Source organism: Archocentrus centrarchus, chromosome 8, assembly GCF_007364275.1.
Source record: "Archocentrus centrarchus isolate MPI-CPG fArcCen1 chromosome 8, fArcCen1, whole genome shotgun sequence".
NCBI lineage: Eukaryota > Metazoa > Chordata > Actinopteri > Cichliformes > Cichlidae > Archocentrus > Archocentrus centrarchus.
Window position 1 is genome coordinate 3704049 of NC_044353.1, and position 72089 is coordinate 3776137.

At 42.9% G+C, this 72089-nt stretch overlaps 2 protein-coding genes across 3 annotated transcripts; both read left to right on the plus strand.

Moving 5' to 3' along the window:
• The first annotated feature begins 1895 nt into the window (after positions 1-1895).
• Positions 1896-38577, plus strand: gsg1l (gsg1-like). 2 transcript variants are annotated; one of them, XM_030734910.1, is made up of 5 exons: positions 1896-2452; positions 19421-19468; positions 27599-27751; positions 31810-31921; positions 35997-38577. In XM_030734910.1, exons 1-5 carry the CDS (start codon positions 2116-2118, stop codon positions 36361-36363), a joined length of 1017 nt encoding a protein of 338 aa, XP_030590770.1. In that variant the 5' UTR covers positions 1896-2115; the 3' UTR covers positions 36364-38577. The 2 variants fall into 2 exon arrangements, with proteins under 2 accessions (XP_030590770.1, XP_030590771.1); XM_030734911.1 differs by lacking the exon at positions 19421-19468.
• A 21831-nt stretch (positions 38578-60408) lies between these two features.
• On the plus strand, positions 60409-62102 carry LOC115784848 (pentraxin fusion protein-like). The gene is made up of 4 exons (XM_030736211.1): positions 60409-60498; positions 60600-60666; positions 61046-61253; positions 61637-62102. Exons 2-4 carry the CDS (start codon positions 60615-60617, stop codon positions 62040-62042), a joined length of 666 nt encoding a protein of 221 aa, XP_030592071.1. The 5' UTR covers positions 60409-60498; positions 60600-60614; the 3' UTR covers positions 62043-62102.
• Positions 62103-72089: the final 9987 nt, after the last annotated feature.

Consider the following 72089-nt stretch of genomic DNA (forward strand, 5'->3'; position numbering starts at 1 on the left):
CCGTGGCTGTTTATCTCCTACGGCTGGTACTTTTTCTGCCACTGGTATGCACCTCCTTTGGGCCCTCTCTTCACACCCCGCAGACTCAGAGCATCACTTTAAATCCAAAGTTTTTACTGCATACATGCTCATTTCTCTTTCCTCTGTCTCAGCTCAGAGAGTCTAAGGGTTGGATTTTGTGTGAGCTGTTGCCAACAGTGCTCAATAACTATGGAGACCAATCTGCATATAACAGAGACAATACAAAGAATTTACCGAACAACTAGTTATGTGGATGTTTATACGCGGACACGGAGGAGGCAGACGTGCAGGTACCAAAAAGCAGAAAAAAGCACTGAAGGATGCATTCAAACAAAAACGAGAAACTAACAAAAGGAATCAAAACCTTCATAATCCAATTCAGCTTGCTGAATTTTAATTAGTAATAACCTTGAAGTACAACTCAGCAGGTATTTGGTCATAAATCAGATAAGCACAGCCTGATGACGGTGCTGTTATTAGGATTCATCATTAGTGAAACGAGCCAGTTTCGTGGCTCTAGAGAAAAAGTCTGATCACCGTAATCAGTTTGATTAATCTTTGGTCAGAGGCTGACCAACACTGTAAGAGTTTAGACAACAGGGTTATTACACGAAATGACCTCTATATTAGGAAATGATTGTGACCCAGAGGGACTCACGTCCAGAAGCTGAGCCTGATAAAAAAGGAGACCTTACATATCTCAGCTTATCCCACATATGAGCCTTTAAAGCTTTTTAAACATCCAGAGTACTGATGCTTGTTTCACTTCCTCTGCGTCACAGATATTAATTTGGTTCAGTTCATTGAAACTATGAGATATCGTAGTTTCAATAAGCTGCTCAGAGCTGGTTACGGATTTGAGATTTTGCCTTTAGATTGTGAAACGGGAGTAAAACTGATTTGAATGCAGTTTTTAACAGAGATTAAAACATCATATGGATTCTGTGCTTATGAAGTTATGGGAGCTCCAAAATGCTGGAAAATGTGTTTTTAAAAAAATCATCAAATTTCCACCATGCTTATGTTCTTCAAGGGCCGCTTAAACTCTCACATGCAGGTAAAACTGTGCTTTGTTTCATTTGACATCCTAAAGTTGTTGTACAAAAACACCAGCTCATCCTGAGGGTTTTTTTTTTATATATATGATGGATTTTGTTATGGAACGGCCCAGTAACAGTTGCTGTTAATATTAACGATGACATGGTTGTCAGCCGTTCTCATGGCTGAAGCATGAATTGGTGCCATTTTGCCAAAACCATTCGTGTGGCTGGCGTGTCCTGTTACAACTCATCAAACCCCAAAGTGGTACTTTTTAGCAAAGATGTGCTGCCAGCCAGCAAGGTCAAGTGAAACAAAACAAACACACAAAAACACAGTGGTCCCAAACATCGTCTGCAGCACGTCTCCGACCTCCTAATGTGGACTTTGAAAGTCACTAAAATGAGATCATTAGCTCTCTAACTATGCCAAAGGACACCTTGTGTGTAAAGAGGAGATGCAGGTAGCATTTGACAAAATGATCATATTACCTGCCTGGATGAGAACTCCCGGGGCCGTCATAATTGCTGCACTGTACTGAAGTGAGATGGATTTCTTTCTGGTTTTAGACTGTTTGTGATGGATCCAAACATCCCAACAAGTCGCTCATTTAATGCACCAAAAGATCTGAAATGAGTGATTAAAAAAAAAGGAGTGGGTGTGGCTGAGGTGTGAGCTGTCTGGGTGACTTTTCTCCGTAAGAGCAGTCCGGTCACAGTGATGACGCACAAGCAGGGAGGGAGACAAGAAGAGAGAGAGGTGCTCCGCACTCAGCATCACGTCTCCTCAGTGAGCGTCCTGCTCCCTGACGGTGGAGCAGCTCTCTGTCTTCTCTCTGAGGCTGGAAGGTCTGAGCCGTGATGCTGAAGTAGATGGAAGATTTAAATTTTGAGTCCGGACCTCCTGTCACTTCCCTCCGCTCTGAGGACAAACTGGCACAGAGAGGAAAGAAGAGGCAGAGGAGACGCGCGTAATTCTCTGTGCGTCCTCGTCGCGCCATGCCTCTCCTCTCTCTCCTCCTCCTCCTCCTCCTCTGACCGTCACTCTCCTTCTTGGATGAACTTTCTCGCCGCCTGCGGGGACGCGGTCGCTCGCTCCGAGATCATGAAGACGACGCGGAAATGCCGCGCGCTGCTGTCGGTGGGTCTGAACCTGGTGGCCCTGTTCTTCTCCACCACCGCCTTCATCACCACATACTGGTGCGAGGGCACCCAGCGCGTCCCCAAGCCCAACTGCAGCAAGCAGCGGCACCACAACTGCATCGACTACGGCGTGAACGAGACGGATCAGAACAAAGTGCACTACAGCTGGGAGACCGGGGACGACCGCTTCCTCTTCCGCCGCTTCCACACCGGCATCTGGTACTCCTGCGAGGAGAACATCCACGAGGCAGGTGAGTCCGTGAGTCCGCGGGGCGGGCGGGGAGATTTAAGGTCGCTTAAAGTTGTTGAGAAAAATAAAATAAAACAGACCAGTACTGGCTGTGAGGTGAGTGTAATGTCACTGGAATAGTTCAGTTTTTCCTCATGACTTCAGCTTTTTTAGCCCATCTGCAGTAACAGGTCAGTGAATGTCCCCTGAAATGAGGGCTAACACCTCAGTCACCTCATTTTTACGCACTCGCCTAAGAAAAACATTTGTGTGTAAAAGCGGTCAATTTTCAGTTTGAGTTTGAGTCACACTGATGTTTGTTTGCTTCCATTTTTGGTCTTTTTGGTCAGTATTTTTAAAATAATGTGCGGGTGTGGTGCGTTCAAAGCACAGACTGTCCTTATAGCAGACTCCTTGCAAGTTGCAGTATAGTGTGAAGTACTTATTTTTAGTCTTTTTTATTTATATATAATTCTACTTAGAATTGAATGCCGGCACAAAATGTATTTCACTGTGCATTGTACTGTGTATAACTGTGCATGGGACAAATAAACCTTATCTTAAGCTGATTGATGTGGTTAATTTTATAAATGGAAATAAACCAAGTAAATTAATTCTCATCTTTCAAGCGGAAATGCCAAAAATCAGCTTCCAGCTGCCAGAAAATCTGATTTCCCCCAATAACATAAGAACAAATGAACATTTTTTAAATGTAAAATAAAGCGCTGCTGCTTTGGCCTGTGGGAACTTTGGGTGAGCATGTTTCTCTTATTATTTATATTTATTTTGGCTAAACAATGAAACCAGTAATTTGTCACTTTTGCTCATATCTTAAAGATTAAAACTGACATTATTCAAGAACAGCACTGGTATATTTTTACACTGGAGGAACTTCCAGTGTAGTTTCAGGTGCAGCAGTTCCTCCACACGGTTGCTTTTTGATGTGCTGAGAACTTTCTCTCTGAACTGTTGTTGAATTTAAAAGCATTGAATGCAGTAAAGGAGACACAAATAAGAGGTGGGGTTTTTTTTGTTGTATTTATTGCATTATTAATATGTTTTGAGTTGGTATGACTTCTACCTTGGCTGGGTCTCCCTTGTAAAATAGATTTGACCACAATCTTAATAAAGATAAATAAAAATCTATGAGGCTGTTCGCTCACACGTTCTCTGAGATGATGTACTTGATGGTACATTTCATGGAAGACTGGAAAAATGAAAAGTACCTGTCTCCAAACCACCTGCTTTCTCCAGGACCACAGCAGGGAGTGTGTAGGTGAAGCTGCGCAGGATGCAGGACCGGCGGTGCTTCCCTCCCTGATCTCCTGGTTTCCCTCTCCTCCTGTGTTTTTTGGGTTTACATTTCCAGCAGTTTGTTTCTGCTGAATTATTGTGCGTCCTGCAGTGGGGTCGTCACCTCTGCGCTCGACCTTTTTTAACAGTTGGGGTTTGCCACAGCGGATCATCAGCCTCAGAAATGCATATTTGATTGGGCAGGATTTTATGCCTGATGTCCTTCCTGATGCTCCCCTCCTTGTTTATACTGGCTTGTGACTCCGGATTAATCTTAATATAGCCAAAAAAACAAAGTGCTTCACACAGGAAACAAACTTCATCACAAGCTGCTGGGTTTTTGAATTGTTGAGAGTTAAGAGCACATTATGGCAGATGATGGAAAACACTGATCTGTGCCACTTGGCAGTTATCATTTTGGTTCTAGGATTGGTCTGATTGCTTTGAATCGTGGGACGGCATCATCTCCTTACCTGTCATAAAGGATGGTCTGATATGTCCTCTTTTAATGTTAAGCACTTTGGTCAGCACTTGCTGTTTTTAAAGTGCTATATAAATAAAGTTGGCTTGGCTTGCTAAAGGAGGTAATAAAGGAAGCAGTGAAGCAGACTTATTACGGTTGTCTCACAGATATTTCCATACCATTCAGAAGCCTTTCTAAGAAAACTGTTTCAACCTCAGCTGATGTCTCTTTACTTGTCTTTACTTCTGTCGTTGCTCTGAGTGTTTCTGCTGTTTTGTCCCATCTGAGAGGCGACAGTTAAACAAACCAACAGGATCTGTTCTGCAGAGATGAGTGGGAGCGCAGAGCACCAAACAGTCTGTGTGTGCGTGTGTTTTTGTGTACTGCAACTCTGCGAGAGTAAACAAACAGCTCAGGGAGACACAGCGATAAAGAGTACGAGAGACTGTGTGTGTGTGTGTGTGGGGGGGGGGGGGGGGGGGATAAACTAATTTGTGTGGGTTTGGACCAGTTTAACTGATGTTATGAGCTTACCTTCTTCTCCACATTTAAAGTCCAGTGTGAATGATCCGTGCAGTGGGCTGTGGAGAGTGTTGAAAAAAACCAAAAAAAGTCCTCCAGGATCACATGATGCAGATTTTCTAAAATCCTGTAACTGTAAAGGAAACATTATTTGGAGCAGTGACATTCAGTGATGTCCAGAATTTGATCCTTTTTGATTTTATTTCTTGTTAGTAGAAAAAAATCATCAGTAAGGATATAAGAGAAAAATATCACTGGGTGCAAATATGAAGCCATCTGCTCAACCCTTAGAAGTCTTAAGTCCTCACTGATAACCAGCAACCCAAACCCCCCAGTCCCATGTTTGGGACTTTTTTTTGAGAATAAATTTTTTCAAAAGCCAAAAATGGCATATTTTGGCTTTTGAACACGTGACTTTAAATAATGGAGCATTGATCACATGCCTCTCATCATCCCATGGATGAACTTTGACTTCTCCATCTTGGAGAAGAAGGAGGCAACAAACAGCATTGCTTGTTTGTTGTCTAATGAACCAGCTCTCCACCTGCTGCAGGTTCTGTTTAGAGTATCCAACTCACTCAGGATCTGCAGAGCAGAACAAGAACATCTGTCACCAGCTGCAAGTTCAGGAGGACGGAGCTGAAGTCTGTCCAAGCCTGAGGATGAGACACACACAGCTCAGTGTCATCAAGGACCGCCACAAACCGACCTCACCAGCCTGCCCGCTGGGAAACACGAGACAGGAAGACCTGGAGCTAGCTCGTTAGCAGCAGCTGAACTTCCAAAATAAGAGCATGGAGATGGTGTCGTGATGTCCGGGCAGGTTGGACCCAAGGAGCAGATAAGCCAGTTCTCATTAACAAGGTTTATTTGAACAAGCACAAAGTAACAAGTGGGAGAAAAATGGAGGTGGGAGGGCGTAATATTTGTCTGGCAATGCACAGAGAATCTGTGGAGAGGAAGAAAGAGCGTGAAATGGGGCAAAAGCAGTATTATGGAAGTGTTTTTAAGGGAGTGAATGGGCTTACTGGTGGATCTCGGACAGCGAGGCATTTGGGGGGAACTTGTTGGTGTTTGGGATGGCGGGAAGTTTCCAGGGTCTGGTGGCAGGAGGTGAGTGCAGACTGGCGTGATTCGTGGGGCAGGTGGGTGGAGGCTGCAGAGGCGGTGGCTGAGTAGGTCTATGATTCCAGTAATGCGATTTGGCTGAAAGGAGCAAACTGATGAGCAGGAGAGAACAAGGTTACAGACAGGCAGATGAGAATTAAAAAGACGAGCTAGCTGGATTACCACCATGGAGGTTGTACAGTCTGGCAGTGAGTCATCAGCTCAGCCACTCCTTAATACTCCAGGCCTCGATTGATTAACCAGCCACAGGTGTACACTTGGCAGCAGTCATGAAGGCGGAGACACAACCGCCTGCCCACCGAACCACCAGGAAACAGACATACACACAGATACTACACAGCCCGCCCCACCCCAGCAGCTGGTTATTATCTGGAAAGGATGAAGTAATTTAAACTCCAAATATATGTTGGTGACCCACCCAAGTGACATCTGTGTGTGGGGAAAGTCATACAAATGCAGAGAATACACATTTCTCAAAGTTTTTGCCAACTTATGAGCAACAAATGAGAGAAATTAAACATTTCTAGATGCAATTATGGTTTTGTAATTAACCAGCACCTCTTTAATTTTTACTAATGCTGCCATTTCTATATTAAAGTCTATTTAAAGGCAGAATATTCTGCTTGGATGTTCACATTAAAATGGCCAGAGTTTCTAACAGTGGGTTCAGTGTATGTGGACCAAAATCCCTGTGGGCCAAAAGCTCAGGCTGCAGACTGAAAGAAACACTCTGCTCATCATTGTTTTTTCTACACTTAAATCTGTGTGACATCAAAAAGAGAGGATATCCCTAATATGGTTATCTCAAGCACAGAAGCCCCACCCATATTAGGGGCACCAATGAGAAGAAAGTTGGCCTAAAATGGGAGCAGCTTGGTTCAGACAGTGAGGGGGGGGGGGCAGTTGGATATAAACAGGGATTACTTTGACCCGTGAATCTTGCAAAGCTACTGTAAACAAGCCAAAGAATGAAAATATGGAGCTGGAAATGAGCAGAACCGGTGTTTTGGTTTAAATGAGCAGAATAATAATGACACCAGCTTTTTCTTCAGTTAAAACTATGAATCATGGTTTGATAATGTTTACATTATGATGTGGAGTAAATAGTACCAAAGAAGAGAAAAGGAGTGAAAATCTGTTTGTAACTAGCTGTATAGTTTCAGTATGTACACTGAAGAGTAGTAGAAGAGTTCAAGAATAGTTCCCAGATAGCAGACACATTTGGACCCACTCAGGGCTCATTTTGGCACGTATGGCTCAGTTAACCCAGGTTACACCAAGTAGTGTGGGCCAAATGTAGCCTTAATGTCCCAACACACCAGACTTCTAGCTATATCACCTCCAAAACTCGATGTCTGGGGCCAGCACTACAAATTTCAACACACCCAGGATAGTTTTTCCTCATCGGGCTTCACCTGTTAACCTCCTCTGAGTTTTCTCTCACAGGAGACAGGTACATCGACTTAAACTGAGCTCTGGCAGTTTAGATCGGAGCAAGTATGAAACTGAGAAATTCTCCAGACCAGAGCATCAAGTAGATCAAGTATTAAACAGTTTGAGACAAACACACATCCTGTTACGCCCCAAAGCTTTAGGCTTGTTAAAATCCTCCCTCACGGTCTGAAAGGATCAGTTTGTTCCAGCTCTTCAGTAAATCTACAGGATGTTTACACTGAGAGAAGTACTCAAACACAAGCTGCTGATGGAGCAACACCTTTTTCTTTTAATAGGGTATTTACATTTTTGCCCTTGGCCCTACTCTCTCCGACAGAAATGCACATTTTATTGGATCCAAACACAGAGCTGTGTTTTCATTAAATTGCCATCCAATGGAGAGATTTTATATATTTGTCTTTATATATATATATATATATATATATATATATATATTCCAGTAAATCCCAGCCAACATTAGGCATACATTATTTGTTGTCTTTGAAAACTTTGGGATTTGCACTGAAATTTAAAGCAACGTTTAACTTCTGGTTTTTCGAGGTTTCTGAGGTGTCGCATAATGTTCTCCATACATGATGCCGACACGCATCAGCCAGCTGCTGAGAGATAACTGTTCGGCCCCGTGATGTCTGCATTATGAGGTTCACTGGTTAAGCTGAGCCAATGAAAATGTCTTGGTTTGGTTTGGGCCCAGAGATCAGTCAGCAACCTCCTGGCAACCACATGTTGCTAGGTAACAATGTGTGTTTGCCAACTGGTTGGAGAGTTGTTGCTGGAGGTTGCTGAGTGAAATTGGTTGTAAAGCGGGCTGCACTGAAAAACTCCTTATGATCGCACTGATTGCTAGCAGGTTGCTAGCAGGTTGTCATGGTCGCCAGTGCTTTGCATGGAAGATGCCAACTTGCCTGCAAACGCTCACCAACAAATTTGAGAAAACGACACAAATCATAAACGGAGACTGTTACCCTTCAAAGTAAAAGCAATGAACACATTTCAAAAGATGCTTCAGTTTTTACTTTGAAGGTGAACAGTTTCCATTTCCAGCATCAAATAGAAACTTGCATATTTAAAAATTTTTTAAATGGTTACAGTGTCTGTCATTCTCTTACAAGTGAGCTGAGCATGTGCCAACTCTAATCAAACCATGTAAACAACCCGCATTAATAAACAGATATTATACATGCGCTGCAGACGCTGAATAATGATGAAAGCATCTCCAAACACCAGCTGTTTAATTATCAATTGATAAAGATTCAACATCACACCGCCTCCTCATTTAACCTCCCGCACTGATGCGTAACAGACCAAAGAGAGTGCTACCTGAGATCGGGTCCGCAAACACCTGTGACACAGCGCAGGGCTTATGGGAGAGTGTGTGTGTGTGTGTGTGTGTTTCTGTCTCACTGATGATGAACTCTACAGAAAAGCCCAGCAGCTGAAAATATGGTGGATTTCCTGCCAAACCCGATGTTTTATTCAGCTGTCCCCCCCAGTTCTGGAACAAATTCAAAATACTCGATGCTGGCTGTCTCAACTGCGATAAAACAAGTGTACATAGTTTATTTGTCTGGACGAAGTCTTTGGCATGACGCAGCACCAACAGATCATGTGGTGATTTGCATCTTGGCCTGGACGATAAAGTTGAATGTTTGGACCAAAGGGTTGTGGATTTCTGTCCTCACAGAGTTGAAGTGAGCCAGCTGATTGATGCTGATTGGTGATGCATATCAAATCAAACTTGGTTCCTTTTTTTTTTTATTAGTTTCTCTCACAGTATTGTTAATAATGAAGAGGACTTAAACCTGTTAATGTGTGGTAGTATGGTGAGGGTGGGGAGCTTTTCTATATATAATATTAATAATTCTTAAAAGTAACATGTTTTTTCCAACCCTGAAGGCTGCTGTAGCGGTTTCAGACTGCACAGTTAAAGTGCAGTTTAATGACGAGGCTGCCTGGGATGAAGCTTTGCTGTGCTTCATTTGTGGTGCATCAGATTTAGCAGAGATATGGTTGAAAAGCTTTAGAATAAGTCCAATAACATCAGTGTTAGTCAGTCATTGTAATAAGCCTGTTATTTTCTCATTAATATGCAGATTTGATTACAGTTTTTCAAATCTTGCTCTGGCCTCTCAGAGGAAAAAGACCGTCTTACTCTTAATGTTTCTTATTCATGCTCTACTCAGCCCATTATCTCTGTTCAACATTAGGTTAAAGCTAACCAAAGAAGGATTCAACTGGGGTCAAAGGTCAGTAATGACTTATTGTTTTTAGACCAAGCAGCAACCTCTAGAGATGAAGCTCGAAGCCAAAAGCTGCAGTTCCTCTGCAGTCCACCAGAGGCGCCAGCAGTGAGTCAGTCCTCATAGACTCCCATGTTAAAACTTTCCAGCAGAAATAAACATGTTTACAGCCAGATACAGAAACTGGTTTGGTCTCTGTAGCTAATTTCCCCCTTTATAACAACTGTACGGGGTTATTTTGTTTTTTAATATTTGCATTTTTAGGGGCGTGGCCTAAAAATGCCGACAGGTGGTTGGCGACACAGGCGGCTGCAGCTGCTGGCTGTCTGCTAGGCTTCACCTGTTTGTGCTGTTGGAGCCTTTTGGAGCATTTTTAATGCAATTGTGTGACCAATAATATGGCTGCTGTGGCTTCATTGGACTAACAAAGAAGTCTGAGCTCCAGTTTATGTGAGTGAAATTGTAGGATTTTATTTGGATGTTATACAGACTGTGTTCAGTGTGTTGTTGCGTTTGGCCTTACTGCTGTGGAGCTGCTATTGACTGTATTTCTTCTTTGTGCTAAAGAACCAAAAACACTGTTTCTGTTTTGAAAAAATAAGACATCTGTTTGAGTATAACGCACTACAAATTGCCTGTCAGTAATTGGTCATTTTTCCTTTCACTGTGCTTTGAGCTAAGGCCCTGTGTCTTTATTACAGTTTGGTTCTCTCCGCAGTGCTGGATAAAAAGGCATTTTGGCATCACAGAGCGGAGAGTTATGATAATTAAATTTTACAGTGCGACTCCCTCGCTCAGTCATCTGTTCATTTTTCTTCCCTGACTTCACTCTGCCGCTCACTGTTTGTTTTTACAGAAATAAGAACATTATTAGCATCACCTTTGAGGATGAGTATGAATGAGCTCATCCTGAGGAGATGATGGAGACACCGTGGGCCATCACTAATTAACATTAATTAATCTCCAAAGGTGTTAGAAATTCATTAAAACTACCTGTACTTATGATTATACAATATCACTGTGTGGATGTGTCACTGTCGCAGTGACAGATGGTTTGCAGAATAATCAAAGACGTGATATCTATGCTGACCTTTGGTCACCTTTTCTTACAGAAATATTGTGTACAACACATTTACTGATCATGTTGTTCACTTTCAGTCCTGAACGTACTCATGAGGCATCTGCTTTGTATGTGTTGTGATCCAAATTATTTACTAATTATTTTATGCACTCACCTCTGGGGATGGAAATTCTTCTAAGACTTGAGGTAGAATTGCATTGTTTGAATTAGTGCCCAGCAAACAGCGATTTTATCTCCCACGTCGATAAGCTGCATGCTGTATGATGCCAATAAAAGCCCTGTAGATGAATCAATGTTGACACTGTTTAGCTATACAAGAGAGGAAATGAAGACATTAGAGGCATGTTCATCCATCCATTTTCTGACATTTATCTGGCAGCAGTCTAAGCAAAGCCCAGACCTCCTTCTCCTCAGCCACCTACTCCATCTCATCTGGTGGGACACTGAGGTGTTCCCAAGCCAGCTGAGATATAATCTCAACAGCATGTCCTTGGTCTGCCGCTGGCTCTCCTCCTGGATGGACATGGCTGATGCACCTCATCCAGGAAGCATCCTAATCAGATGAACACATTGGTTGGCTCCTTTAGATGTGGAGGAGTAGCAGCTCGACACTGAGCCCTCCCGAATGACCGAACTCCTCACCCCATCTTAAAGGTCCTCCATGAATTGGCACCTTATTGTGGTGGAGGTGTTTTCATGCCCTTGTGATCCCAGCAGCTATGAACTTAGAGGCTTTTGCTGCTGGTAAGGTCTCCCAAGGCAAACTGTTCCTGGTTGAGGGGCCAGGAGATCAGAAACCTTGCCAGGATACCAGGGCCCCCAGAAGTCAAGCACAGGGCAGGTGCCTGTGACCCATGGGTCCAAACGAATGAGCCACAGGGGTCCATCTTCCTGTGGCCCACCTGTGAGAGGGGCTGTAACAGTCTGGTTTCTTTCTCAGGTGGCGGTCAAAGGCCTTGGGGGTCCCATCTCCTGCTGCTTAAACTGGTGCTAAAGGCATGTCTCTCTGTTCTTGAATCCAAAGACATTTGGACTTATTTAATAACTACATGGTTGTGAACAGACAGCCACACAACATCAGCTCCACATACACAATCGAGTGTTACCGAATCCTTTTTATACATTTATCTATGTGTAAATTATTTATTTTTTTGCAGTCAGTTGGCTCAGTTGAATGAAAAATTGGTCCCCAGATGTCTGGAGTTGCCGACACGCTGTCTCACAGTTTCACTCGTCTCTCAGTCCATTTTGTTGAATTTCATTCTAATTGAAAAGTTCTTGAACACAAACTTTCTCTTGTTAGAATAAATGGTCAAAGTTCAACAAAATATGCAGAGGTGACAGGAAACTCATGTTTGCTGTCACTGCGTGTTTCGAACAGTCTGCAGCTGTGAGCCTTTGGCTTACAGGGACTGCTGTTCATACACTGAGCTCATTATTCCAGCAGTGGATGAGCACTAGATCTGATCATCCACCAAAAGTGTTTGTTTGTCTGCCTTCACCCACCTATGAACCTGAGTAACATCCCATCTTTAATCCATAGGGTCTAATATGTTGTGGGCCCACCCTCTGCAGCTATAACAGCTTCAACTCTTCTAGGAAGTCTTTCCACAGGTTTAGGAGTGTTTATGGGAATTTTTGACCATTCTTCCAGAAGCACATTTGTGAGGTCAGACACTGATGTTGGAGAGAAGGTCTGGCTCACAGTCTCCGCTCTAATTCATCCTAAAGGTGTTCTATCAGGCTGAGGTCAGGACTCTGTGCAGGCCAGTCAAGTTCTTCCACACCAAACTGGCTCATCCACATCTTTATGGAGCTGCTTTGTGCACTGGTGTGCAGTCATGTTGGAACAGGAAGGGGCCATCCCCAAACTGTTCCCACAGAGTTGGGAGCATCAAATTGTCCCAAATGTCTTGGTACGCTGAAGCATGAAGAGTTCCTTTGACTGGAACTACAATAAGGGGCCAAGCCCAACTCCTGAAAAACACCCCCACACCCCCCCCCCCCCCCCCCCCCACCTCCACCAAACTTTACACTTGGTGATGTACGGCTTGGATGCAGCTGCCACGGAAACCCATTCCATAAAGCTCTCTGTTCTTGAGCTGATCTGAAGGCCACATGAAGTTTGGAGGTCTGTAGCAATTGACTCTGCAGAAGTTGGTGACCTCTGTGCACTGTGACCCTCAGCATCCTCTGACCCCACTCTGTGATTTTAAGTGGCCTACCACTTCATGGCTGAGGTGCTGTCGCTCACAATTGCTTCCACTTTGTTATAATCCCACTAACAGCTGACTGTGGAATATTTAGTAGTGACTGGACTTGTTGCACAGGTATCATCCTATCACGGTACCACGCTGGAGTTCACTGAGCTCCTGAGAGCGACCCATTCTTTCACTGATGTTGGTAGAAGCAGTCTGCATGCCTGGGTGCTTGGTTTATACACCTGTGGACATAGAAGTGACTGGAACACCTGAATCCAATGATCTGGACGGGTGAGTGAACACTGATATAGTGTAACATAGTGTATGAAGGGAAATAAGGAAAATGTTACAGAATGTTACCTGTTACAGAATGAACAGCAGAGCTGCTCCAGATATTTCAGCTGCTTAATATTAAACATATATTAATAATTCCTGCTGCTGCACGACAAAAGGAAGCGTTTCTAATTGTGGGGAAAAATATGCAAACATTAGACAGCAATTATTTATTAGTCTGCTTTCCTATGAAAGGTCCATATTTGGGGGATCCTATGAAGAATGACACATCAGCAGGTCTTTGCTTAGACAGCTACAGATTAAGGTGGGAAACGAGTGGTTCAGTGTGATTTTTCTTTAAAAATAGTCATTGTTTTGGAGCTTCAGAAAGAGCAGATCCAGTGTTATTGAAGCCTGCTCAGGCTGATCGATGCGGTACAGCGTTACTGCTTCTATTCATCCGTCTCAGTATGCTGCTCCTCACTGTCCCCGGTCTCCTGCTCCACGAGCACCCTGCTGTGAAAATGATTTCTTATTTAAAACTCGTGTTGAAGTCTCTCTGTCAATCCAGACATTGCTGAACTTTGCAGCCCTCCTTACGGGTTTTGATTATGATTTGATATCACATCTGAATCCAGACAGGCTCGATTCTGCCCGGGCAGTAAAAGGTTAAATCAAAGCACACAACCATGCCGTCATGAAAGCTTCAGTGAGGCTTATTCACTTCATTACATCACTTCAATCTGGCACGGCTAGCAAAGAGACTCGTAAGGAGCTCATCCTGTAGTGACAGCAGTAATGAGAACAGAGTCAGCTGCTCCAAAAAGAGGCTTTAATTTGCAAAAAACTTTTACATTGACGTGACCTTTCTGTGACGTCCTCACAGTCACTGTTTGAGTCTTTTAGCGGCCTGTTTCATGTCTTTTATCGCTTTATTATGTTGAGTTAGAAGAACCTGTTTCTGCTGCGCCTGCACAGCTCTGTGAATGCAGACACCTACAGCTTGTTTACATGCAAAACAAGCTGCTCATTATGGAGAGCTAAGCTCTGGATCATATAAATGCAGCTGCCAGAATTATCAACTTATTAGAACGCATGCAAATTTTGTTTGTGATGTTTTATGCTCAGTGTCCAGCCATGTGAAAAACTAAGTACACCCCGACTGCTTCCACAGGGATTAGGAGGGTAAGCAGCAGCCAGGTGCTGCTAATCAAATGCACTTCATTAACTGATCATGAGCAAGTGTGAGCGCCTCTACGAAGGCATTGGTTTTAGCAGTTTGCTGCTCTGGAGCATTCAGGTGTGTGTTAACACAATGACACAGGAGTGGACGTCACCTCATGCACAGACTCAGCAATGCTCGGAGAAACTGTGGAAAACTGAAGGAGCTCCATCTCAGACTCTACAGGCCTCAGTTAGCATGTTAGAGGTTAAAGTTCATGACAGTATAATTAGAAAAAGACTGAACAAGTATGGCTTGTTTGGAAGAGTTGCTAGCAGAAACATGACAGCACAGTTTAGGTTTGCAAAGCTGCATCTGAACAAACCACAAGACTCCTGGAACAATGTCCTTTGGACTGACAAGACCAGTGTGCAGATGTTTGTCCAGAATGCACAGAAGCACATTTGGAGGAAACCAAACAGCACATCAGCAGAAACGCCTCAGAGCAGCTGTCAGCACGGTGGAGGAGGGCTGAGGATCTGGGCTCCTTGCAGTCACTGAGTGGACCATGAACTCCTCTGTATACCAAAGTATTCTACAGTCACATGTGAGGCCGTCTGTCCCACAGCTGAAGCTTGGACCAAAGTGGGTCATCAACCAGCAGTGATCCCAGACACAGCAGTAAATCTCCAACAGAACGGCTGAGAAAGAAAAGAATGAAGCTGCTGCAACGCCTCAGCCTTCAGAGAGCTGTGCATGGATGAACATCTGCAAACCAAAATGAACTGAAGCACCAACATGAGAGACTGATAAAGTTACAGAGAAAACATCACTGCAGTTACTGCTGCTAAAGGAGGTTCTACAAGCTGCTGGGTGGACTTAGGTTTTCACAGCACTGCACAGTCCTCTGAAATCCTCTGAAGTTTCACATGATGGTAAGTTTCTCATAAAGATAATAGTTTACTATCATAATAAAAAGTATTTTAGTTGAAATAAAGGCAGGTATTTAAAGCTGTCAGTAGTGACATCATCAAAGACCGTCGTGTTTCTTTGCTGACGCACAGCAGACACACACACACAGCAGAGGGTCATGATGATTCTGCTGTGGGGCGGCAGACATATCCACTCGTTCTTATGGTGAAGATGGAGGTGAGAGTACCTGTTCTTTCCTTCCTGTATCCATAACGTGAATCAGCATGCTGTTTATTCAGTGCGCTGGTGGGCGGAGCTACAGACATTGATTGTGTTGTTGCCATGGACAGAGCCTTTAATGAAGCTGTGTTGTGATGAAGTATAACCTGTGGAGAAAAAAAAAAAAGTTTAAAACTTTGGGGCAAATCCACCAAACATTTGGGGCTGGTTTTATTAGATTTGACTGATGATTCCATACATGACATTTTTATGCATAGAAATTCATTAAGATAGGAGCCCAGAGGCGCTGTGATGGCTGCTGAGTCACAAGACATGTTTTAATTCTGGCATGGAGAAATGTGCTCTCATACTGTTAGATGCATGTCTCCTCAGCCTTAGGCTCATTTGTTTGCTTTTCCCTTTTGATTGTAGATTTAGACCCTAAAAATGATGTCGGTAGGTTTAAGAAGAAGTTGTGGTTTGGGTTCAAGGACTCCCCTTCACAGCATTAACTCTGTACATGGTAAAAATGATGAGTTGGATGCATTCTTTATAAGAGCCAGCAGGGGGCGACTCCTCTGTCTGCAAAAAGACTTCCACTTCTGCAGAAGTCTGTGGAAAACAATCCTCGTTTGCCTCGCTCTGATTTCCTGGTGACTTTATGGTCTCAGTCGTTGGTTTTGAGTCTTACTGAGTAGAACACGGTGTTTATTCTGTGATCCCATTAGAGTCAAAAAAGGACATCACAGCGGGGGGTGCCGCACCATGTGATTGGCAAGTCATGATCCTGTGACTGTGCGGAGGTCCTCGATTTCTCCGTCACATCCGCCCAGCACTCGTCACGTCCAGCTTCCAAAACAGCCAGTTGGCAACAACGATGGAAGATGAAATAGTGGCTACGCCCATCTTTACTTACAGTCTATGAACCTACCCCAGTTTTGAACTGCAGTATTGAGGATGTAATACTGCAGTACTGTAGTATTTCATCCCCAAATAAAAGCGACCTTTATATTCTTATTTAAGTTCATTCTCAGTCTGTTTTACTTGTTCGCTGAATAATTTAGACTGAGACACAACTGTAGAAGTAATGGCACATTAGCTGTTGTTTCGCACAAGCATTCATACTCATTACAGCCGCAATTAACCCCCAAATGACATCGGATCATTGATTAAACAGACGGGGGAGCTGCTGGCTGCAGGGAGGGAGAAGAATGAAAGAGTGGTGTGAAAGTGAGAGCTGGGACTGTGAACTAAAATTACAAGAAAAGACACCTGAAGCCTCTTTAAAATGGATCCGTTTCATTACAGCCTGATAGACTGGGAGCGTGATTTTCTTTTTTTTTTCTTTTTTTTTGGGGGATAATTGACATTTTAAAGCAGCATGGTCGTCTGTGTGCGGCGGGAAGGCGTAGGAATACTGATTGTGCTGTTAGTCCTGTCATCAGGTCACAGACAAGCCCGCTCACTCTTTAATTACATTTTAGATTCATGTCCTAATCAGACGCTGCGCCGCTCACCTCTCGACTGCGTCACATCTTCACTGCAGCTCACCGAGGTGCGAGCAAAATCACATTTAACCTTGGAAAAGATGAAATGTAACCATCCTCTTCGGGTTCTGTGAAACAGGAATCCTGCGCTTCTAAAATGAAATTATCAAAGACCTGCAGCCACATTTTTAATCTCATTTCAGTTTAGTTCTCAGCAGGAAGCCAGAAAGGAGAAAGGAAGGAGACAAGCAGCAGGTGGAGAACAGGTAACAGGCAGGAGAACCATTCAGCAGGTTAAGGGTCATTATTCAGCTCATTTCCAGCTCCACATTTTTACTCTATTACAGTAGAAGCAGAAATGGCCCATAAGTCATGAGATGGGCTTGACAGGTTAAGTGTTTTGCGGGAAAGACTTGGCCCAAATGCCGCAGCACATGGCCCATATGAGGTGGAACTATGTCTAAATTTAGTCAGGCAGACTGACCCTGAATCACAGCTGTCAGCCAAGTCCAAATGTGACCCATAAAAAAGCACACATTTGGGCCAAACACCGATCGCTCTCTGGGTTAGCTCGAATAAGTGCCCACAGGTGTTGCCGCAATGGCTGCCGAGTGGCAGCAGATCAGCAGATCTCGTTTAAGCAATGCCAGTGCAAATTAAACATGAAAACTATTTTTCTGCATGTACTATTGTGCTAATGGGACTTGCAGAGTCTCTGGCTGCTCGTGCTTTTAATACATGCAAATTATTTAGTGCAAATTTAGAAATAGAGTGCGGTCAGGTAGGAAAAAAATGCATTTCTGTGGAGTTTGATCAAAGTTTCTGTTCTTTTTCTTTCACCACAGGAAATTTGAAGTGTATGAGTGTGACAGAGTGTGTCTTCATCTGTTGTTCAGTGAGTATGGCGGTGTGTGTGGGCGTTGGTGTTCGGGCTGGTTATAGATGGGCCTGCCTGCTGCCTGTGACACTGCACAGGCTGAATTATAGCTCGTGTTGTGGCTGCTGATCTGTGACCTGCGGGGTCCCACCGAGCTCTGATGAACTCACTGCAGCCCGAGTGTGCCAGAAAGAAATGTATTGAAGCCAAGAGGACACTACAGCAGCAAAAAAGCAGTTACACTTTTTCTCCTTTACACATTCAGCATCACTCCACATTACACAGTTATAAAGAAGAAGAAGCAAACATTAGCCAGGAGACAGCCAGTTTTATCACGTGATAAAATTGTAATTGACACATCGTTAGCCAATGAGCATAATCTCCTATTTTCTGTCTCTAATAATGACCATAATTTACAAAATAAACCCAGTGTTTTATTCACTGTGACCAAAACTGGTGACTGAACCCAAACAGGTCATCGAGAAAACAAAGGCTGCTTCCTCTAACTTCAATACAGCCAGACTTCTTTTTGCAACCAGAGGAGTCGCCCTCTGCTGGTCAATTAGTATGACTGCAGGTTTAAAGCACTTCATCACTGTACTGCACTCTGAACAGAATCGGTCATAAACAGATTTGCTCTTTGCAGATGATGCGGTTCGGTTCATTGACCAACAACCTCCAGCTCTCACTGGGGGGGGGGGGGGGGGGGGGGGCAGCTAGCATGAGAATTAGCACCTTTAAATCTGAGGCCATCTATCGACTGGGAAAGGGTGGAGTGTCCACTCTGGGTTTACACCCCAAGTGGAGACGTTAAAGTATCTCAGGGGTCTTGGGGTGTCTGAAGTGAAGCGGATGCTCTACTGGTCTGTTGTGGTGAAGAGAGGACGTGTGGGAGAGATTGGGTCTCCAGGATAAGCGGGGGGAAAAATGGATGGATGGATGGATGGATGGATAGATGGATGGATGGATGGATGGATGGATAGATGGATGGATGGATGGATGGATGGATAGATGGATGGATGGATGGATAGATGGATGGATGGATGGATGGATAGATGGATAGATGGATGGATGGATAGATGGATGGATGGATGGATAGATGGATGGATAGATGGATGGATGGATGGATGGATAGATGGATGGATGGATGGATGGATGGATGGATAGATGGATGGATGGATGGATGGATAGATGGATGGATGGATGGATAGATGGATGGATAGATGGATGGATGGACTTTAAGCAAGTTCCCTGGTTTTGGTTTTCACATCCTGACTGCAGGTCTGTGTTAAGACAAACTTTTAATGTATCTGATGGAACAAAATGAATATATGTTACTGATACAGCTGAGAGTGCTAGCTTTAAAAAATCTTACTAACCCCCCCCTCAGTGACGTCAGAAGATGCTCAGTCTTCAGGACTCTTTATTTGTGAGCCTGACGCAGTAGCTCATATCAGTTGGCTGCACTAACATTCATTTTTATCTTTTTCTCTCCTCCCTGTGCTTACATTTCCATCCTTGTCTCCTTCCCACTAATCGCCTCATCCTCTGCACCTGTTTTTCACCATCTCACCCCCCCCTGCGTTATTCCCAACTCGTTTCACCTTGTTTTCTCCACCTCTCTTTACCTCTTAACATCTACATCTCTCCTTCATCTCCCTCTCTCTCTCCTCTCAGGTGAGAAGTGTCGGAGCTTCATTGATTTGGCCCCGGCGTCGGAGAGAGGTGAGTGATGATGGTCATTAGGCAGCTTCGCCACTCCCTGCCGCTCCCCACCTGTTCATCGGGCTAAGGGAGAAACACACACACACACACACTCTCTCTCTCTCTCTCTCTCTCTCTCTCCTCTCTCTCTCTCTCCTCTCTCTCTCTCTCTCTCTCTCTCTTCTGGGCTCTTTCAGTGTTTGAGGTTGCTGTTTTTACCTGCAGTGAAGAAAAAATGTGATTAATGTGGATTCTGGTTCTGAAGAGTTCACATAAAGCAGAGACTTTTTATTACATCTCACCTCCTGGATCACTGTATGGTGTCCTTGTGTATTAGGAACATGTAAAATTATAAAAAATGCTTTCCAGCATCTTTTCTTGTGACACAGCTCTGTAATGTCTCACTGTAAGAAGCACTAAGTAAATGATGTAAAGCCTCCTTAATGTAAATGAAAGGCAGGTGAGGTGTGACCAGATCCTCAAAGCTGAATGTGAGTGTTTGTGTGGGACAGTGTGGAACACATTACCGAGGTCATTTTGATATATCTGTCTTTAAAAAACACAATAAACAGTGAAGGTGACCCTCTCCCTGCACATAAGTGAGGTTTGTGGTGTCATGCACACTATAAAATTCCTGATGCAGGCTTCCAAAAGGAACATGGTGTTCCCCTGTTGAACTTTCTGGGGTCACTACTCCTCTCAGAGATCAGTCATTTAAAAAAAAAAATGTGATTCAGACTTGAATTATACTTTCAGGTGAAATACATTAATTTTAAGGTCTCCTTTAATTGGTCTTTCACAGATGGCCATAAGATCAGTATGACAGGCAGTCTGTACTGTTAATGTCACTGAAAGATTTGGCTTGTAGTCACACGGTGCACTTTTGGCGCGCTCCTCCCGACAACCGTGTGTTGCCGGGCTGGAGGAACGAGTTTGTGAGCGGATGTCTGTCCCGGCATTTCTGTGATGCATCAACACGGGAGCAGAGAGATTCCCAGATTGCTCAGAGGGAGACGGTGCAACTGCTGCAAAGATGAGATGTTCTGCAGGAAACTGAAAGAAAACCTTCTGTGAAAGATTTGTTTCCTGTTTCATATTAAAGTGTTTAACATTTCAATCTGTCTGTGGGAGCTGACTCACTGTTGGAGTTTATTTGTCAGTCCTGGAGGTTGATACCTTGTTACTTTGTTACTCTCTCCCCTCAGCCCAGCCTGTCACAGCAGATGACCCCCCCCTCCCTGAGCCTGGTTCTGCTGGAGGTTTCTTCCTGTTAAAAGGGAGTTTTTCCTTCCCACTGTCACCAAGTGCTGCTCATAGGGGGTCGTTTTGACTGTTGGGTTTTCTCTGTGTTATTGTAGGGTCTTTACCCACAGTATAAATCAGAATCAGAATCAGAATCAGAAGGTTTTTATTGCCATATGGGTGAACAGGTTCACAGCATTAGGAAATTGCTGCGGTACTTCGTGCTTACAGAAAAAATACAAATAAGTATAAAAACTATAAGACAATATACAAGTATACAAATTGCAAATATACAGAGATATTAGAGCTATAACTATAGCACAATATTACAAAATTACAAAATATACAGTGCAGAGACTAATTAAAAGATAAAAGAATGTAGACTATATTCCACTAATATGTACATCAGTGCAATCAGACAGGTGCATAGACATAGGGTCATCAGCGTTTGTGGAGGGTGGTGGTAACAGTCTTAGGGTAATTGTTCATGAGTCCAACAGCAGAGGGGAAGAAACTGTTCTTATGGCGGGAGGTTCTGGTCCGTATGGACCGTAGCCTCCTGCCTGAGGGGAGAGGGTCAAAAAGTCTGTGCCCAGGGTGAGAGTGGTCGCCTTGAGGTGACTGTTTGTTGTGATTTGGTGCTATATGAATAAAGTTGAATTGAATTGAATTGAAATGAATTAAACCAGCATTAGCCCATTAGTGCTGTTGCAGGGACACATGCCAACAATACCAGATCACAACAGTTTCAGCTTCTTTGTTATTCTTTGTATAGATACTATAAAAATTAAGATTTCCAATGTATTTAGATAGGGGCCTTTAAATAACTGCCCAAACAGCTAACCAGATGCATTACTAAGAGGCCTTCTGAGCCCTTTTAGAGGCACTTGGGTTAAACCAGCACTGTTACAGCACTGATTAGTCAGAAACTGGGACCAGTGTAAGACCCGTACCTGGTACTGAAGAGTGCAGTGAACAGCGTGCTGTCACAGATGTATTTAGAGCACATTTGTGGACAGTCTTGCTCTAATGATGTAAGAAAAGAAATAAAAAATAAAGAAATGGGAAATGAGGGAATTGCTTGAAGACATCTCCAAACTGGAAAGTGATTTTAAGATTCCCCGAGGTTCATTCGGAGCATCCCGAGGCCGTCATCGTTATTATATTGACAAAGGAGGGAGAAGAGGCAAAGTGACATGTATTAATTGATCTGAAACAAGCTGAGTCTTTTCCTGTGCAGTGTCACTTGTGATTTATGGAAGTTATTGGAGCCTGTCGCGAGGATGCGGCCATACGTTCACATCAAAATTTTAAACAGATTTTAAGCTACTTTTTCAAAGTTTGCTTTTGTCAACTATAACCTGACCAGAACATGAAAGACTTAGCTCATGAGTAGGTCCTCTTGTATAATATTAAACTCCTTTTAAACCCAAATGCAGTGCAGAATATATTAAGACAAGGATGCTGAATAATGAGGGAATATTCCAGCTCATCAAGATTCCTCCTAACTGCAGATAAGACCAGATTATTTCATGGTGTTTATATCCTGCAGCGTATGAAAGGAATATTTGAGCATCCAGAAGAAAGGGAATATTTTGGCGCATGTGGGGCGTTGCCTCTAATTCGCCGCTTCATGCAGAGCAGGTAGTTAATAATGAAAGTTCTCTGATGGTTTCATCTGTTAATGCCATCTGGAAGAAGAGCAGGAGTGTTGCATGGAGCAGAGGTGGATGATATGATGCACTGAATGGGGCGACCTTGCTTCTCACACAAGGATGTGATATGTTAATCTGCCTTCCTTTGGGCCCAACACGCCTGCTGCTGGGTTTTATAACACACAGCTGCTCCTCAGTCAGATCCAAGTCTGCTCTTAATGAAAAGTGAAACAAAAAAACTCTTAATTTGATTAGACGGAAACAGTCAGCGAGCGTGGATCGGAGCCAGGATTCGAGTCCTGCCCACTCCAGCAGAACCAGACCCACCTGAGGAATAACATGACAAACCACCAACCAGCATGTCTTAGCATCATTAAGCTCAAACGTATGACTAGAGTCCTTTTTTTGACTGATACACAGCAAAAAGAGCGTCAGGAAGACACACCAACATGTAGCTTACTATCAATGGTGATTTTAGAACAGGGAATGATGAAAAACTATCATGAGATTCAGACATAAATAACACAGAAAATGATTACAGAGATTTTTCTTCATGCAGAAGCTGCAGCAGTTTAAAGAGTGTACCCCAGGGTTGAGCTCTAGGGCCACTTCTGTTTATTTCCATATGAAAATAATAATAATTACAAGTGCAAACTTTTCCTACGTGCATCCTTGATCTGCTCACATCATATTTGTTAAGTTACATTTGTCAGAAAAGTGCAGGAAATTATTGTCTTTGGCTCCAAAGACTGAAAGTTTGCATTGAATTTGGAAAAAAATGGTGTTCAAATTTGCAGCTTCAGCTGCTGCTTGTTTGTGGGTCTCACTGCATTAAATAACTGAAAATCTGCTCTGCTGGACTGAGTCAGGTGACTGACCTGGCCATTGAAGGTTGGTTTTTCAGTTTGCTTTGGGTCTATCCATCTGCACTGTGTCTGATTAGTTTGACTGAATCTGAGCAGAGAGTACAGCCGTCACATCATCAGTAAACCGTAGTGACTCAGTCCCAGTGGCTCTCATACATACCCATGCCATCACGCTGCCGCCACCATTCTTGACAGAGGATGTGGTACGCCTCAGATCATGAGCTTTTTCTCTCCTTCTCCATACTTTTCTCATCCCATCATCCCTCTACAACTTCATCTTGGTTTCATCTGTCCAAAATCTTTTTCCAGAACTGTGCAGGTTCTTTTAGATGTTTTCTGGCAAAGTCTACTCTGTCCTTCCTCATAAGCTCTTCCCCTCAGGTAATTGGAGTCCCTGAACTGGACCTCTGGATCGTGTTTGTGCTGTTGGAGTCTTTTGGAGCTTTTTAAATGCAATTATCTGACCAATAATATGGCTGCTGTGTGGTTAATTGTTCCAGCAGACCATCCAAGAAGTGAACTTCTAGGATTTTATTTGCTGAGCATTAACTAGCAGGTATCTGTGTCTGGGTGATGCTCCCATACAGTCTGTGGATGCAGAATGATAACCAGCACTCGACCCTCTCATCCAAATATGGTCACTTCTGGTTCCAAAAACACTTCACAGTCTAGTGGGTGACATCACAGTGGTTACATCCATCTTTTGTACTGCACACATTAATTTAAATTAATTGAAATAGCAGGTATTGAATTACTTTGATCCCAGGAGGAGACGCAGATCCATTTGGGGGTATGTGTCAGGAAGGGTGACCAGCACGAGTCAAACGTGTGGCGCTGCCTGCTGTGGCGACCCCTCGCTGAAGAATAATGGAGTGGCTGAAAGTAGCTCATCAGGTGTTTAGTTAAACTGTTAAACTGAAACCATCGACTTCACACACCACTGACAAATTCAGGAAAACACACACACATACACACACAGTAATTAAAGGTGTAATTATATCTATTACATGAGACTTGGTCCGATGAGCTGCTTCCTTCCTGTTAGCAGAAGTGTTGCTTTGTCCCTTACAGCACATTTTATTTACTGCCTTCAGTCTAATGAAGTCTGCTCAGTCTACTGGTGCATATTCAATAAGACAGAAACTGTGGAGAAAATTGTTTTTGGTCAATATTGTTGCACTGAGGATTTCCCCTACAGGCGGCTGATAACCCTGGAATTTGTTTGTATCGACTGGGTGGAAATTACAGCAGCGGCTAATAAGAAATCAGAGAGTGGAGTCTACAGACGCGACCTGCGGGGTCGCATCTGTTACAGGGTTTCGAGTTGGGAAGAGTGTCTTTTTTCATCGCTCGTCTCTCATTGGGAATTTGATGTGATTAAATAAACTGCGTGATTGAGGATGAGCTCAGATGTGACACTGACACATTTGAATAGAAACCGTTCGTGTGGTTGATGAGAAAAAAGTTTTCTAGTTTGTGTAACCGTTGTGCTGCTTCTGCACATGTGCAGTTTTTTTCCCCTCTCGTAGCATTTACACCTCACGTTAGGAGAACCTCACAGGAGCAGGAGACACTTTCTGAAACCTGTCTGCACTGAACTGATAACTGAAACGGGGCACGCTGGCACTGCTTGTAGTGGGAGATATTCGGCCTGTTCTCATTTCCAGGGTGTCAAATTCTGCTGTTTCATCAAAGCCACTCGTATCTCCACAAGCACAAGGTGTCCTCCGGCATTTGTGCCTGACATACCAGGTCTGCACCACAGTGACACGAGTCTCTCACAACAAACCTTCACAGATGCATTCTTATAAAGCATCAGTGCCTAAGTTGTTTTTATTGATAATTAATAATATATTTTTGAGTAATAACATCCATCCATTCATCTATTTTCTTAACCACTGGAACCAATACCATGACATTAAAAATAATAAAAAAGATGTGCATGACCATGGGTCCGTCCATCCATCCATCCATCCTTGCATCCATCCATCCATCCATGCATCTGTCCATCCATCCATGCATCCATGCATATACTTGTATATTGTCTTATAGTTTTTATACTTATGTTTTTTTCTGTAAGCACGAAGTACCGCAGCAATTTCCTAATGCTGTGAACCTGTTCACCCATATGGCAATAAAAACCTTCTGATTCTGATTCTGATTCTGATTCTGATCCATCCGTCCGTCCAGCATCCATCCATCCCTGCGTCCATCAATCCATCCATGCATCCCTTCGTCCGTCCATCCATCCATCCGTCCATCAATCCATCCGTCCATCCATCCCTGCATCCGTCCATCCGTCCAGCATCCATCCATCCCTGCGTCCATCATCCATCCATGCATCCCTGCGTCCGTCCATCCATCCATCCATCCTTGCATCCATCCATCCATCCATGCATCTGTCCATCCATCCATGCATCTGTCCATCCATCCATCCATCCATCCATCCGTCCATCCATCCATCCGTCCATCAATGCATCCGTCCATCCATCCCTGCATCCGTCCATCCGTCCAGCATCCATCCATCCCTGCGTCCATCATCCATCCATGCATCCCTGCGTCCGTCCATCCATCCATCCATCCATCCATCCATCCATCTGTCCATCCCTGCATCTATCCGTCCATCCATGTATCCATCCATCCCTGCGTCCATCCATCATCCATGCATCTGTCCATCCATCCATCCATTCATGCATCTGTCCATCCATCCATCCATCCCTGCATCCATCCCTGCATCCATCCGTCCGTCCAGCATCCATCCATCCCTGCGTCCATCCATCCATCCATGCATCCCTTCGTCCATCCGTCCATCAATGCATCCGTCCATCCATCCCTGCATCCGTCCATCCATGCATCCATCCATCCATCCATCCATCCATGCATCTGTCCATCCATCCATCCATCCATCCATCCATCCATCCATCCATCCCTGCATCCATCCGTCCGTCCAGCATCCATCCATCCCTGCGTCCATCATTCATCCATGCATCCCTGCGTCCGTCCGTCCATCCATCCATCCATCCATCCATCCATCTATCCATCCATCTGTCCATCCCTGCATCCATCCGTCCATCCATGCATCCATCCATCCTGCTTCCATCCATCCCAGCATCCGTCCATCCGTCCAGCATCCTTCCATCCCTCTGTCCATCATCCATCCATGCATCCCTGCGTCCGTCCATCATCCATCCATCCATCCATCCATCCCTGCATCCATCCGTCCATCCAGCCATCCAGCCATCCATCTTGTGCCCCTTATCTTTCTTTATATCCATGGTTCCAATATTCAGATCATCTGTGGTGTTGGGTAGAAGTGTTACCACATGTTACCATGTGTGCTACCACATGAAGGACAATCTTTGAGTTTTCCTTTGCTGTTGTTTGATGAAGCCTCACAGAAGAGTGAAATTATTATTAGACTGGAGCTGGAAGGAGAAATATGTCCATTTGGAGACAATGATATGGATAAAGGGTTTACATCCTTATGCAGAGGCAACAGTAGTTGCTGAAGCTCTTCTTAGCTTAGCTTAAAAAGATCCTTTGCTACTTTTGATTAAATTAGAATTTTTTTTTTTTTTTGCCTTTTTTAATCTTGATGTTACCCTCCATGTCTTATGTAAAACACTGAATATAAGAAATAAGGTTGCCACCTTGCCTGGAGAAACGAGGAAAGACAAAATTAGTGATCAATATTGTCAGTTTGGGGCTTTTGAAGCTCCCCACCAAAACACACTGACAATCAAATTGAAAATTCAGCCTGGAGGTTGTAATTTTACCTCATCTTCATCCCCAGCAGAGCAGAGCGGAGAGGAACAGATAATCCTGTTTAATTCTGTGTCGTGAGGAGCTTGTGCCTTTTTAGAAATAATACATGTGAAGGAAAGAAGTGTGGTAGTGAGAGTGGACCCCAAGGGCAGCTTCTGCTACAGGATGACATCTCTTCTGTGCTTTAAATGTGTCGTAGAGTACGGCGGGGTTGTAACAGTTGTTCATCATCCTTTATAATGTCTCTCTGAGCTCTGCAGGATTTTTTTTGTCATGTCTGTGACCAGAGGGCTAAATCTCTCAGTCAGACACCCTCACCCACCTTCCTGTCCTCCTCTGGGATGATCAGAAACAAATAGCCTCACCTTGTTTTGAGCTCTAAGTGCTGTGTCCTCCCTGCAGAGGAGAGATGTGTCATCATCAGAGGATTCATCAAAGTTTCATCGCGAGTTTGTGGCTTATTGGACAGCAGATGAAAGGACAGAACAAATGAAAGGACACACAAACTCAAATGTTTCTCTCCAGTGTTTTGAGCCCTTGTAGCTTCATAAGAACAGGAGATCTCCACGTGGAATTTTCTGCTGTACGTCTGTGTCTGACTGAGCGTCTGTTGGTGTCTGTAGGCGTGCTGTGGTTGTCCGTGGTGTCCGAGGTACTCTACATCCTGCTGCTGGTGGTCGGCTTCAGCCTCATGTGTCTCGAGCTTTTCCACTCCAGCAACGTCATTGACGGACTCAAACTCAACGCCTTCGCTGCTGTCTTCACCGTGCTGTCCGGTAAGATTGATTGATTGATTGATTGATTGATTGATTGATTGATTGATTGATTTCTTTCTTTCTTTCTTTCTTTCTTTCTTTCTTTCTTTCTTTCTTTCTTTCTTTCTTTCTTTCTTCTTTTCTTTCTTTCTTTCTTTCTTTCCCACTTTTCTTCGTTCTTTCCCACTTTTCCTCTTCTCAGCAAGTTAAATAAACACAACTACACGTATAACTTTCTGGTTTGTGGTCACTTGTGTTCGGTGAAATCTGGCATCACGACACTTCTAAACACCGCCGGGCATCATTTACGTTTAAAACACACACATACATTCGGTGATGCAGTGAGAACCACCAGCAGAGTGGACAGAGCCTGATGCAGATTTGCGAGAGGTCGTTCGAGGTCAGAGGTTATCCCCTGGCATCCTCAGCTGCGGCAGTGCCAGGGATTTTTCTCCCAATTCATGCTAAACCTCTTACACAAGAAGCTGGCTAAGCATCCGTCACTCTGCACACTGCTCGTCTGCTCCTCGGGCCTCTCGGAGGACAGCAGCACATTTTACAGCATTTATGCAGCTAGCCTCTGAAGCACGGACCATAATTACTTCATAACACAAGTGACTCTTCTGGACTGAATTATATAAGAACCTCATGCTTATTCTCCACTAGGGAAAGGTAATTGACATTTTGAAAATTAATATGCAGCAGAGATGAAAATCCAGGCCTTCCTTCTCTTCAATACTCCATAAACCAGGCATTACCAGCCAGGGTTGAATCTGAGCGTGAAGCTGGGAGCATCTTCGGCTTACAATTTCCATAATTTACAAAATAGACTTAATGTTTTATTCAGTATGACCCAAAATGAGTGACAAGTGTTTATGGAGGTCACAGAGAAAGGTAGCCGGGGTACTCAGGGGTTATCCCCCTGGTGGTCACTAAAGAGAATGCAAGTTTTAGGCACACTTTTGCTTTGGCTTCACTTTTCAGACCTGGAAGCTAAAGACACCGACATATATCCTGTATACCTGAGTAACTGCCTCGGAGATGATTAAGCTATCAATGTTAATAAAGACCAGCTGGTTAAACCATCATCAGGAGACCAAAGCAGACTTCTGCTAAGGGCCCCTGCCTCCCTCACCTGTGAGCCATGTAAACCATTTATCACTGCCAGAAATTAAGTTTCCCCAGCCAAGATTTCCACTTCCTTCTCATTACTTCCAAGCTAAATGCAATACATAATCTCTCCGGCAAGTTGTGGGTTTATTCAGGGGTCTCCTCGCAGATGGAGAGCACCCAGGAGGCATCCTGATTAGATGCCACCTATCCTGGCTTCTCTGGAGATGAAGGAGCAGCGGTTATGCTCTGAGCTCCCTCTGAACGTCCTACCACCTACCTCTCATCAGCAGCAGGAGTCACAATCCCCCAGACTCAAATCTTTTTCTTCGAAGGGGCAGCCAATCAGAAGAAAGTTGAAGTTTTGAACAGTGAAGCTGCTCTAGCAGAGTTCAGGAATAAAATATTGAGCAGAATATATCCACAGTTAAAAGTGAAACATCAACAAACTGCTTTGATTTTCAAAAATTAATTATTACTGCAGAAATGTATGCAGCTGATAAAACTGTGGAGCGGATCAAAGGCCTGTTAACTTCCTGGTGTTTGGCCTGTACACACACACACACACACACAAACCCACACACACGCACACACTGATTGTGTGGTTGTGATGTATAACTCCTTCATTACTGTCACATCAACCCGTTTACGTTGCAGCTTTTTGACTTCGTGTAATTTTCCTGAGTGATTACACTGCTGTCTGTAATTGATTGGATGTTTCTGAGCGCGCTCATTGATTCAATTGATTCTGTATAATGACTAATTATGATAATTACATGTGTTCTGATTCATTACTGGGAATATGTTGGGCCGCAGTGATTTACTGTTGTTTTGCTTTGTGGTAATTATCGTGGCAGATTATCCTGTGCTGAGGGGTTACTGCTGTTATGTAAGAGAAAGAAAACACACTAATGTTTCTCTCTGAGCCGTTCTCAGAGGGCTCGATCTGACCTGGAGTCAGTAAAACACACATCTTTAATGTGCTGGAGAATTTTTTGCTAATGGTGGTGCTTAAGTGTATTTATATTTCTCGAAAAATCTCTGAAAATTTGAAGTTTTCCCCATCCCATCCCATGATGCACTGAGTATTTCTTCTTCACTCACTCTGTGTTTGTACCCCACTCTGCATTTAAATATCACTTATTATTAATCTCCGTCTCTCTTCCACAGCGTGTCTTTTGTCCTGTCTGTCCTTCCTGTTAAAGGGAGTTTTTCCTTCCCACTGTCACCAAGTGCTGCTCATAGGGGGTCGTTTTGACTGTTGGGCTTTCTCTGTATTATTTTATTTACCTTAAAGCACCTTGATGCAACTGTTTGTTGTGATTTGGTGCTCTATAAATAAAATTGAATCGAATATTTAAAGATGAAGGCAATAAATAAAATAAAATCCGTAGTCTCCATCTTTCTAAGTCAGTGACTCTGTGGACAGTAATGCAGCTGGCAGCCAGTTTCCCCACACTTGAAACATTTACTGTAGAAACACAGTTTAAATCAAACTCATCTGTATAAAGCTTTAGACTCAGAACACACTGATCAGTGATCAGTTATTTGTCGTGTTGTAATCAGTCACACGATGATGTGACTATCTGAGTGAAGATGAGTCTGAAATGACTTTAGGACCCTGAAACTGAACTAAATGTATTTTAAAGTGACTTTTTAGATGCAGCTGCAGACAGTCCGATTGTAATCAGATTACATTTCATGTTGAAACGTGTTCACAGACTGAGATTCAGTCATTAAATATTTTATACTGAAATTCAGTCTGAACCTCGACATATTTCCCACTGAGAATCACAGAATCAGTCTCAGTGGGTCCAGCAGTCTCAGAGGCTCAGCAAACCGAGTCCGGGTCAGATCCTTATCCTCCGGCTCAGGATAAGGATCCCGGATTCAGACCAGATCAGGCCCGGATCCAGTCATTTCCCAGCTCATCCCGTCCGGATCTGTTTTGGATCTGTTCATAGTGCTTCTTTTGTCCTGACATGGTCTGTTTTCCTTACTTTAAATGGCTCATCCTTCCAAAATCATCTCCTATAAAGTCTAAAATCTAGCTGACCAACATGCAGACAGCTCTGAGACATTTCTTCTAATACGTTTGCTTCACTGATTACATTCATTAGAGACTTGGAAAGCTGCCCTGCATTTCTTCACTTACATGTGAAACAGTCACTGTGGCTGAACTGTGAGGGAGCCATCATCTATCAGTGAAGGCTGAGATTAGATCAGATTATGGATGCTTACACTTTAAAGCAGAGTTTTTCTGTAAATCTCATTTTTATCCAGTAACGGCAGAAATAATGAAATTCTTGTTTCCCATCAGTACAAACTTACACTGAACAATTATAGAAACGAAGGAATGGCCTTAAGCTTTTGTTTTTTATTTAATTAAAAAACTGTTTTGAGGGGGGATCAGCCCCCCCCCCCCCCCCCCCCCCCCCCCCCCCCCATATGTAAACTGTCTGATCTGCTTCTCCAGATCTAAATGATGACCACAGACATTATACAAAATTATATATTTTATTGTGTCTGTGATGATGACAGAGTGGCTCAGCTGATTAAAATTAATATTTTCTTTCCTCACACATGGAAGCTGTTATTGGAGACTCTGAGTTGACTGAACAAACTCTGATCGGCCGTTTTGGAAACAAAAACTCTGAGCTGTCGAGTTAATCAGAGTGAATGAACTCGGAGTTTGTCGAACCTGCTTCCTGAAATAGCCCCGCGGCTCCAAAGAGACAAGACTGTGAAGGTTGAACTGCAGACACAATCCACAAACCAGTCGGTGACATCATGGAGGTTACGTCCAATCATTTTAGATTTTTATGGCGTGTTTTACAGCGTAAGGAAAAAAGGTTTGTTGGCCGGCGTCGGACAGCACATTCAGACCGCTGAGTCTGGATAAACACAGGACTTTGATGTTTATTTTTTTGACCCTAAGCTTATGCTGTGTGTATCTGTGTGTGCTGTAGGTCTTCTGGGTATGGTGGCCCACATGATGTACACCCAGGTGTTCCAGATCACAGTCAGTCTGGGTCCCGAAGACTGGAGGCCTCACAGCTGGGACTACGGATGGTCCTTCTGGTCAGTCCGCACCCACCCACGCATAAAGACCACCTTAACAAATAAACCTGCCTAACTTCACCCTAACATGACCTTTAATCACTAAAGGAAGTAAAGTCCTGAGACAAATCTGCATAAATGCTCCAAAAATGTTGAACTTCTCCACATCATTGCTGCAGGAGAAATGTTTGACACGAAGAATGTGATGCGTTTGACAGGTGACAGAGTGCATATTCATCTAAAATTTCAACAAAATGACACCTAAATGTTGACAGACAGAACCATCACATCTCCATTTACCCACTCACCAGGCCTCTCGTTCTAATGGCTGTGGCTGGAGGCGTGCAGCAGTCTGTCAGCGGGCGGTGTGCAGGTACACCGGGAGCGCCGGTGCTGTGATGATTGTCCTTGCTCTGCAAAGTTAAAGCTGAGCTGCAGCTGCTGACTTCAAAAAATCTTTTTTGGCCTAACAGAAAATCTCAGGGAAGAAGTGTCTTATGAATGTGACTTATAAAAAGCTGCACAGGTGATAAAAATGAGCAAAGCGTGACCACATAAAGAAACACGAACATGGATTTTAACAAAACAAGAGTAAAAAGGACAGAAGGAGGGAAACACCTGGAACGAGAACACCTGCTCCTGTTAATAGAGAGATTTTCCGTGTTAGTCGTTTAAGCGAAGGTCTCCCATTTACCACCACGAGGGAGCCATTCAGGATCGTTAAAGTGGAAAGAAGGATTAACCTCTGCTGGAACAGAAGGCCAAAGAGCTCCTTCAGGACGAATGAAATGATGGCGATGGACGCCTGACGTGCACTTGCGCTTCCTGTTTAAGGCTCCGCTGAAACTAATAACCTTAATTTCATTTTAGCCTGAGCAGGTGTTAGAAATCAGAGAAAAGGCTGCAGATAAAAACTGAAACAACACAAACGAAGCAGCTCTTCATCTGCTGCCGGGAGGTCAGCGTCAGAGCTTCTAGCTCTCAGCTTTTAGAACTCTGAGTCAAAATTTTAAGGGGAAACAGCTTCACACCAGCAGGTTCTCCTCTGTGCCGTCAGAGAAAGGCACTCTCCATTTGTTGCATCAGGACCGAGCGTGACAATCAGATAATCATAATCAGTTAAAAACAGCACTTAGTTTGAGCCTGACTTCCTGCAGCACGACCCGGTGACCCCACCTCTGTTTCTTTATGTTTTCATTTAAGGATGAAGGGAAATCCCCTGAGAAAAAGCAGGTTTTAAAGTTCCATAAGTGCATGATATTTAAGCTGATGAATAACTGCATTAAGTAATCAAGGTTACAGTATTACAGCAGCCCTGATCTCAGTTATTTAACACAGTTCAACTTAACAAACAAGCATATATTGAACTTTGTTTTTAAAGTGTATTTTTACAGGGATTTATTCTCTTTATCTTTGAATTTTGGATATAGAAATAGGTGCTGTGACTCAGAACCTATTTCTAAATCCAAAATTCAAAAATAGGTGCTGTGACTCAGAACTGGCTTCATTTCCAAACCATGTACTCTGTTCTAGAGATTCATAAATATAAGCAGTGCAAGCTCCCCAACACTTTAATGAAGTTGTAAAATGTTTTTTAGTCCAAACTGGCACTCAAAGCAGAACAGCAGAGTAGAGTTAAAGTTTATCCCGTGAGAGGTCGGCGCTGTTAGGTTGGTGTGACTCGTGGGGAGCTTGTGGATGAGCCGGTGCTGGCTGAGAGGAGTGGAGGTGTAGTGTGAGGCTGACAGAGCAGACCTGCTCAGGAGACACAAGTCAAACTAAATTAACACGAGAGATAAACTCAGAGAGTCAGCCTGAAACGGAGAATGAGCAGCAGAGCTGGGTGAAACTGAGCCAATGTGGGAGTCCAACACTTCACTGCCTCTAATTTCCACTCCTGACCTTTTTTAATATTCAGTGCTGTGAAATAGTACTTGACCGCTTCCTGATTTCTTAGTTTTTTTTTGCATGTTTGTCACACTTACATGTTTCAGATCATTAAACAGATTTTAATATTAGACAAAAACAAATGCAAAATTCACTTCTTAAATGACATTATAGTTTGCATCCAAATATCATGTCACATTTTACCTCTGACCTCACCTTTACATTTCATATCTGCCTTTCTTTTACGTTAACCCCAAAATGAGTTATATCTTTAAAGAAAGTGTTTCTAAAAGAAAGAGAATAAGCTGCCTGGTTATTCAGAAATGTGCTGTAGTATAATATAATATAATAAGCTCAAGTTATTTGCGTCCAGTCACTTACAAGAGTAGAGCCGCTGCTCCTCCACATCAAAATGAGCCAGTTGAGGTTGTTTGGGCATCTGATTAGGATGCCTCCTGGGTGCCTCTTAGGTGAGGTGTTCCGGGCATGTCCCACCAGGAGGAGGCCCCGGGGTAGATCCATTACATGCTGGAGAGATTATATCTCTCAGCTGGCCTGGGAATGTCTTGGTGCTCCCCTGCATGAGCTGGAGGAGGAGGCTGGGAAGAGGGAGATCTGGGTTTCTCTGCTTGGGCTGCTGCTCCTGTGACCTGGCCTGGATAAGTGGAAAAAGATGGATGGATGGATGGATGGATGGATTGATGGATGGATGGATGGATGGATGGATGGATGGATGGATGGATGGATGGATGGATCTAGTTTTAGTTTATACTTTAGTTTTAGTTAACTATAATAACCTTGTACCTCTAACAGTAATCAGGTCTAAAATTGATACATAATCAATAAACCTGTATCATATTCATCATATCAGAAAAGAAATAAAGAAACAGTGTCATTGACTGAGGGTAATTTGTGTATTTTACATTGTGGTGATTTGTTTTATGCTTCGCTGTGGTGCTACTTGATGATTTATTACAGTAATTTAATGTTGCATATTGGGTTGTCCCTTTAAACAGTCTCTCAGCTTCCTCTGTGAGACAATAATGGTTCAATTATAAACATAATCCTGTAACCTGGAAGGAAAGATGATTTATCACACGTTGGATTCCTGTTGTCCCAAGATAAAAAGTGATGAATTCAGTCATTTTGCTTTATCTCTGAGTTTTAATGGTGTTCGCCTTCATGGTTTTCTTGCTCGGCATGTTTAAAGAGCTTTACTTGGTCTTTTTGTGGTGTACAGCATTTGGTTTTCCACACAGGGGCTGTTTACTCACACTTATGCACTCCAGAGTTAGCACACTTTCTCAGGTAGCAGCACGTCACTAGTCATCCTGACATTAGAATGGTTGAGGACTGGACCTCCACAGGTGTTTCTCTTGGGTAGTTTTATTCTGTAAGAATTAAACCACTCAGTCTCAGAGTACTGCACAGTGTTTACAGCAGGTCGGATGTTTGGATAGACAGGATCTCCAAAGGTTCAAACTTTGATCGTTCCTGCAGCGATTTTCTGTCTAGAACCGACAGCTAAGAGTATTTAACTTTTTTTGATAAGAGTCCAAGAATTTTGCTGATATAAGATGACTACTGTTCTCAGACAGAAAAGGGTGGAGTGCCCACTCTGGGTTGGGAACGAGTTGCTGCTTCAAGAGGAGGACTTTAAGTTCAGTTGTTCACAATTAATGGTAAGAGGGAGCGGGAGATTGACACACGGATTGGTGCGGCATCACCAGTGATCCAGATGCTGTTCCAGTCTGATGGGGTGAAGAGAGATCCGAGTGTGAAGCCAAAGCAGTTGATGTACCCATCGATCCACGTTCCTGTCCTCACCCATGGCCACAAGCTCTAGGTAGTGACTGAAAGACTTCAGTCCAGTTCAGTTTATTTAGATAGCACCAAATCACAGCCGCCTTGAGGCACTTAAGGAATGAGACTGAGGATATAAGTGGCAGAAATGAGCTTCCTCCAAAGGGTGAAGAAAGGGTGGGGAGCATAAAAAAAAAGAGTCAGTTCAGGTGGTTCAGACATCTGACCAGGATTCAGTTTTAATGAACAAACATGTCTGATATCTGACTCCTTATTTACTGTGACCATGAAGACTAAAGAGTTAGCGGTTTCTATTTTCAAGTGAGAGCAAGAAAAATTACAACTTCTTTTTTTTTCCCAATGATATTTTCATACTTATGGATTTCTTCTCTCTTTTTCCAACCAGCATGGCGTGGGGTTCCTTCACCTGCTGCATGGCTGCCTCCGTCACCACCCTCAACTCCTACACCAAGACGGTGATCGAGTTCAGACACAAGCGGAAGCTCTTTGAGCAGGGCCTCCGCGAGGAGCAGAACTACCTGGACCAGGAGGCTTTCCACTACTTCCGGGATCGCTCCCTCCAGTCCATCTCCAGCACCGTGGAGGTCTATCCCAGCCACAGCAGCACCAGAGCTGGGCTTGTTGTCGGGGGGCCCGGCCCGGGTCCTGGGCCGGGTCCAGGTCCTGGACCAGGACGCGGGAAGATGAGAGCAGCATCAGCCTCAATAGACTTGGGGGAGAACACGGACTCGCTGGGAGAGGAGCAGTGCTGAGTCACACATTGGAATGAGTGGGGTTGTGTGGACTGGGGGGCGTGGCCACATGATGAGATGATGAGGCGAACTGCACCTTCACGTGTGGACCCGGCCACTAGTTTTTCCACAGTAACTGAAAGTGAAGGCAGAACTTATTTTCTGTTTGAAGAAAACAAAAGACTTACAAAGTATACGCGGATTACACAAAGAATAAAAAAGTTCGCTCTGTGTGTGAAGTGAAAATTAGTGTAAAGTGTGAGAAACAGACTGTGGGTGGAAAGTAGGTGTTCTCCTGCTTATTTTGAGGTGCTGTGTGTAGTATTTTCACATCAATACATCGTCACAGTTTTGAAAAATGAAAAATTGTGAGATACAAAAATGGGTCGTTCTTCATCAAAAGCTTATGCTGAACAGCGCCCCCTGTAGTCAGAAGTGGAAATTACAGAATGACAGTAAATTACAGTGGCCCTCAAGTGCAAAACACCTTAAATATTTCAGAAAATATTTTCATTGAGGTTTCTTGTTTTTATTTATGTCAAATCGCAGCAAACATTTTGATGCTGAGTAACTGTCGCGGGTATCACATCATCGGCAGCTCTTGAATGTCACCCGGCCGTGCTTCTTGGACTTTCTAGCAAGAAGTTTGTGTACAACAGCTGTTTTATATTATCCCTGTAATCCCTGCTAGGGAGGATTTTTAGAGACCTAATTAAATAATTAACCTGTAGACAAACAACCCCTTTGCTTTGGAGGATAAAGTGTCCTTCCTGAGATGGTAAAGCATGACCTGAGGTTTGGAGACGAGGGCGAGGAAGCTACCTGAGATCGAGTAAAAGAAGAGGAACCTGTCAAGATTGAACGGATTGGTTCTTGAACCACTCGATTTCCAGAACAAAACTCACTGTCTTCAGCTATTGAAGCAATGGTCAAGAACGCCTCCAGCTTCCAGTCACCTGCAGTTGGCATGGAATACACCGACCAGTCTGGAAACTGTGAAAAGAGTGATGCAAACCAGAAATGGAGAACTTCAAGAAAAAGCTGTGCCTCAGTGCTGCAGCCAACACGCTTCAAAAAGGCCTTCCAAATTTTGACTTTGAAGGCAAACCTTCTCCATTTACGGTTTGCATTGCACTTTTACTGCTCTCACTTGGCAACCATACTTGGTGATTGTCTGCAGACAAGTCGTCATCTTCCACGCAAACTACAACCTGCTAGCAACCAAAGCAATCGCAAGGAGGTTCTTGGTGCAGCATGCTCTTTGCAGCTGATTTCTCTCAGCCACAGTCAGGAACCTCTCGCCAACCACAATACACATTTTTCCCTTGTGATTGGTGGTTGCATCGCATCAAATATGGCCGACAATTCTCATCCAGCAGATAGGGAGTTTACATCATAATCAACCCTTTTTAATCCAAGATTAGATGTAAGAAATACGATCACCTGACAGTTACTGAACATAAAAATGTTGCTATGAAATTTAGAAATCAACATTTCTTGTTGTTGTCATTTCCTGTTTCCTTACTATTTTTAGCAGTGTAGTTATGGGAATTTTAAAGAGTTTGAAAGAGAAGAAACATGGGGGAATATTTTCATCAAGGGACAACAGGTTACTTTGAGCCCTGAAAGCAACCATGGAACCACAAAAAAGCAAAGTATAAACAGAACAAAGATTAAGATAAGGTAAGGTTTATTTGTCACATGCACAGTTATACAAGTACAATGCACAGTGAAGTGTATTTTGTACCTGCAGCCAATAATAAGTAGTAAAAATATATAAATAAGAAGAATTGAACCAAGAATTATTCTTGGTTTGTTCAACAGTAACAATAATTTAACCACAGTTCACAGCACAGTCATGAAGTCCTAATTCTGAATGTCCTTTGGTGAAATATTCCCATGTCCTGTTCCAAGAAACTTCCCTATCTTTTCCATAAAGTTAAAGGTTGTTTGTGTGTGTGTGTGTGTTTGTGTTTTGCACCTCAGGGCCACCGTAGCAGAACAGCAATATCTAACTTTAGCTTACATTAGCCACATCTGCTACTTGTCACACCAGACCGAGTTAAGGTGTACTTGCGCGCTCGAGCACGTTTGTCCCCCTGAGTCCAGTTTGTTGGAGTGTGATCGCTGTGTAGTAAGGATGGTCATGATTTTTAAATATTCAAATAGTCATTAAAATATTTAAAAATTCAAACACTTTGTGACTTTCTTGTCTTAACATTGTTTTTACGAGGTCCTTACTCCCCGGAGAAAGTAATTCAGTACACTACTACATGTGTGTTACTTGGTATCGTGGCCTGAAATGCATCATCACACGATTACAGTTAAACACTAAAGGTCGCATGTTTGCCCTCATTAGGATGGGGATTTGTGCCATGTGTGGGACTGTAGCCTCAGGTTTACATTAAGTACAAACACAGAGCAAAGCTGGAAACCATCCCGCAAGAAACCAGATGCAATAAGAGGGGGTGGGTCTGACTGTGAAACCGCTTGCTCATTGGATAATGACTTGTGACTGACAAGTCTTTAGCCAAGGTTAATGTCAAAGAGAGGGGATATCCTAATATGGTCACCTCGGGTACCAAAGCCCCACCCATCTGCTGTTCAAACCTTTGCTTTAAAGGCTTGTTTCAGACAGGGGATAAACTGCAGGGCTCCCTATAAGACTGATAGGGATTATTTTGAGCTGTGAATCATGCAGAGCTACTCTAGTAGGGTCCAATGAGCAGAATAGGCCCACATTAATAAGCAAAAGACAGTATGTTGAGTTTAGTTGTTCTTCCTGTTTTAAAAGATGAGAAACCATCAAACTACATCATCCAGCCCAGTTTTTTTTTTTGTTTTTTTTTGGCCCAGTATTACTGGGCAGTAGTGAACATGCCTGCATTAGATATGCTATTAGATTAACACACTGGCTCTGTATCTCATGTGACCCTTGATTTTTCAGGTCAAATCAGTCCCTGGAGAATCTCCCAGGCGAGGAAGACTGCCAGCCGGTCAAACATGCTCTAAAACATCTTCTTTTTGAGCCCTGGCATGTCCCAACTAATGTCTTCTGCAGAAAAATGCAGAAACATTCAGAGAGAGACATCACAGAGACTGTGGGAAATCAGGAAAAGTTTGCCTGAGGACAGGAAGCAACAGAGATTATGATCATTTTTGGCCTGAGTCAGATTAATATGAAATACAACACGTTGCACTTTTTACAGGTTGTGTCCAGGCCACATCCTGTTTATGATGCTGAATGTGGAGCTGATGTTCAAACTAAAATCTCTCTTTATTTTTAAACCACTCAGTTTCACGCAGGTTTTCTTGAGAGCTGAGGGTTCAGTCTGACCAGTCCTTTTCAATTCCCTTCTTCCTTAAAGCAGCAGCTTCCATTACTGAAGAACGAAGCCAGTGAAGAAACACCCAGTTCCTCGAGTCAGTCCCCACAGACTCTAATGTTAAAATGAGCCACGGTCCTGTGTGTGGTGTAGCAGTGCCAACCCCTCCAAAGACTCTTAGTTGTGAAGCTCCACCCTGGGCCTCCCCAGTGACTGTCCACCCTGCACCCATTCCTGTCCCCAGAGTGACGACAGTCAAGCCACAATTTCAGCCTCAGGAGTCAACAGCAGGCTCTGCTGCTCATCCCCAGCCGTCGGAGGAGGAGTCGGATGCGAGCCCTGCTGAGCAGCCCCAGCTGCCGGTGCACCCAGACTCTCCTGTCCATCCTGGGTGTTCTCTTTCTGAGCTACTTTTGTTTTGGATTTTTTGTTAATTCCCTTTTGTATTTCCATTCAGTCCTGGTCTTTCTGTGTTTTGTCCTTGAATCTCCTGGGTTAAGTCAGTCTCGTCCCTGTATTATCTTCTGTCTCTGTGTCAAGTTCATATGTCTTAGTCCTGGTCTCAGTCTTAGTTATTTCCTGTCTTATTTTGATAGTCTTTTGTCTCTCATGTTTGGCATTTAGTTCTACTTCCCATGTCTCATCTTCAGTGATAAGTCCCAGCTTTGCTCCCACCTGCTTCCTCTTCCCTCATGTGTACATATTGTCTGAGTCTTTCTCTGTTCTTTGTCGTGTCCTCGTTTATGGTTCTCTGTGTCTCCAAGTTTCCTAGAACATGTTTTTCTGGCTCCAGTCCAGCCCTGTGCATATTTATTATATTTGTAATATTTATTATATTTTCCCTGTTAGTTCCTGAGAATAAAAGCTGAGTGCAAGTTCAGTTCCTGTTTTCTGAGCCCTGCATTGGTGTCCAACTCTGCAAAAAAAAAGCTCTCCACCATCTGATCCAAACGTGGTCACCTGACACTGAAAAATGTGCTTTATTTCACTTGTGAATGAATGCAGTTTAGCACAAATGTATTATTTTTACTTATTACAAATAATTTCAAGGGGAAATTTTTCATGGATATCAAAGGAAAACAGTGGTTGGAGACTGCAGCACAACCAAAATTATTGGAACCCTTTTACAATGAACTTGTGATCTTGCTGACTTTGAAATGGTTGCTTCAAAGACAGGGACCTGGTCTGCAACCATTTGCAGTCAGTCACCATCTTCAAAGTCACTTTGGTGCATCAAGACGGCAATAAAACGGCAATGAGACGGTCGGTCTGCTATCAGGTTGCAACTGAATGGGGTCGAGTTGGTAATTAGATGCAATCTGTAAATGATAAGCCAGCAAATAAATGATAAATAGGTGAAAATTGCAAATCAGTTGCTGTCTACAAAAATTCACAGTAACAACTGGCATTCAGAGTCCAAACCTCACAGAGTTGAAACAGAAATTCAGAAATCCCTCCACAAATATTGACATAGTTGCTGCAGGACAGCGATTTACCTGCAAAATGACACAAGCACATACAGTGTGCCTGTGACATACAGTAGGAATATAACCAGCATGCAACCAGTTGTCAACCAGCTGATTCAAATCCCTGTTGCAAACAGATGCATCACAGAGGAGTTGCGCTCATCACCACCGACTGACTCAGACTGATTGCATCGTGTTTGCAATCTGTGTTTATAAATTAGACAGCAATCATTTGCAGAACTTTACCAGTTGGACTAAAACTTCATAGAAACAGGTTGTTTCCCACTAGGTGACTTGTGGAATCACCTTGTGTTCGAAAGTGGTTGCCCAGACTTTGAGGGAGTTGCATGGCCAACCTCAGAACGATTGTGGTTTTTCCAAGTTACAAGGAAGTTGGTGCCCTATTTTTTCTCAGTATGAGTGAGCCATAATATACATGCCACACATAAATAGTGCTAATAAAAAGCTGCTTCTTTCAATATCTGTCTAACTGGGAAGTTAACAATCTCTCTCTCTCTCTCTCTCTCTCTGTGACTCATGTATCCAGCTTTAACTCGCTCCGCTAATCCTCCCTCTCTGCATATCTGCCGGCCATCACGCTTCATGGAGTTCATTCATCACATCAGATGTTATGGATCAAAGCGAAACTAATCAACATGTCTGTAAGATATGGGAGGGAGAGAAATCCATAAATGCAGGTCAGCACGGCAGAACAAATCAAAACCGCTCAGGTAATAATGCTAATTAGTTTTTAAAATTGGAACTCGGGATTTCATGCACTCAGATTAGTAAATTTGCCCTCATATTATTTAATTTGCTCCCTTGAATTAATCATTAGAGTGCACAGGAACAGGCTGCTATTATGTAAAAATCTGTGTAAAGAAATATAAAAGAACTCAACAGCTGAAGGTCAGAAAATCCAGATCTTAATGTCTCCATGTATTAAACATGGACATAAAAATTATCCACATAAGACAATTTCACCTATTTTATTTCCAGATTATATATGATACAGTGTGCTAAATGCTTAATTAAAAGTTAATCCATAAATATAAATAAGTAAATACATTCAGACTATAATTAAAAAAAAAATTTTAACCAGCATGTCAGTGTACAGAGGACTCATGACCTTCCACAAGCCACCCATTTTCACTCAGGCAGCTTTAGAGGTTGTGTTTGGATTATGTCGGCTCCAAAAACTCAGCCAAAACAATCCTGCTGTTTCCAACCCTTGGGCTTACATAACACACACACACACACACACACACACACACACACACACACACACACACACACACACACACACACACACACACACACACACACACACACATACAAAATATTCAGGCAGAGCTACACAGTTAGCTGTTTTTTTCTCTCCCTCTTCAGTGCCTAAAACAATCAGATTATTCTCATCTGTTAAGGTGAACAGCAGATTATTTATATTTTTGTCAGTATTCTTGTGTTATGGTCGAGTCATTTTATTACATTTTTACATTAAATGTGCCATTAAAATCCCAAAACCTGTATAGAAAATATGGTCATAGCCATCCTGATGTCATTCTGGACTCCACGTTTTAAAGCAGTATTGTTGATGTTTTGACTTGTTGGTTTAATGGAGGCAGAAGTGACCATATTTGGATGGGAGGGTGGTCTGCTAACAGCAGCTATACTGCAAGCTGCATAAATCAACTGTACTGATGCAATGCACAGACACTGACACACGCCAACTGGTGCCCAGCAGAAAGAATGCAAAAGCCAACAAGGAAGTGCCTTAAACCTGCATTCTGTTTAATGGCCACCAGGGGGCAATCCCCAAGGCCACACAGAGATTTCTGGTCCTATAGAAGTCTATGGGAAAAGAGCACTCGGCTCTGTTCCTCTGTGACATCAATAAACGCCTGCGTGATGACTTTATGGGCTCAATGTTGAATAAAACATGAAATTAATTCTGTAAATTATTTTCATTATTGCCAGTTTCATTAACAATGTGCATGCGTGATCTCGTGACAGTCCTGTTCACGATTTGGCGTGGCTACAGAAAGCAAAATGAAAAAAGGGCATTTGACAATTTTGAGCTTCCTACTAAACATAAATTCCCAGGAGCTCAGTGTTGCCACCTTAGGAACTTTGTCGCTAGATTTAGTGACTTTTCACACTCCCCTAGCAACTTTTTCTTCCAAAAAGCCACAAATTTAGCAACTTTTTACAATGACTATGGTGACTTTTGGACATAGCCAAAATACACAGTTATTTTGCACGTAGTCTCTTGAATTTTCGGAATATCGTTTACTTTCTTTGGTCTTTGGATCCTGGGGCATTCACCCAGTAGGACAAGCCCAGTATCTAATACAGCACATCACAGCAAAACAGCTCTACTAAATTTTAAATAAAGTCTTTTATATTTTGACAAAAGAATACGGGGAAGACAGATATTATTTTCAATGTCTGATTTCAGACATGAAAATCCTGGAACCGGCTTACATCTTGGAGATATGAGCAGTTTCAAACAGCAGCATTATTTACTGATTCAAGGGGAAAAAACTTACAGATTTAATAACCTGCTGACAACATGGCTGCCCAGCCTCCATTACTGAGAGGAAAATGACCAATAAAATAGAATCCAACAAACACACAGATAAAATCATGGAGCTACAACACAGTCTGTATCTGCTCCACCCTCAACATTTACTCGCTTTTTATTAAAAATGACTAAAAGCTTGGGGGCATTTTATTTACTGGAGTCTTATTAACTCTTCATCTCTGCCTCCTGGATCAAAGAAAAGTTATTAAATGCTGTGTGTATCCTCTTCTTCCTCAGTAGGAAGCTGTTGAGCTATTATCTTAAAATGGTGTTTTGATTCGGCTAATTAACTAAATGGGCTGAACTCTGTACAGCTTCACTCTCAGACAAACATTTGGTCTCATTTAGCCACACTCTGCATGAATGTAGCAAATGTAGCTGTTAGTAGGAGGCTTGCTTGTTGAAATAGGCAGTCTGTGAAACTGGCGGGTGCTTATTTAATCAATGGTGTGGTATAATCAATACTGATCAGTGCAATCACCTGTTTCTGACATCTCCACCACTCAGAGAAATGCAGGGAATAATAAGGAGGAAACGAGCGCTTCATTCCCGAACCGTCACTTCAACAATCGAGCTGTGATTAAAATGAATGGCTGGTGCCATGTTTTTGTGTTTGTCTGCACGTGTGTAGCAATCAGTCTCTTTGGTGTGTGTTCAGTAGATTAATCTGATTCTGAAAGCAGGTGATTTGTTCAATAATGTCACAGAAATTTATTCTCCTTTGTCCAGGTAGATATAAAGAATTCAATTCAATTCAATTCAATTCAATTCAATTTTATTTATATAGCGCCAAATCACAACAAACTGTCACCTCAAGGCGCTTTGTATTGTGGGTAAAGACCCTACAATAATACAGAGAAAACCCAACAGTCAAAACGACCCCCTATGAGCAGCACTTGGCGACAGTGGAAAGGAAAAACTCCCTTTAACAGGAAGAAACCTCCAGCAGAACCAGGCTCAGGGAGGGGCAGTCATCTGCCGCGACCGGTTGGGCTGAGGGGAGAGAAAGACATGCTGTGGAAGAGAGCCAGAGATTAAAATCAATTAATGACTAAATGCAGAGTGGAGTATAAACAAAGTAAATAAGGTGAATGAGAAGAAACAGTGCATTATGTGAACCCCCCAGCAGACTAGGCCTATAGCAGCATAACTGAGGGATGGTTCAGGGTCACCTGATCCAGCCCTAAACTATAAGCTTTATCATAAAGGAAAGTTTTAAGCCTAATCTTAAAAATAAAGAGGGTGTCTGTCTCCCGAATCCAAGCTGGAAGCTGGTTCCACAGAAGAGGGGCCTGAAAGCTGAAGGCTCTGCCTCCCATTCTACTCTTAAGTATCCTAGGAACCACAAGTAAGCCAGCAGTCTGAGAGCGAAGTGCTCTGTTGGGGTGATATGGTACTATGAGGTCTTTGAGATAAGATGGAGCCTGATTATTCAAGACCTTGTATGTGAGGAGAAGGATTTTAAATTCTATTCTAGATTTAACAGGGAGCCAATGAAGAGAAGCCAATATGGGAGAAATCTGCTCTCTCTTTCTAGTCCCTGTCAGTACTCTAGCTGCAGCATTTTGGATCAGCTGAAGGCTTTTCAGGGAGCTTTTAGGACAGCCTGATAATAATGAATTACAATAGTCCACCCTAGAAGTAATAAATGCATGAATTAACTTTTCAGCATCACTCTGAGAAAGGATGTTTCTAATTTTAGAAATACTGCGCTTACTTGAAGGACATATCCTGGTCAAAAATGACTCCAAGATTTCTCACAGTGTTACTGGAGGCCAAAGCAATGCCATCCAAAGTATCTGGTTAGACACCATGTTTCTAAGATTTGTGGGGCCGAGTACAAGAATTTCAGTTTGATCTGAATTTAGAAGCAGGAAATTAGAGGTAATCCAGGCCTTAATGTCTTTAAGACATTCCTGCAGTTTAACTAATTGATGTGCATCATCTGGCTTCATTGATAGATAAAGCTGAGTATCATCTGCATAACAATGAAAATTGATGCAGTGCTTTCTAATAATACTGCCTAAGGGAAGCATGTATAATGTAAATAAAATTGGTCCTAGCACAGAACCCTGTGGAACTCCATAATTAACCTTAGTGTGTGAAGAAGACTCCCCATTTACATGAACAAATTGGAGTCTATGAGATAAAATCTCTGCTTAGGCTTCTGCCCCCGCGACCCGGCCCCGGATAAGCGGAAGAAAATGGATGGATGGATGGAGATAAATATGATTCAAACCACTGCAGTGCAGTACCTTTAATACCTATAGTATGCTCTAATCTCTGTAATAAAATGTTATGGTCAACAGTATCAAAAGCTGCACTGAGGTCCAACAGGACAAGAACAGAGATGAGTCCACTGTCAGAGGCTGTAAGAAGATCATCTGTAACCTTCACTAATGCTGTTTCTGTACTGTGATGAATTCTGAAACCTGACTGAAACTCTTCAAATAAACCGTTCCTCTGCAGATGATCAGTTAGCTGTTTTACAACTACTCTTTCAAGAATCTTTGAGAGAAAAGGAAGGTTGGAGATTGGCCTATAATTAGCTAAGACAGCTGGGTCAAGTGATGGCTTTTTAAGTAGAGGTTTAATTACAGCCACCTTGAAGGTCTGTGGTACATAGCCAACTATTAAAGACTGATTGATCATTTTGAAGATTGAAGCATCAATAATTGGAAAGACTTCTTTGAACAGTCTAGTAGGAATGGGATCTAATAAACATGTTGCTGGTTTGGAGGAAGTAACTATTGAAGTTAACTCTGAAAGATCAACTGGAGCAAAAGAGTCTAAACAAATACCAGCAGTGCTGAAAGCAGCCGAACATGAAGAATAATCTTTGAGATGGTTATAAATAATTTTTTCTCTAATGTCTAAAATTTTATTTGTAAAGAAATCCATGAAGTCACTACCAGTTAAAGTGAAAGGAATACTCGGCTCTACAGAGCTCTGACTCTTTGTCAGCCTGGCTACAGTGCTGAAAACAAACCTGGGGTTGTTCTTATTTTCTTCAATTAATGATGAATAGTAAGATGTCCTAGCTTAACGGAGGGCTTTTTTATAGAGCAACAAACTCTTTTTCCAGGCTAAATGAGCATCTTCTAATTTAGTGAGACGCCATTCCCTCTCCAGCTTTCGGGTTATCTGCTTTAAGCTGTGCGTTTGTGAATTATACCACGGAGTCAGGCACTTCTGATTTGAAGCTTTCCTTTTCAGAGGAGCCACAGTATCCAAAGTCATACGCAGTGAGGATGTAAAACTATTGACGAGATAATCGACCTCACTGGGAGCAGAGTTTAGGTAGCTGCTCTGTACTGTGTTGGCACATGGCACTGAAGAGCATAATAATGAAGGAATTAGATCCTTAAACTTAGTTACAGCACTTTCAGAAAGACTTCTACTGTAATAAAACTTATTCCCCACTGCTGTGTAATCCATTAAAGGAAATGTAAATGTTACTAAGAAATGATCAGACAGGAGGGGGCTTTCAGGGAATACTGTTAAGTCTTCAGTTTCTATGCCATATGTTAGGACAAGATCCAGAGTATGATTAAAGTGGTGGGTGGGCTCCTTTACATTTTGAGAGAAGCCAATTGAATCTAACAATAGATTAAATGCAGTGTTGAGGCTGTCATTCTCAGCATCTACATGGATGTTAAAATCACCCACTATAATGATTTTATCTGAACTGAGCACTAAATCAGATAAAAAGTCTGAGAAATCAGACAGAAACTCTGAGTAAGGACCAGGTGGACGATAGATAATAACAAATAAAACAGGTTTTTGATTTTCCCAATTAGGATGGACAAGACTAAGAGTCAGGCTTTCAAAAGAATGAAAACTTTGTCTGGGTCTTTGATTAATTAATAAGCTGGAATTGAAGATTGCAGCTAATCCTCCTCCTCGACGTGTGCTTCGAGCATTCTGACAGTTACTGTGACTCAGGGGTGTTGATTCATTTAAACTAACATATTCATCCTGCTGTAACCAGGTTTCTGTAAGGCAGAATAAATCAATACATTGATCAATTATTAAATCATTTAAGCATGTGAAATTCATCGAAACACTTCACCACAAACACGGACTAAATAAACACCAGGGAGAAGGATAACAAGGCACAGGTGAACTCAACCAGGTAATAGTCACAGCAGGAAGAGAGAACAGAGGAAGGAAGTAAAAGAATAGAACACCACATGAGGACACAGCCTTCAAAAAAAAATTAAAGAAACACTTTTTAATCAGAGTTTAGCATCAAGTCAGTGAAACTAATGGGAGGCTTCTAGCAGAGGAGGTTGTTAACAACAGGTACACTAGAGGGGCAACAATGAAACAACCCCAAAGCAGGAATGGTTTTACAGGTGGAGGACACTCACATTTTTTCCTCCTCATTTTTTTTGTTTTTTCACTAGTTCTACATTTGGCTAGGTCAGTGGCACTGCTGGTAGCATGAAGCCATACCTGGACCCTACCTGAACAGGTAGTCCAGCTCCTCCAGGATGGCACATCAATGCGTGCCATTGCCAGAACATTTGCTGTGTCTCCCAGCACAGTGTCTGAGCACGGAGGAGATTCAGGAGACAGGCAGTTACTCTAGGAGAGCTAAACAGGGTCCTTAACCCATCAGCAGGACCGGTATCTGCTCCTTTGTGCAAGAAGGAACAGGATGAGCACTGCAGAGCTACAAAATGACCTCCAGCAGTCACTGGTGTGAATGTCTCTGAGCAAACAATCAGAAACAGACTTCATGAGCCTGACGTCCTCTAGTGGGCCCTGTGCTCACTGCCCGGCACTGTGGAGCCCAATAGGCATTTGCCATAGAAAACCAGAACTGAGAGATGAGAGCAGGTTCACCCTGAGTGCATGTGACAGACATGACAGGGTCTGGAGAAGCTGTGGAGAACGTCATGCTGCCTGTAACATCATGCAGCATGTTTGATTTGGTGGTGGGTCAGTGATGGTCTGGGCAGGCACATCCATGGAGGGGGACACAGACCTCTACAGGCTAGGCAACGGCACCCTGACTGCCATCAGATATCAGGATGAAATCCTTCAGACCCTACGCTGGTGCAGTGGGTCCTGGGTTCCTCCTGGTGCACAACAATGCCTGGCCTCATGCGGTGAGACAATTCAGGCAGTTCCTGAAGGATGAAGGAGTTGATACCACTGACTGGCCCCCACACTGACCTAAATCCAACAGAACACCTCAGGGACATTATGTTTTGGTCCACCTGATGCCACCAGGTTGCACGTCAGACTGTCCAGGAGCTCAGTGATGCCCTGGTCCAGATCTGGGAGGAGATCCTCCAGGACACCATCCATCATCTCATTAGGAGCCCTGATGTTGTCAGGCATGGATACAAGCACGTGGGGCTCACATAAAGCACTGAGTACTATTTTGAGTTGCTTCAATGACATTTGAGCAAAATGTTCCAGCCTGCTACATCATTCTTTCATTTTGATTTTCAGGGTGTTTTTGAATTCAGCCTCTGTAGGCTGATAATTTTCATTTCCATCAAACAATGTGGCAACTTTTTGTTCCCAATGCATTATCCAGTCCATAGATATCCAGCATGATTTTTTTCCCCATTATTTTCTCAGAGCAGTGTATATACACAAAGTAAAGACCGGGGAAACACAGAAGGCAAACAGAAAAAGGGAAAACACTCAGAAACACAAATGTATCCACACATCTGAAATCCAGTGGACGTGAGGTAAACAACTTGAGAGCCACAACCTCAAACTCCTCATCTCCTTTAGTCCTTAACCTGGACTGAGCCACCTCCAACAACCATTGATGTTCTGAATCTACTGGATCTTGTAATAGATGCTTTTAGCTTATCTTTTTATCTGCATTCAAAGTAAATACACTTTCCCTCTTTATATGACTTTTTTCTATGCCTCCAGTTACATAACACAAAGAACATAAAGCACCAACTCCTGATGCAACCTCACATTAAAAGGCTCCTGATGCTCTGTAGACTCCAGTGTTTAGTTTTGTTGTTGCTCTCTGTGGTTTGAGGAGCAGATGTAACCAGAGGAGAAAAATTATCTTGAACTGTTTATTTTTATTCAGTAAGAAGAGCGTTGATGATGTTTATCTTTGATATAAGAACAAAGCACAAATTTAAAAAAAAAAGAAAAAAGCTCAAGGTCAGTGAACTGTAGAGACACACAAATCACAGTGACACAAAAGCTTTCCAAAGCCATGTCCCTGAGTTTGAGTTGAAAATGAAGTTAGACACACCTGCCTCATCTCCAATAAAGGTTACGCAGCCAGTGGGATGCTTTACAGCTGACAGGTAGCAGCAGCAGTCTTGTAAAAAAAAACCTGCTCAGTGGCTGCTCTCTGACATCTTTTGGGGTTCATCTGAATCGTCTGAGAGCTGCTTTAAATTGCTTCACTGCTCGGGGATGTTTGATCGACTGCAGCTTCAGACGGATGAGACAGACTGTAAAACACTGCTGACATGGCTCAAAAGTTACTGTAACTGTCGGGCTAAATGTGGAAGAAAGTATCTCAGCTTTTACCTCAGCCCAGTAAAGATTTAATCTAGTTGAACAACTAAATATAACTGACACAATAAACAGTGAACAGCCTGACAGGATAACAGTGAACTCGCGAAGAATCATCACCTGAGTTATTCACTGTTCATGTCTTTGCTTCCATAACATTAACTTTACCACATTGCTCTCTGGAATTTAAGTATTAAATCGCCTACATGCTGGTTAGCTTTTTATGTAGCAATGCATTAGCATAGCACTGAATAAAAGCTTTAAGAGTCAGTTTCTTCCTTTGTCTCTTTGTTGTGCTTCGATCTCAAACTCAAAAGGTGGCAGTTGTCTGAAGAAGGTAGTTGCAGCCACAGTGAAATCACAGAGTAGACTTCAGTTTCCTGACTCACGTCACAGGAAGGGATGAGCAATTGAACTGAAGTGAACTCTGAAATCCGAGAAGACGCGCAGCCTAATCAGGTTGATGTTTCACAGCAGTCTGAATCCAGCAGCTCGAGGTCCAGACACACAGACCCACTGAGCGACTTCACAGACAAAATGTCACTGTCAATACGAAGAGTATTGATCACTCTGGAAATCCCAGAGAAGGAGTGAGTCAAGGCCAAAACGAATTCATGAGAATACAGGGCATCGATCACCAGGGTAGACCTCACTGGAAATAAATCGTCTCATTATAAGTCCTCCTTGTTTCTAATGGAAACAAATAACCTACTTCCAACCCATCTGAAGCTAATTTATTTGTATTACTTATGCGATATACACTGAAAACACCCACTGATGTATATCCAGCCTCGGTGAGGTGTTTAAGCACTCTTGTTTAATGCTGTGCTGTCATTAACAGAGAAGGTCACACAGTCAGCTTGTTTGTATGCACTTAAAAATGCAGGTCCTCCTTGAGATGAAGCATTACTGTCATCAAGCCCCATTAGGCCCAGGGACGGCACAGAAATATGCATCTAATGTCTGATATTCTCCAAGGACTGAGACTGTGCTGTACCTCATTTAGTGCCAAACAAGAGGTTTATGTCATCATTTGGAGGCTGCATGAGTGTACCATGCATCACCAACAATGGAGGAGCTGTGAAGTGAAATTAAAGGAGTTTTGTTTCTCCTAAGTTATGCAAATGTGTCATGAGCAGTGGACTCAGGACCAGGACTCCAGATAAAAGTTCACAGGTTTTATTTACAGATCTCAAGGCAAACAGGTAATGCAATTAGTGTCCAGTGGCAAGGAACTCCTCGCTCAGGTCCAGACAAGGATATCCTTAATGTCTCTCCTTTTAGCAGCAAACTTCTTCTCTCTATCTCCAGGAAATCTAGGTTACAAGAAATACAACCAGGTAATAGAAACAGTGACACAAGAAATACAACGGCAATCTTAGCGTGGGAACCGACAACACTAACTCAGTGTTCTAGCTAGCGGCTGATCGCAAGGCGCTGCGCCGGGCTGAGGATTTCACTTTCGGAGCTCTGCTGTCACTGCATTTAGCAAACAGGAGCCCGCCCCGTGGACTCTGCCCCGGCTAGATCGCTTTAGATGTGCTTTCTGGTCGCATATGTTTGTTGGGCATATACACCTGGATGTCATCAGCAAAACAGTGAAAAGAAATATTGTGTTTCCTAAAAATCGACCCTAGAGGCAACAACATATACAATGAGAAAAGAATTGGGCCCAGAATGGACCCTTGAGGCACTCCACAAGAAAGCTTTGCTGCGGTAGAAAAACAGTCTCCTAGATGGACAGAGAAACTTCTATCAGTAAGATAAGATCTGAACCAAGTCAGAACCATGCCTATAATGCCGATTTCATGTTCTAGGTGGGACAGAAGGATCTCGTGGTCCACAGTGTCAAAGGCAGCTGACAGGTCTAGAAGTACTAAAACTGCGGGGCTACCAGAGTCAACAGTTAAAAGCAGATCGTTAAAAACTCTTAAAAGAGCCGTCTCTGTGCTGTGACGCAATCTAAAACCTGACTGAAACTTTTCCCACATTCCATGTCCACTTAAAAATGCTTGAAGTTGCTTAAAAACAACTTTTTCAAGAACCTTGGATAAAAATGGTAATTTAGATATTGGTCTGTAGTTCGAAAGAACATCAGGGTCAAGGTTCTTCTTCTTGATTAGAGGCTGTACAACTGCATGTTTAAAGGCAGCTGGAACACAACCAGATGCAAGAGAACTGTTAATCACAGTGAGGATAGCTGGTCCCACTGAATAGAAAGCCTCTCTAAAAAGGCGAGAGGGAACACAGTCTGTGGGAGAGTTTACAGGTCTCATATTGTGAATCACCTCCTTTAGTGTGGAGAGTGTGACAGGCTCAAACTGCTCAAAGACAGCTCTGCTGGGAGGAGGTGCAGATGAGTCTGTTTCAGCCTGAGGTGATGAAGGGCAGAAATTTTTTCCACAAAAAACTTCTTAAAGTTTTCGCTCAGTGCAGGACAGACCTTCGCTTGGTTTACATTACAGCGAGGATCAGTGAGTGAATTAAAAACACTAAAAAGAAAATGAGGCCTGTGACTGTTACTTGAAACAATGTTAGAGAAGTAAGCAGACTTTGCATATTTTACTGCTTTCTGATATTTCAACAAACAGTTACGCAGGATCTCTAAGGAGACATGGAGCTTATCCTTTTTCCACCTTCTCTCAGTGCATCTGCACTCACGCCTGAGAGCGCGGGTTGTCTCATCCAGCCACGGCTGGGAGGAAGGTTTGGTGCGTTTGGTTGTAAAAGGGGCAATACAGTCCAGTACAGCAGTACAAGTAGATATAAAAGAGTTAGTGAAGTCCTCAGTACTCAAGCTCAAGCAAAAGTCCAAATTGCTTAAGTCAGAGTTTTTAAAAGCAGTTGCAAAATCTGCAGCGCATGAAGAGTTAACCAAGTGCACACGACGTGTAGAGGATACTCTATTTATCCCAGAGCTGGGGAGCGCTGCTGTAAATAAAACAGGAAAATGGTCCAATATACCACAGTCACGTATCCCTGTGATGCAGACTCTAAGTCCATAAGACAACACCAGATCCAGTGTGTGACCTTTTTCATGAGTGGGACCACACACGAGTTGTGTTAGGTTAAAGGAGTCAATAAGCGAGACAAATTTTTAACCAGCGGACCACTCTCACAACACACATGAATATTAAAATCACCAACAATTAAAAGACAGTCATACTTTAGTATGAGACCCGTCAGCAAAGTCACCGATGAAGTCCTTCGTGCATTTCGGTGGTCAGTAAATCACCGCACAGAGCACCGAGGGGGAAGAGTTTATCTCCAACAGCTGCAGTTCAAAGCTGGTGTACAGGTCTGCCGAGACCCAACGACAGCGAAAACTGCATTTAAATATCGAAGCAAGTCCTCCACCTTTTCCAGAGATCCGCGGGGAGCTGAAGAAAGAACAGCCAGGAGGTAAAAGTTCGGAAAAAGGTGCAGACTCACCAGCATGAAGCCACGTCTCAGTCACAAACATAAAATCCAACTCGTGTGCGATGAAAAAGTCATTGAGAAGGAAAGTTTTGTTGGCTAACGATCTAGCATTTAGTAGGGCCATTCGGATGTCCAGATCCTTGTTAGCTGAGGCTCTCCAAAGGGTGAAGGTTAGCATGGTTTACGCCGCCTCCACGATCCGGCGTCAAGATGAAGGACGCCGAGTCTCCAGGATGACAGGTGGGACAATCTGCCTGATCCAGTGATGCCCAAAATCCACAGGTAGCCCAACAGCCTTGAGGCGGCAAAGACCACCATCCAGAGGGTAATGAACAGACAAACCTAGGAGTCTCAGGTAAGTTTTGGCCCACACCGCAACACCTCCCCGCTTTCCGCGTCTCCTCTGGCGTTTGTTGGGGAGCGGAGAACTGGGCAGCGGGTGCAAATTCTCAGGTACATCCGACAGGTGTGGAGGAAAAATCGTTCAGTTCTTTACATTATATGCTGGTACAAAAACAAATTGGAGGTTTAGGAGTGTCTGCCGATCGTAGGTGATCATCTGGGCAGATGACTACCAGAAACAGAGCGACTGCAAACAATACACAGAACAGCTGACAGCAGGCCGTACACAGTGGCCGTACACAGTCTAGCAAAACATTGTTTTGCTAGACTCTCGTTTCTCTCCCTGAGCCCAAGCAGGTCTACTCATTAAACAGATGTAAACTAGCAGAGATCACGCACTGTACCAAACCAGTTTCCCTCCTCCTTTCTGGAAACCATCGTGAGTACCTCACCTTTTTTATTCTTCATTCACCACACACTGGTTGCAGAAACACAACCCTACCATTGACTGGTCAGTTAAGTCACATCTTGTAGTAAATTTTGTCACCAGTATTGTTTATGTTCAGCCCTACTCGGCACCTCCTTCCCACTCTTCTAAGACTGATCTTCCTGAGCCTCCTGATTTACCTGCAGTACCATCTTGCTACCATGACCTAGCCGACACCTTCCATAAAGATTTAGCTCTCTCTCCCACCTCATCGGCCTTATGACTGCGCCATAGACCTTTTACCCGGTGCACCATTACCCACTAGCTGCCTTTACAGTTTATCCAGACCTGAGACAGAAGCAATGGAGAGTTACATTCATGATTCACTCAAGGCAGGGATAATTAGACCATCCTCCTCACCGCTGGCAGCTGGATTCTTTTTTGTAGAAAAGAAAGTCAATGCAGGGCCTTAAGGTTTTATCTATTGTGGACTGAATCAGATTACTATCAGGAACAATTACCCGCTACCTCTGTTGTCCTCTGCTTTTGAGCTTCTGCAGGGGGGCCACCATTTTCACCAAGTTGGATCTAAGAAATTCATACCATCTTGTCCAAATCAGAGAAGGAGATGAGTGGAAGACGGCCTTCAACACCCATCTCGGCCATTTTGAGTATTTGGTTATGCCGTTTGGGCTGACCAACGTTCCTGCTGTCTTCCAAGGCTTGGTCAATGACATCTTATGGGACTTCCTGAACCGTTTTGTCTGTTTATTTGGATGACATGCTCATTTTTTCTAAGAACCTTTCAGAACACCAGGAACGTGTACGTCAGGTCATGCAAAGATTGATGGAAAACTGGCTGTTCACCAAGGGTTAGAAATGTGAATTTCATGTGCACAGTGTCTGGTTTTTCGGGTATATCACTGAGAAAGACGGCATGTGGGCAGACGCAGCTAAAATTGAAGCAGAGCAAAACTATAACATCAGAGACCGCGAACTGCTTGCTGTTAAGCTGGTGTTTGAGGAATGGAGACACTGGCTGGAGGGAGCAGAGCACCCCTTCCTGGTTTTGATTGACTACAAAAACCTCACCTATATCCAAACAGCTAAGAGACTGAATGCACGGCAAGCCAGGTGGTCGTTATTTTTTGCCAGGTTTAACTTTACAATCTCCTATCGCCCAGGGTCTCGTAATGTCAAGCTGGATGCTCTCTCCCGGCAGTTTGCCAATCCGGAACCCCCAACCAGAGAAAAGACCATTTTACCCGTTTCCTGCATTTTCGGATCACTCACTTGGGAGCTGGAGTCGCTGAGTCGGGCTGCCCTGCATAGTGAACCAGTATGCAGGGCCGGAACCAGAACTGGACCTCCTGATCGTCTCTACATCCCGGCCTCTGTACGGTCTCAGGTAATTCACTGGGTTTAAATGTCACCCTAGATACTATCGTACAATTAAGTTTCTTCAGAGACTGTTTTGGTGGTGTACCTTAACTCGCGATGTGCAGGAGTATATGAGGACCTGTAACATCTGTTCTCAGAATAAAGTCTCGTCAGCTCATCCAACCGGACAGCTCCAACCTTTGCCAGTCCCTGGCCGTCCTTGGTCTCACCTCTCTATTGACTTTGTCACTGGACTACCACTATCCTCAGGCAACAAAACTATCATGACCATAATAGACCGGTTTTCCAAAGCAGCTCATTTTGTTGCCCTGCCTAAGTTTCCCAGTGCTCTTGAAACTGCCCGGATCCTCACTGACCATGTTTTCCATCTTCATGGCATCCCCTTGGATATAGTTTCTGACAGAGGTCCTCAGTTCACGTCCCATGTATGGAAGGAGTTTTGTTCCTCGCTAGGTGCTCAGGTTAGCTTGTCCTCTGGATTCCATCCCCAGACAATTGGCCAAACTGAGCGTCTAAATCAGGAACTAGAGGCACCACTACGGTATGTAGCATCTACCAACCAAGCCAATTGGAGTTCGCACCTGGCCTGGGTAGAATATGTCCACAATACCATGACGTCTTCCGCCACGGGCCTGTCCCCTTTTGAAGCGAGCCTAGATTAGGTCTTTAATGTTAAACAGCAAGAAAAAGAGGAAAAAAGAGAAAAGAAAAAAAAAGGTCAGTACATAGCATAAGAATAAGTAGAGAACAAAAAAAACATTATACTAAATTTTTGGGACAAGAGATGCATCCAGATAAATTAAGTAAGGCTGCAAGATTTTCCAAAAGGTGTTTTATTGGAGCAGGAATAGAAGGCAGCAGTTTTACAACAATGACACATTTATCTGTGCATCGGTACACCGGCACAGAAGATTTTAAACCATCAGGATATGACTGCAGCATGAACTTTCAGCTTTAATTCGAGCTGTTTGACAAATGAATTGCATTAACTGTTTAGGAATTACAGCTATTTTAATATACACTCCCTCATTTTCAAAGCCTCAAAGTAATTGGACAAAGGATTATTTTTAATACTTGGATGAAAGTCCTCCTTTGGTTTAGATCAGGTGACTGAGTTGGCCTTTTCTTTGTGTTGAGAAACTCTTGGGCCTGATTAGTTTTACAGCATTTGGCTGGATCTGGAAACCACGACATGGTTTCTCAAAAATATCTACAAACATTTGTCTTTAGTACAAAACATAGTAGAAACCTTTCAAGGTAATTTTGATAAACAGTTCCTGTAATGTCTTTTGTAATTTTTGTTTGTCTGCCCTCTGACCCCTGATATTATCCAGTCCTGCCAGCAAATCATGCAACACACTTCCCGCTCCTGATCAAAGTCCTTCTACAAGCACGTTGTGCCACTTGAGGCCATTATGGTAGCATACCTGGGCTGCTATGTCATTTAGGCCCACACAACTAAAACTGTAGTGATCCTGAGCGTGCATCAGTCCAACAACACAACTGGCTCAAGTTTCCCAGTTCAACTGTTCTTCAGTGAATTTCTGTCCAGAATTCATTAAGTGTCTCCCATGTAGTTGTGTGTACCTGTTGTTACTGTGTAAAAGCACGTCAAAGATGGACACAGCTTCCCGACCTCTGAAAAGTGACCAAAGTGTGGGCCACGAAGGTACTGTGGGGGGGTGGCAGTAATAATAGAAATTCAGTTTGAATTGGATTTTCTGGTTTTTAAGTGGACTGCAACACTTTGGGACCCACTGCATTAGTGCACAATATGTGCTTTTTTTTCCTAAAGGCCTGCAGGGGGCGACTCCTATACAATCTGACTTCCTGTCAGATTGTATAGGAGAGAAAATTAAAGCTCCCTGAAAAGCCTTCAGCTGATCCAAAATGCTGCAGCTAGAGTACTGACAGGGACTAGAAAGAGAGAGCAGATTTCTCCCATATTGGCTTCTCTTCATTGGCTCCCTGTTAAATCTAGAATAGAATTTAAAATCCTTCTCCTCACCTACAAACTTTCCTTTATGATCAAGCTTATAGTCAGAGGTCGCAAAAATACTGACATTCTGTACTTAAGTAGAAGTGCAAGTACTTGTGTTAAAAAGTACTTTAGTAAAAGTTGAAGTACTGGTTCAACTTCTTAAGTAAAAGTAATAAAGTACAGGCTCTAAAATGTACTCAAAGTAAGAAAGTAAAAGTGGTTCTTTGGAGGACGTTTCTACCAGCTATTTTTGTGTAAAGCTAACTGAACCTCATTATATATTACTGTAATAATATAAACCTACTGTAATAATATAAAATAATGAGAATACAAGCTTTATTCCAATCTTAATTTTAATCGTAATGAATGCACTCAGCTGTCATGTAGGACACAAACTGTAAAAGGGAATTTAAACATATCTCATCTCTGCTACACTGATGTAACCTGTGACTCTGACCATAAACACAGCCTCTGTGCACCAGTCCAACACAGAGCTTTACTGTAAATACAGTACAGCAAACTGACCTGTTTACCATGCACTAAACTGCAGTATTTTGAACAACACAAAGTTAGCATACCTCAGTTTACTTTGCAGTCCTTACCTGTAAATCTAACCTCTCTTCTGCCTCTCCTCTCCTCTTTCTTACATCTTTCTCCATCTCTGAGTGAACTTCTCTCTCTTTTCTCTCTCTGGAAACACAGCAGCTCTTCTTTTAGCTAGCAGACACACTGTGTGACAAACTGCACACACTTTGTGTGTTTTCTGATATTTGTTGAGCATTTGCAAACACTGCATTTAAAATTACCTGCCACACATTACTCCCTTTATTTTTGCTCCTCTTCAGTAGTGCTAGCTAAATGCCGGAAGTACCGCGAGCACAACTTACAGACATCTGCGGTCCACTGTAACCCCTGATTATAGCGCAATAAATGATACTTTAATTATACGTTTTTTCCTCTTTAATCTTTTAGTATGCAATAAGCCCCGGTGATGAAGGATACGCCAGTACGATGGTCTCTTATGTGTCATTGTTCTGCTGGTCAGATCGGTTTGATGAACGGCGCAGTGACCAGAAATAAAAACTGTTCTGACGCGTTAAACCTAAAGTAACGAGCTTGTTTTGAAAATGTAAGAACTAGAAAGTACAGATACTTGTAAAAATGTAGGGAGTAAAAGTAAAAAGTAAATATAAATACTCAAGTAAAGTACAGATACCTGAAAAATCTACTTAAGTACAGTAACAAAGTATTTGTCCTTGGTTACTTCCCACCTCTGCTTATAGTTACGGCTGGATCAGGTGACCCTGAACCCTCCCTTAGTTATGCTGCAATAGACCTAGGCTGCTGGGGGGTTCCCATAATGCACTGAGTCTTTCTTTTCATTCAACTCTTTTTACTCTGTTCATACGCCACTCTGCATTTAATCATTATTATTAATCTGTCTCTCTTCCACAGCATGTCTTTTGTCCTGTCTCTCTCCCCTCAGCCCCAACCAGTAACAGCAGATGACTGCCCCTCCCTGAGCCTGGTTCTGCTGGAGGTTTCTTCCTTTAAAAGGGAGCTTTTCCTTCCCACTGTCACCAAGTGTTTGCTCATAGGGCGTCATTTTGACTGTTGGATTTCCTCTGAAATTATTGTAGGGTCTTTACCGTACAATATAAAACACCTTGAGGCGACTGTTGCGATTTGGTGCTATATAAATAAACCAGTGTCACGTTCACAGCAGCCGGAGAATCGCACTCAGTTCGAGCCTTGCCCAGAGCCTCGTCCGGAGTCCGAGGAGCCGACTCAGTCCGAGCCTTGTCCTGAGGTATGCCATTGCCTCCTTCCTCAGCCTCCTTTCTCATCTCATTGCAGGGATCGCGGCCAGCTTCCTGTCTCGTCTCATCACCGCCACTGGCCTCGCGGTCGGCGATCCCAGCAGCGACCGCTGTAGGTTTCCTTGTCACGTCATTGTCAGTGATCCCTCTGCTGTGTGTCACTCTGCCATTTAGTTCTGGTTAGTTCTGGGACCTGTCCAGCCCAGTTTATATGTATTCTTTGTCATTCATTTCAATAAATCACCTTTTAAGTTCAGTTTGCCTGCGAGTCCTGCATTTTGGGGTCTACCTTCGCCTGCTACACAGCACAACATGACAGTCGTATCGAGAAAAAACCAGGGGTGGTCAAGCCAATAATAAAAGTGCATGAGCACTCGAGCAATCCATATACAGGTTATTGAGTCTATGGACACATCCTGCTTCATTCATGCTTTAGGTGGTTTTCTGCCATCAGAGGCCTTGTAAAGCAGTTGAGGACCCAACTCTGTGAGTGCCTGCAGGGAGCTTCAGATCACAAAGAAGGGTTTGTGGCAACAAGCAAAATAGTTTGGGGTGTTAGTCGCTGTTAGTGGAGCCTGGGAACAAATAATTGGTGTTGCACAGTGCATCCTTGACGCCATGCGTCTGGAATATTGATCTGCAAAGCTTAAACACGATGTTCTTGTAACCTGGAAGTTTGTCTTTCACTGTGTCTGACTATGTCAACAGTTCAGTTTGTCTGTCCTTTGGACCTTAATTTTAAAAATTCTTATCTTCACTGTTTAAAGAGTTATACATCCTCTTATTTGCATAGCAGGACTTAAATAGGGAGGGTTCTGGGGAATGAGGTTATACTGCCCAGTTGACTGACTGTAGAAGGACCTTCCCAGCAGCACAGTACGTATACAACTTCATATAACATTTTTAAAAACTGCTGTTATGGTTCTGTAAATTAAAATCATATTAACACACATATGTTGGGGTCTGATTTTCTGCAGGTTCGAGGAGATAAAATGAGACCTTCAGTCGTCCTTTTTCTCATCGCCGTCTCCACGGGGTTGGCCGGTAACTGTATACGTTTCCATGTTGTCCTTATGTGCATACCTGTGCATGTTTTTAATTATTCTTATTATTTATTCTGTGTTCTGGCTTTCATTGACATCACAAAATGCATTTATTTGGAATTCAGGTTTTCAGCGCGAGAGAATGTGGCATTTAAACTGATTTCATTAACTTTCATTTTTTCAAGAATTTAGTAAATTTGAGTAACACACAAAACTAACAACAATCCAACATATTTTTAGTCATAAAACACATACTATACAGGGCACAATTAGGCCCCTTTTAGCTCTCTTTTTGAATATTTTGAATGTAGTTAATGGCAGCTGAATTTTTTTTATTTTTTCAGTGTTATAACATTTTTATTAATTTTCCTGCCTCTCAGGGTGTATTCCCATGAAGACGTTGGTATTCCCCACTCAGACAAGCACCAGTTATGTCGAGATGATTCCTCAGAAGCCGTTGAACCTGACTGCGTTCACTCTGTGCATGCGCGTGGCCACGGAGCTCAGCGGCAAGCGAGAGGTCATCCTGTTTGCGTACCGGACTACAAACAATGATGAGCTGAATGTGTGGCGTGAACTGGATGGAAGGTAGGACATTTACAACATCTACTCTGTGGGCTTTTTCATATATAACATCAACCAAATCTGAAAGAAGTTCCCACCTGACCGTCTCAGAATCATTAAATCTGATTTTTAATGTACAATAATTTTAATGCAGTGCTGTTTTGCCTTTAAATCTATGATGTATCCTATTACACTGATGCTCAAATTGGTTATAGGAAAAAGTCCTTGTGAACAATAGCAGGAGTTTGCCTTTAGACTGTGAAACCTGGAGTGGGTGTAAAATTGGTTTGATTGTTGGTCTTAAACAGAATGTGTTTAAATGGGGTCAGGTGACTTTTCATGAAGCTGCCTGTTTGCTGAGACGGGTATATGATTAAAGGATGCGTGCATATTGTTTGTGTGTTCAGACTGTCCTTTTACCTGGCTGGAGCTGGTGTTTTATTTAAAGTCCCTGAGCTCGGCGCCCTGCAGACCCACCTGTGTGTCACCTGGGATTCCAGTTCAGGTTTAGCTGCACTCTTCATGGATGGAAAGAGGAGCTTATCCAAAATCTACAGGAAGGGTCACACTGTCAGCCCAGGAGGCAGGGTCATCCTGGGACAAGATGCAGATTCATACCTGGGTGGTTTTGATGATCAGCAGAGTTTTGTTGGAGAGATCTATGACGTGAACATGTGGGACACTGTTCTGTCAGATAGAAGGATCAAGTGCCTGTTTGCAGGGAACAGAGAACCAAGAGGGAACGTTTTTGACTGGAACACTACAGAGCTGAGAATTAATGGGGATGCAGAGGTCGCCATTCGTGAGCGGTAGCTCTAATGTTCACCCAGTGAATGTCCCCCCATACTGCTGTATGAAATAAAGATGACTTATTGATCAGCCTGTGCGTCAGTATCATTGACATTACTTCAGATTACAGCTTTTTGGGTTTAATAAAAATATCTACTGACACTGACATCAGATACTCACCTCACATGTATGTCGTAGAATCTGATAAACCAAAACGTTTTGAGCCCAGATTTTACTTGTTTTTATTTATTTTCAATCGTATCTCCGGGACCATTTCCAGGATTTTTTCAGTGGGGTAGCAGGGGTCAAGAAGTCTAAAAATATAAACAGACATAAACACAGTGTACAAATTTATGTGCAGATATCACTGTTTTTATGATGTTCATGCTTGTGTGTTTGGGTATAAAAACCTTAACTCAGTTAATTTGTCAAAAAATTTCAACATCATTTGACAGATTTGTGTTTTCTTGTTTTTATGACAAGTAGTCAAGTAATAAATTAGTTGAGCAATGTACTGTACATGCAGCTGGATAGCTTTATCTATGACAACACAGCATAATATATTAGTAGGTTCATATGCAACTAAAGCATTTATAGAACTGACATTTAAAATAAAGTGGCGCAGAAGCAGAAAGCAGCAGTTGTACCCAGGGGCGGACTGGCATACATTATGGGTTAGTGGGCCGCCGGGCCGCCGGCTGTTTAACTCAGTCCGTGGAGGAGCCATTGCCGCGCACTGTGGCCCCGGCCCATAGTCACGCTGCTGTTTAACGGTGCCTATTACCTCTCCCCCGCTCCAGTCAGGCAAATCTGCTTAGCGCGCGGCCGCGGAATGAGCCTGTAAACACATGAACGAGCATGCCGGCCAGCTGATGCGGGCTGACGGCATGCAGCGGAGATCAGAAAAAAAAAAAAAACTCGCAACTGAAAAATATTAGCAGAGACTTTCAGGAAGTCAAAATAGCAGCAGACACATTTGTCCAGTGGACCAACAACAACCTAAATGATGAGAATGAGCTGGAAGTTGAAGCATCTCTGCCACAAAAACGTGGTAGAAAGAAGAAATCTATGCCAGGTGAGATGTGCCGAGATGAGTCTCTAAGTGATTCTTTCACGTCATACAAGATTGATGTCCATAACCAAATCATGGACACAGTTTTAGAGAGCATTAACCAGCGCTTTCTAAAAAATGGCACACTATATGCTGATTTGGCACTTTTGGATCCCAAAAACTTTAACCAGGTAACAGCCTATGCTGGCATATTCCCAGAGTCATCTTTCCAACAGCTGAGCAAGTGTCTACTGCCATTTGAAGACAATGCAACAGTTGCCAGTTTACAGAATGAGCTCATCAGGACAGTGGGACCGGTTAAAGACTTCTGTAATGGAGGAGTATCCAACCAAGGAAACAAAGGAAGGACCACAGGATGCTGAAGGTGAGATGGAGATAGTTTGCAAAAACTGTTCATCTTGCAATGACTGTCCATTTTGCTGCTATCGTGTTCTGAGGCAATACAATCTCCTTACAGATGCATACAGCACCATAGGGCTTGCATACAAGTTTCTGCTAACCCTGTCTGTAACACAGGTAGCTTGTGAAAGAAGCTTTTCCACTCTAAGGTTCATCAAAAACAGGATTAGGAGCTCACAACAGCACCTTGAGGCTTTCATGCTCATGGCTACTCAGACAGATGTCCTAAAGATGCTGGAGAGTGATAAAATTATAGATGGTGTAGCAGAAAAGAGTCGGTTGCTGCAGAGGTTACTCACTGAGTGAACAATGTAGGTTTCAGTAGCTTTCCAGTTGTTTTTCCCCTGTATTTTGTCAGAGTCAAGTTGTTAAGTTTGTTAGTTATTTTGTTATGCCATATTATTGTATTATTGTAATCATATTATTGCTGGAAGTAATATTGTCCATATGACAATAAAAGTCATATACACTACGTGCCATGTGTAGATTCATATACAGTATACAGTATACCAGTGACGTGCGGTGAGGGTCGTGACTGGTGAGGCACTGACGTCATCACATCAGATTTACAAACATATAGCTTATTCACCATTTGATTGGCAACAGTTGTTTTGTTTAACATTAACATAGTCTGAAGCAAACCTTTTAGCTCCGGTGTTGGTCTTCCTTTAATTATTATCTTCTGCTTCGATTGAAAGTCCAGTTTAGAAAATTCTTTCAGTTGAGTTATGTAATCTTCCATGTTGAACATAAGGCCAAGCAACAGGAAAAACTAACTGGCCTTGCTAACTGTTTATGGTAGCTTGCCGCCGAGGAGTCGTAGAGTCCCTGGGATCACCAGCGCCCCCTACCATGAGGCACGAGAACTGCGTGCCTCACCTAGTGTCTCTTCGCAGCAGTTTCATGATCGCTCAACACAAGAATGCATTACACACATACAGTTGTTAATGAAAAAAACAACAAAAAAAACTGTGCATTATATACACCAGCTAAAATATAGAAATTTAGTTCATATAGTAAAAGTGTTAGAACATTTTAATAGCCACATGCAAAGGGAAAGTAATCCGGTCTCACTGCATAGCATGCCAGCACAGTTAGTAGTCATTGGCAATGACTATACTGAGCCGCACCACGGATTGCGCAATCCGTGGTGCGGCTCGCCGGGCTGGTGCCTCACCGTTCGTCTCTTAGTATTTGACCGGCAAATGCAAAAATTCAGCGATTTTGAAAAAACTAATCTAAAAATGGTGTAGTTAAATGGAAAAGAACTTTAAAATACAAATCACTGAATGAATATAACCATTTAATTTATTTTTTAATTTTATATTTCCACGATGACAGGTGAGGCCGTGCCTCACCTGCCTCCCCTGACTGCACGTCACTGCAGTATACACACACACACACACACACACATACAGATATATATATATAGTGGGCCAGTCTGTCAGGAACTCCCGGGCCACTTTTTCTCCCTAGTCCGCCCCTGGTTTTACCACAATGACACCGGGGCCGGCGGTAGCATATGACAAGGGTGGGCTCAGCCCACCCAAATCTGATTCTTGCCCACCCAATCAAAATCTCCCATACCGCCTGCGGGCAGCGAATGGTACTCCCATCAAGCTACGCCTACAATAGTTTTTATTTTCCACACTTTGACTTTCTCACACGCTTTCGTGGTTCGAGACCAGCTAGTTTGCAGGGCCGGAATTGAACCCGTTTTTCGGCCGAGCACCGAGTGTTTCGGCGGTGGAAAACCCGCCTCATGGTTCAAATTACGGTACGGGCTCCGGAACCCTGTTGGTGGGAAAGAGGCCTGATTCAGGGCTGCACCCCCGCGTTTCGTGCTTTTCCTTAATCTGGGTCACACTCGAATTTCCATGTTAATATTTTTCCTTCTTTTTACCATGAGCATGTATCGCGTCTATCAGTAAATCTAGCACTGGGGTATCCCCAACAGCTCCCGTCCCGCTGCTGCCCGTGCTGAAATATCTCCCCCTGAGCGGGTTACCTGCTGCGTCTCCTCCTCTGTCCGATCAGCAGACAATCTGCTGACTAGTTTCTCTGCATGTAATAGCACAAGCACCCCTGATGCTAGTCCTACTCTAGCCACATCCCCAGACCCAAAGCAGGTCCTTCCTCTGGCCATTTCAGCGCCAGGTCCTACCGTTGCGGACCTGAATAGCACTGTGCCCACACCAGGGTTATTACAGTTAACGAAAACGAACGAAATAACGAAAACTAAAATTGAAAAAACATTGTCGTTAACTGAAATAAATAAAGGCTACAATTAAAAGGAAAAAACGGTAACTAACTAAAACTGTATTGTGAGTTTACAAAACTAACTAAAACTAACTGAAATTATTGTGGATTGATCATTTTTCCGCTCTCCGAGTTTAAGCTGGGAGCGCCGTCGGGCAGCTGTGTGCGTGCGTGTGCACGAGAAAGCGGCAGAGTCGCTCTGAACCGACCGGGTTCAGAGCGGGTCCACAACGCTGTGATGAACCTGTTCAGTTCTTGTGCGTTTCCTCTACTTTATCAGTGAGAGAATAACAATCAGGAATAATAATCAAAGCATCAGTATAAGGACTCACAACTGTCAGCAGATTCCTGGAGGGAGACTGCTGTCGGAATGGACGTGAGGAAATGAAGGAAGTGGAAAAACAGGGACAAATATGTTTGCAGCCAAAAAACTGAGCACAAAGAGCAAGGACCAAAAAAAGTCCCAGCTGGCACCTCAGCACACGACCACAAGGTAATTAACACACACAATCCAGCTACACAAGCATAAATGCGGACATGAGGTCGGACACTTCTGTAGGTTGTGTACAGAGGCTGCAAAGACCCTGCAAGTCTAATCAGCAGCATCTAACCAAGCTAACAGAAGCAGCTTCGGGTGGTGAGAACATCAGGATGCAGCTGGATTTGAGCTTTGACTCCTTCAAAGAGTTTGTTTTTGTCAAACACCACATGTAGCTGTTGTTAATCTACTGCACTGACACTGGAGTTTATTGTGGAGATTATTGTAGAATTTATTGAGTTTGGAGTTCATGTTTTTCTTTGTTTCTCCCTGTTGATGTTCATGTGTGTCCTAATTATTACACATTTAGCATGTAGTGCTTCTGTCTTGTGAACTGTTGGTTGTTGAATATATTTCTTTATGGTATCTTTTGTTGATTTTTATTACACAATAGTCACTTTTGTGCATTGAATCTTGCACCTGACAAAGTATGAAAATACTAAAACTAATACGGAAACTAACGAAACTAAACTAAAACTAAGCATTAAACCTAAAATAAAAACTAATAAAAACGAGAAAAACCCCTCTGAAAACTAATTAAAACTAACTGAATTAGAGAAACAAAAGTAAAAACTAACTAAAACTAAACTATAATGTAAAAATCCAAAACTATTATAACCCTGGCCCACACAGCCAGTAATAGCTAACCATCGTGCCTTCGCCAATACTCCGCTCATTCAACCCGGCGTGGTACCGCACTAGACCTTGGCTGGAACACTCTGTGGCTCAGGACACGTTTCTGCTTCCCGAATGAATTTGTCACAAAGTTTGCCCAAAATAAACCAGAAGAATGATTCTGTAGTTTTTCACATTTTACATTTTTTGCAGTTGCTGTTCTCTTTCTGTTGTACTGTTGTATAATAAAAAAAAAGAATAAAAAAAAAAGTATATTCCAGCCACAGAAGGTCACAAATCTGTGTACTTTTTGTGATGTCCCAAACCCAGATAAATGGAGAGGGTATATGTATAACTTGGTGCCTGCTAGGGCTGTATTCAACTCCCAAAAAACAAAAAAATATAGCCTAATATTTTGTGTCATATTATATATATATACTTGCCCACCTACATTTTCAGTCTGCCCACCCAACTACAGTGGGCTAGAACCGGGCCTGAATGACACATTTATTTTCATTTAGTTTCATATTTCATTTCATAAACCTTTATTTATCCCAGAGGGGCAATTTAAAAGCACACAGTGCAACAACAGCATAACTATATAAGTCCTACAGTAAAAAAAATAAAAATAAGAATAAATAGAGGAACAAACCACACTGCGATCATACATATATATTCCTAATATATCTATAACATATCACATCAGATTAGTTAGTATGATAAATAGATAAAGTAAATGCAGTGCTTCATATGGACAATGCAGATAAAATAAAGAATGGTGTTTCAGTGGACAATGTATTTGAGCTGCAACCGATTTAACCTCAACATGATAAAAAAATGCCACAACATGGGAAAAAAAACAAAAAAAAAAACCACTCTGAACTACATGTTCAAGAGAATAGAATAGAATAGAATAGAATGCCTTTATTGTCATTATACAGGATGTACAATGAGATTGGAGGGCCACTCCTGTTCAGTGCCATGTAACAGAAAATCAAACTCTCTAAAATAAAAATATTATAAAAATATTATAATCTAGTATAATCAATATAATCAAGAGATATACAGAAATAAACAATGTGTAAAATATACAAAAAATAGAATGTATAAAAATATATACATACATTGGTGCATCTGTACATTGTAAGAAAGTAAATGCGTGTATACATATAATAATGAAGATGATGAATATTGCACTTGGTGAATGAATATTGCACTAGTGAATGAATACTGGATATTACACAATATAGGAATGTTAGATATTGTTCAGTATGAATAATATAATATTGCACAGAGATGTGGGTGTTGCACAGTTACGGTGGGTGAGTGTGTGAGTTCAGGGTGGTGATTGCTCTGGCGAAGAAACTGTTCTTAAGTCTGTTTGTTCTGGCTTTGATGCTCCTGTAGCGCCTGCCAGAGGGCAGCAGGTCAAACAGGTCAAAGCCAGGGTGTGAGCTGTCCTTGATGATGTTCCTGGCTCTGCTGATGCAGCGGGAGGTGTAGATGTCCATCAGGGAGGGGAGAGGGCAGCCAACGATTCTTTGTGCTGTCTTGACTACCCTCTGAAGCCTGACCCTGTCTGCCTCAGTGCAGCTGCCGTACCATACTGTGATACAGTACATCAGCAGGCTCTCAATGGATGAGCGGTAGAAGGTCAGCAGCAGGTTTGAGTCCAAGTTGTTCTTCCTGAGGACCCTCAGGAAGTGAAGTCGCTGCTGAGCCTTCTTGATAACAGCTGTGATGTTATCTGACCAAGAGAGATCAGCAGAGATGAGGACACCAAGAAACCTGAAGGTGTGGACCCTCTCCACACGCTCGCCGTTGATGTAGAGGGGAGCTGGGTCAGTCCTGTGCTTCCTGAAGTCGATGATGATCTCTTTGGTTTTCATGGTGTTCAGTACCAGGTTGTTCTCTGAACACCAGGCTGTCAACTTCAAGACCTCCTTTCTGTAAGCTGCCTCATCTCCCTTCGAGATGAGTCCGATCACTGTGGTGTCGTCAGCAAATTTGACGATGAGGTTGTTATTGTGGGCCGGACTGCAGTCATGGGTGTAGAGGCAGTACAGGAGGGGGCTCAGCACACAGCCCTGTGGGGAGCCAGTGCTCAGTGTGCGGGTGGAGGAGAGATGGGGGCCAAGTCTCACAGTCTGGAGCCGGTTTGGGAACAGCTTCGGGAATAAAGGTCATTCTCTATCTCTGAGTTTTACATGCCGGGCATCGAAGCCGCTGGCCTGAGGGAAGCCATTCAAATGCTGAGTGAACAGCATGAGACGGGTCCTGGATGATCCTATGTGCTAATCTATATACCAGCTGATCATACACCTGAGACAAGTTCCTGAGCGGCAGGCCAATTATTTTCCCACAAGTGGTAATAATCCTGTGCAATCGGTTCCGACACTGGAGTTTGGTAGAGTGGAACCGGCACGTGATAGAGAAAGTGATTACGCTCTCGATAAATGAGCAGCAAAACATCCTCATAGATTTTGCACTTACTCCAGAGGAGTTAAGCTTTCTGAGAAGGTACAGTCTCTGGTGGCATTTCCGGATAATGTTCTCAGTGTTGGCTGCAAATTTAAGATGACAGTCAAAGATGGTGCCCAAGTACTTATATTCCTCTACTATTCCAACAGGCATGCCATGGATAGTTGTAGTAACCACTAAAGCTGGATCATACTTCCTGTTGGGGAAAATCACTATCATGTCCTTAGTTTTACTGACATTTGGCTCGAGACATGAGTTGTCACACCAGTCTACAAACTCCTTTAGTGCTGTACGGTTTTGTGATGTATCAGATAACAGAGATAAAAGGACTGTGTCATCAGCGTACTTAACTAAAAAGGAGTTATGATGGCACAATCTGCAATCATCAGTGTATATCTGTGCATCTGTACACCAGCACAGAGGACTTTAAACCATCAGGCTGTGACTGGAGCATAAACTTTTAGCTTTTGTTTGGCAAATGAATTGCAATAACTGTTTAGGAATTACAACTATTTTAATATACAGTTCCTCATTTTCAAAGCCTCAAAAGTAACAAATTATGCCCCCACGCAGCTGAAACTGTAGTGATCCTGAGTGATGGGCATGCACCAGTGCAACAACAAGATCAGCTCAAGTTTCCCAGTTCAACTGTTCTTCAGTGAATTTCTGTCCAGCATTCATTAAGTGTCTCCCATGTAGTTGTGTGTACGTGTTGTTACTGTGTAAAAAGACGTCAAAGATGGACACAGCTTCCTGACCTCTAAAAAGTGACCAAAGTGGGGGCCACAAAGGTACTGCAGGGGGGCGGCAGTAATACAGAAATTTTCTGGTTTTTAAGTGGACTGCAGTGTAGAGCCCTGAAAAGATGTTAAGAATGTGATAGTCAATTAATGGGTATATTTCTTTTATTGGGCAAGCATCTACGTTATTTAGTATTTAGTTAAAACACTTCAAGTGGTTGATGGCTAAATGTGTTAAAGATTACTTTAGTTTTTTTTGTTTCTTTCAGAGATTTCTGTCATGATAATACCGCTTTAAGAATGACACAATGCATGATGGGAAGGAGAGTTCATGACAGGGTGATTGTACTGTGAAAGAAAAAAACTACACACACTGTATGTTCGAGCCGGTGATTATTTTTGGTTTAATAAAGTTGCACAAAAGTGAATACCTATTTTTATCTTTTTATTTTTTTTAGTTCTTTTAAGGGTGCAACAGCAGCATTTTGGGAACCACTGCATTAGTGCACAAAATGTGCTTTCTTTATAAAGGCCTGCAGGGGGCGACTCCTGCTACAGGAAGTCAGATTATAGAACTGTGGAACCAGCTCCCAATTTGGATTCAGGAGACAGACACCCTCGCTATTTTTAAGATTAGGCTTCAAACTTTCCTGAACCCTCCCTTAGTCATGCTGCAATAGGCCTAGGCTGCTGGGGGGTTCCCATGATGCACTGAGTGTTTCTTTTCATTCACCTCTTTTCACTCTGTTCTGCATTTAATCCTTTGTTATTAATCTCTGGCTCTCTTCCACAGCATGTCTTTTGTCCTGTCTCTCCCCTCAGCCCCAACTGGTCAGAGCAGATGACTGCCCCTCCCTGAGCCTGGTTCTTCCTGTTAAAGGGAGTTTTTTTTCCCACTGTCACCAAGTTTTTGAGTTTTCTCTCTAATTATTGTAGGGTCCTTACTGTACAATATAAAACGCCTTGAGGCGACTGTTTGTTGTGATTTGGTGCTATATAAATAAAAATTGAATTGAATAATCATACTCCTTTTTTTAGCTGTTTTAAAAATTTTAATATTTCAGCAGGAGCAAGAGAGCCAAATAAATGGTAGGGCAGTCAGAAAGTACTGAGATCGACTATTAAGTGTTTATTTGTATGATTTAATGGGATTTATTGCATGAAATAAAAGCTGTATCCTTTAAATAATTAATATGTGAGTATTAATTATTTATGGGAATTATATTTAAAGATTCAGAATACCAGAAAATATTTACAAAAAAAGTTTAACGTTTGATTCATCCACAAATCCTGTTTTCAGCAGTTAAGTATTCATGAACGCTTGATGTATTTTTTAAAGAACTTCCTCCAAATTGAGTCTGAAAGAGAAGAAGTTTGATTTTCAACAACATGTTGCCGACACTGTGCTTCAGCAGATCAGCTCCTGAAGTCTCCTGGCTCTGTGTGAAATGTCAGGTAAATATCAGGAACATCAGTTTCCACTGACCGTAATACTCCCTCAGAGAGCTGCGTCTCATAGGAGCGGTGATGAAGCACACGCAGCAAACAGAGCGGGCAGCAGCTGGCGGGTAGATATTACAGCGATCTGTTTCCAGCCCTGAGAGAGGAGAGACTGCCGAGCTGAGGTATCACCCACCGGGCACAGCCTCGGAGCTGCGGGGTGTGATGATGGATCATCTGGGTGAAAGCAGTCTGAGCAAACAAATAATCATGGGAGGATTGTAGCGGGGAAGAAAACAGCTGAATTTCAGGTCATCTGCTTGCATCAGGTTAGCCTTTTAAAGGTAGCGCCTCAGCTTGCTCCACATCAAGGTCCACAGATGAGCTTTTACTGACATCTTATGGTCAATTGTCATCATTGCATCAACCTCCAAAATCATCCTAAAACAGGCCGCTGCTCAAATCCTTTGTATTCATGGTTCCAGTTTGATCTCAGGTGAAACCAGCGCATAAAAAAACACGCTTCT

Excerpts from the sequence above, each read along its gene's own strand:
- gsg1l (XM_030734910.1), top strand. The coding sequence starts at position 2,116 with ATGAACTTTCTCGCCGCCTGCGGGGACGCGGTCGCTCGCTCCGAGATC. Across the intron at positions 2,453-19,420 it reads GGAGAACATCCACGAGGCAG|GTGAGAAGTGTCGGAGCTTC; the intron begins GTGAGTCCGTGA and ends CTCTCCTCTCAG. Across the intron at positions 27,752-31,809 it reads TGTCTTCACCGTGCTGTCCG|GTCTTCTGGGTATGGTGGCC; the intron begins GTAAGATTGATT and ends TGTGTGCTGTAG.
- LOC115784848 (XM_030736211.1), top strand. The coding sequence starts at position 60,615 with ATGAGACCTTCAGTCGTCCTTTTTCTCATCGCCGTCTCCACGGGGTTG. Across the intron at positions 60,667-61,045 it reads CGTCTCCACGGGGTTGGCCG|GGTGTATTCCCATGAAGACG; the intron begins GTAACTGTATAC and ends CCTGCCTCTCAG. Across the intron at positions 61,254-61,636 it reads TGGCGTGAACTGGATGGAAG|ACTGTCCTTTTACCTGGCTG; the intron begins GTAGGACATTTA and ends TTGTGTGTTCAG.